The sequence below is a fragment of the Cibotium barometz genome, chromosome 48 (genome assembly GCF_041138505.1).
Source record: "Cibotium barometz isolate CiBa-2024 chromosome 48, ASM4113850v1, whole genome shotgun sequence".
NCBI lineage: Eukaryota > Viridiplantae > Streptophyta > Polypodiopsida > Cyatheales > Cibotiaceae > Cibotium > Cibotium barometz.
The window spans coordinates 35,497,083-35,557,486 of NC_141093.1; the positions used below are offsets into that span (position 1 = coordinate 35,497,083).

The following is a 60,404-nucleotide window of genomic DNA, read 5'->3' on the forward strand; positions in this document are numbered from 1 at the left end:
GACTGGGGAAGTTATGCCAGAACAGTGCGAATTTAAGCTCTGCAGTGGCGATGCAGGCTTAAAATTTACACTATTATGGCACTTCTTCCCTAGCCACTCAGGATCATTTCTGATGCATTTATAATGAAGTTGAGTACACTAATTGTGAGAATTATTAGTTTACAAGATAAAAACACCTTTAATCATGTGTAAAAATACATTCTTTGTCATCCAATGCATCAGAATTGCTCCTGGAGGACTGGGGAAGCTATGCCAGAACAGTGCAAATTTAGGCTCTACAGCGGCGGTGCAGGCTCAAAATTCACACTGTTCTGGCACTGCTCCCCCAGCCACTCATGATCATTTCTGATACATTTTTAATGAAGTTGAGTACATTGATTATGAAAAACAGTAATTTAGAAGATAAAAACACCTTTAATCATGTGTAAAAATACATTGTTTATCATCCAATGCATCAGAATTGCTCCTGGAGGACTAGGGAAGCTATGCCAGAATAATGCGAATTTAGGCTCTGCAGCAATGCGAATTTAGGCTCTGCAGAGCAGCAGCGGTGTAGGGTCAAAATTCGCAGTGTTTTGGCACTGCTTTCCTAGCCACTCAGGATTATTTCTGATTCATTTCTAATGAAGTTGAGTACATTGATTAAAAAAACAATAATTTACAAGATAAAAACAGTGCCTTTAATCATGTGTAAAAATACATTATTTGTCATCCAATGCATCAAAATCGCTCTCTGAAGGGCCAGGAAGCTATGCCAGAACAGTGTGAATTTTGAGCTCTACAGCAGCAGTTTAGGCTCAAAATTCGCATTGTTCTGGCACTGCTCCCCCAAGCTCCTAGGGTCATTTCTGATGCATTTACAAAAAAATTGATGGTACAAACTAGAAAAAACAATGATATACTTGATGAAAATAAGTTTGCAAAAACTATATTGTATTCATAATAAGAAGTAATACATCATCTTTACAATAGATTTCTTACAATATTGAGCTTCCTTCTCTTGTTATTGGGCAAAGTAAGCTCAAGGAGTGATTGGGCTATTTCTTGAGGATCCTCTATGTCTATGCTTTTGGCTATACCTATACAAGAAAGAAGCTTACCCCTAAATACAGAACCAAAAACATCGAAGGCAAATGATTTTTTAATCAGAACTATACATTTGGTGCTCTGCACCATAGAGGCTACACAGAGCACCTTAGAGAGGGCTTTCAAAAAAGAAGAGAGTGAAGGCAGATTGAGGGGTGTAGTCCTTGTGGTGGATAATGGTGATGCCATCCACAGGAAGTCGACCAAGATAGTGCACCAACGCAGCATCATGTCCATGGACCTTGGCCTGGTCTCTACTGCTGTCGCCTCTCCTAGCAAATGCGTCTGTTCTGGCATAGCTTCCTCAGTCCTCCAGGAGTTTGTCTGATGCCTTGGGTGACAAACTGGCACATTATAGACACTCCATGTTAAACAAACATGATGACACTGAGACATTGTAAGATAAACTTAAAATTTTAATTATCAGAAGGTTACAAAAGGTTACAAATGAAAGCCAGATAGGCTTGTTACAAAGGGATGTTTGAAACAATTGCTTCAAAAAGAAGGTTAACATCTAAGATCTCTAGATCGTGTCTCGCTCGCCTCGAATATGCCGAGCTAGTTGCATGTCCTTGGTAGAAATGGTAATCCTCCTTGCATGTATTGCAAGGATGTTGGTGTCTTCAAAAGCCCAACAAGGTAAGCCTGGGAGGCTTCTTGCAATGCTTTAAGGGCAATGCCCTGCGCACGAAACTCTGTTCTATATCGTTGGAGAATCTTCTTCACGTTGTAATTTTGTAGGAGGCTCTTTTTTAACCAATCTTTATTTAATTGAAATCTTAATATTTAACTTCTCTTTATCTTTTAAGTCACATGGAAATCCTTATTTTTAACATAATCAATTATCATGTTCTAAGGAGCAAGGTCTTACATCCTCTCCCACTTGAAAAACGATAGAACCAAGTACAAGCTCACATTATCTCTTTGCATTCACATGGCTACCCACTTTGATAACTTCTATGAGTTCCTCTCCACCACCCCGTGGGCGGGCAAGAGCGAGCTCTTTGTCATGTTCGCTCGTGAAGTCGACTTTGAAAAGTCGCTCGCCCTTGCATCCCAACATTATGAGACGCAGATTGCATACATGGAGGAATACTTGGTTGCTAGACAAAAAAATCATAGTTTGCAAAAATATTAAGATTTCAATCAAATAAAGATTGGTTAAAAAAGAGCCTGCTAGCATGTCATCTAATCTAAAATTGTTATAATGTCTTCATTTTTTGCCTAACTCTTGCCCCTCACATGCATCAGAACAGAGGCTATTTTCCCATATACCCAGTTCATCTCCAAGCTCTTCCACATGCCTACTGTGTGTTGGTAGGGCTATGCACCTTGTGCTAAAAATTCAAGGTCCCCCATCAAAGACCATGGTTTTTCCCTCCTTACGCTTCCCAATCTGTAAAAATATAGAAAGTGGCACAACAGAAAGTGTAAGGGTTTATTATAGACATATACTAGAATCAGATATACCTTTCTTCTCATCAACTTGAAACTTGACTCTTCCACATTGTCAAAGCCCATGATGCTTAAGTGTTGACGTAGGTCTGCTAGGCTCCAATGCTTGCTTGCTGCCACTCGCTCAATCCATCCATTTTGCATCATCACAACTACCTGAATAGGCACAATTTCTTCTTTTGAGGCTTGAAGTGGGATCCATGTCCCGTGCTTTTACATCCATCTTTGGTAGTGTAGACGCATGTACAAAATAGAGCGTGCCTTTAAGAACCTGAAAGACACTGTAGAATCTACTACATTGCTCTTGTACACATCACCTTGATGTGACCCCTCATTAACCTCCCAACCCTCTCCTAGTAATCCTTGAATGAGGCTAGACCATACCTCCTTACAAATATATATTGTTTTTGTTTGGTGTATTGGCATGCAATTGAACATGTGCACAAAAACATGTAAAGGAAAAAACCAATTTAGCCCTACTAGCCTAGATGCCTTTGACAACTTGAGTGATGTCTTGATATCACTTACCATCTAAACTTTAAGCATAAGATGGTCGAAGCATCAGGTTTGGGCCATTCAGGATTGTTAAGAGGGGGGTTGGGGATCTCTTCTAGCTTGCCAAATAAACTTGCTTTTTTATCTACAAAATATGAGAGAGAAAAGAAAAAGATATTGTTCTGTACAAGATCACTTGGGCTTTGAGATACAAACATTGCCTCTCCAATGGATGCATGCATAGCATAGAAAACTCCAGTGAGGCTTTGGAGTGGTTGTTCATCAACATAATTAGATGGGAAAATATCTGCAGAGCGACATAAGAAAATGGAGAATCATAAGAAAATTTGAAACAAAAAATCCAATATTAGCATGTTGTTAAAATAGTATTTATATTACACTAACAATTTGAAGGAAACCTTGGTCATTGGCTCTGAATGTACAGGTCATGTTGCACTATGGCAACCAGTCCTTCCTTCTTAGTATGCTTGAAGCCTTGTAGCCGCCCCTTCCAATAATGTAGCATATTCCCTAGTTGATGCACTCGATGTGGTCCCTTAGAGCTTGGCTGCATGTAGACCCAAGGCCCAGACCCAAGGCCCAACCGTGAATCTTGTTGCCGAAACTCCATTCTCATCTCTTGTGTTACAAGCTCTTCCACCTTCTCCCTAGGTCTTCTCACATTACTAGGAGAGGCCATGGTAAGAAAAGAGAAGAAGGGAAAATAAAAGCTTGCTTTACAACAGAGGAGTGGAGAGGAGAGAAAGTTCAGGGTTTTCAGTGTAGTAATGGAAAGCTTAAAAGAGGGTTAGAGTTTGAGAATAGGCTTCGTGTTGTAAATCAGTCATCATTATCCATGTCATAAACAAGCCTTCTTGGAATCACAACTTAGTAAACAATGATAAATCTGATGAAAAACATTATCGTCATATTGTCTTAAACTTCAAGGTAATCAAACAATTTGCAAACTCTTATTTTCACTTTGCTTACAGCTTTAGACTTAGTCGAATTTCTTCCTCAAGAGAGGGATCCTCTATTCTTTCTTCACTTAAGGAGCTTACAAAGAGAAATAGTTTCAAACTTTATGACAAATGTCGTTACACAATCTTTCTATTGACGCACTTGCAATCTCTTGCAATCTCCACAATAGATATAGATTTTTTCAACCTACACTTATTAACTTCACAATGATAACTTACTATCAATAAGTAAATAGTATAATACGTGAACTACTTTTCTTGCTCTGCTGCAAAGTAGACATCATTATAAATTCTACATCACATCTTTGACACTATAAGCAATAATCTTTACCATCATCTCTAATCATGCAAACCCGCTTCTATATCTTCATCTTTCTAGGCACTAACCAATGTATCCCTAATATGGCATCATATCTTCCCAATATTACACACTTAGTCACTATAGCTAAGTCTTAACTATGCTTATGCGTTAGTCTATCCGGTCTATATAGATAAGATAGTCAATCTTGATAATAAATTCTAAGACAAAGCCTAATAACTGGTCTCTTTGGGAGAGTAATATCTTCCAATCTATTTGGAATTAGAGAAAAGTCAGAACTACAGAGTTTTAGGACTTTTAATGCTCTATAAAGCACGTCTCATTGATGGTTCTCTAAAAATGAGTTCTAAGGTCTCTTTGAGACATTCGAAACAGCCAAAGTTGTGTTTTCAGCATGAAACTATCAAAAATAGCCGAGTGCTCCACTTTGCACTCGAATAACTCAAAAACGAAAGGAATTTTGACTTTCTAGAGTCTCATACACTATTGTAGAGTTTCTTGCTGTCTAAAACTTTCATATTTATATCAAAATATGATTCTAAACGTAGGGAAAGATAAACTCTTTGCAAAATAGTCCCTAATGAAGGTTTTATCTAGAATCTAGTTATAAACTAGTTAAATATTATATCTTCTAATTCTTTATCTCCCAAAAGTATTTATTCTATGAGTCACATAGAATAAAGAGATCATGTATAATTAATAAAATCAAGAATTACTCATCATTAAGTGCGCCCTATATCGACATAGATTCTCTCATATATGCACTTATCGATTTATTTATTTAATCTCAAATAAATTTAAAGCAAAATAATAGAAAGAGTATTTGTGTACTTCCCTGATATATTTGCTGATGTCTTGATTGATTGGGAATCCATGTCTACTCTCCAGAAGTTGTGGAGGAGCTGCTTGTAGATTTGGCAAGCCTCCTCAGATCTACTATCAGGGCTGCAACCTGCAACAACAGGTATAACTCCGCACACAATTATCAGATACTAGTCGTGTGGGTACTTAAAATTACCAAAATATGTGCGGTCTACAACCCCATTAGGAATTTTTTAGACCCAAAAAGGACCTCCTAAGGATTCCTAATTTTAAGGGATTAGAGCCTTAAAAGCTGGGCTTAAGGGAGACAAAGGCTATGATGACCCCTATTTTTTGCCTTGCCACATCAGCCATACCTCCCTAGTTTCACTTTTCAAAAGGAATATTCTCATACTCTCTCTCTCTTACTTTTTGACTTTTCTCATACTTTTTGAATTTTTTATCTTCACTCTCTACAAATTGAATCTTTATTGTCAGTTTGAAATCTCCTTTCTCATTAACTACCACCATATCTCCCTTCCACATCAGCAAAACATTCTCGTATTTAGTTGGGCCCCAAAAAGTAAAAATTTTTAATTTTTTTAGATTTTGAGGTGGAAAAAACACCACCCAACCAACATGTAAAAACACCACCCAACCAACATGTAAGAATTTTTTTTCTTCACTCTCTACAAATTGAATCTTTCTTGTTAGTTTGAAATCTCCTTTCTCATTAACTCCCACCATGGGTACGATGGACGAGGGCCGACGAAGCGGTCCCAGAGTGAAGTGCCAGGACACCTAAGGAGGATCCTGGAGGGTTCTCTGCTGTCACGACTGTAATTTGCAACAACAAGTATAACTCTATGCACAGTTATCAGAATCTTTACTGCTGTTGAAAATCCACTGAAACCTAGAAATCATCGTCCTCGACGATAAAGACATCTTATCCTCAATCCTTAGACCTTGAGAAATAGTTTTTCTCACTCAGCTATTATACTTGATATATTACTTGAGAAGTCATATGCTTTTGACTTTTATAAAAACTTTAAATATCCATATGTCTTTGTCTTGAGATTTCTTCAAGTAGCCTTGGAACGAACGACTTGCTCGTCTAAGATCTTAATTTGATATAAAGGCTCTTAACTTGATTCTTCATTTCTTACCTATCTCTTGGATGAAATCAACATACTCGATAACTCTCAATATTATAACATTCTTTTCTCTTAGTATTGTGCTCTCTTTCATTCATATCTCCGATAGATCTTATCTTGGATAAATGATTTTATATGTTAAGCTAGTCATGCATATGCTAGAGTTTAGCAGGTCTCCTAAACTCATCTCTTAATTTCATAAACTTTAACTCTAAATAAGAAACTAGATAGATCTTGAGGCATTACACAAAGTATCTTGATCTTGTAAATCAGTCAACATCACTATCCATGTCATAAACAAGCCTTCTTGGAATCACAACTTAATAAACAATAATAAATCTGATGAAAAACATTATCGTCGTATTGTCTTGAACTTCAAGGTAATCAAACAATTTGCAAACTCTTAATTTTACTATGCTTACAACTTTAGACTTAGTCGAATTTATTCCTCAAGAGAGGGATCCTCTATTCTTTCTTCACTTAAGGAGCTTACAAAGAGAAACACTTTCAAACTTTATGACAAATGTGGTTACATAATCTTTCTATTGACGCACTTGCAATCTCCACAATAGATATAGATTTTTTCAACCTACACTTATTAACTTCACAATGATAACTTACTATCAATAAGTAAATAGTATACTACGTGAAATGCTTTTCTTGCTCTGCTATAAAGCAGACATCATTTTTAAATTCTACATCACATCTTTGACACGATAAGCATTATATTTACCATCATCTCTAATGATGCAAACCCACTTCTATATCTTGGCCTTTCTAGGCACTAACCAATGTATCCCTAATATGGCATCATATCTTCCCAAAGACAACACATGGAAAATCAGCTTTTGACTCGAGGTTGCCTCTATGAATGAGCAACATATTCTTGACATACTCATTACATGTCTGTTGCTTTCTCAAAGCACGCTCTACCATACAATTCTTCTGGTAAAATTCAGTTATTCCTAACTTTTTTACCATGTGGGTGATTGAAAACTATAAGTGCTTCTTCCCGAGTCAATCAACACTTGAAATATATTATTCGTAATCTTGACAGGAATTTGAATATTTAAAGCTTGGTTTTCGGACTAATTACCTGCTTGAATAGTGGCATCCTCATGTGCGTATTCTTCAATCTCGTCGGCCATAGTTGTAGTAGCTTTTCCTCTTGCTAATTCGCGAGTGTTGTCATTACTTGAAAATTCATGTACATTCTCTTGCGTACTTTGCCTTGTTTTTTGATCTCTTGTAGTTAATATCTCATGCACCTCACGTGATGCTGGCTTGTTTTTGCACTCATTAGTTTTATGAACCTTTTGTACACAATGAAAATCACGCCGCGCCTTTTCTATCATCTTTAGGAACAAATATGTGACCCATCTGCAGTCTCTTATTTTGCATAAAATTTCCCTTCTCATCAAAAAATGGATTTGTGAGCCATCTTGTGACCATACAACAAAATTGCAAAAGCCTTTTTAAAGAAATAAACTTCTGTCTTTATCACAGAAAAAAAGAACAAAAAAAAATATCAATTACCCAAGACCTGTAACATCCACCTCCGCAATTAAGTGCGGACTGCCCAACCTATGCTCTGATACCAAGTGAGATGGTCCTAAATCTAGCCATATCTTAATCATACAACAACTTAATCTAAGAAAACATTAAACTCACTTAATCCTACTATTTCCACATAACAACACAATCAAATCAACCTTCTTAAATAGCAAAATAAGCATGCATGCCATTTCACATAAGCAAAGAATCGTAGAATCTCAAACAAACATTCACATAATAGAAATCTCTATCAACAATTAAAACATAGCATCTCAATGAATCACCATGTATGTGTCTATCTCAAAGATTCTATCATCATCACCACGCTCGATAACATGGTTAGTCTTAAAATGATCAAAATCCAGCCAATCTAGGGCTTTCTCTGATGCCCGTCCACCCAACCTCCACACTGGACATCGCGGTAATCTCGGGTATGCCTCTTTGCGAATCTCCTCCTCTCTGGGTTCTACAACATGGCTCCCAGAGGGCATAAATCTCGTTCTCTGTCTGGCGTTCTTTGTCTAAGGAACGGCCGGCCCGAATCTCAAAATCTTATGTCGAGTCTCATCATACACATGCATATCAATCAGTCATACACGTGCATATCAATCATTCATCTCAAAACAAAGCAATCATAACTCATAAATATCATCTCGCACTCATCTCTAGTCCATAATCTTTCAAGGCATGCATATTCAAATCAATCACAAGTATAAAACAAGCTTATAATTTAAAGAGTATTTAACTTCTCTTTATCTTTTAAGTCACATGGAAATCCTTATTTTTAATATAATCAATTATCATGTTCTAAGGAGCAAGGTCATCTCTAGTCACTATAGCTAAGTCTTAACTATGCTTATGCATTAGTCCATCCGGTCTATATAGATAAGATAGTCAATCTTGACAATAATTTCTAAGGCAAAGCCTAATAACTGGTCTCTTTGGGAGAATAATATCTTCCAATCTATTTGAAATTAGAGAAAATTCAAAACTATAGAGTTTTAGGAATTTTAATGCTCTATAAAGCACGTCTCATTGATGGTTCTCTAAACATGAGTTCTAAGGTCTCTTTGAGAACATTCGAAACAGCCAAAGTTGTGTTTTCAGCATGAAACTGTCAAAAATAGCCAAGTGCCCTACTTTGCACTCGAATAACTCAAAAATGAAAGGAATTTTGACTTTCTAGAGTCTCATACACTATTGTAGAGTTTCTTGATGTCTAAAACTTTCATGTTTACATCAAAATCTAATTCTAAATGTAGGGAAAGATAAATTGTTCACAAATCTAGAATCTAGTCATAAACTAGATTTAATATTATATCTTCTAATTCTTTATCTCCCAAAAGTATTTATCCTATGAGTCACATAGAATAAAGAGATCATGTATAATTAATAAAGTCAAGAATTACTCATCGTTAAGCGCACCCTATATCGACTCAGATTCTCTCATATATGCAGTTATCAATTTATTTATTTAATCTCAAAAGAATTTAAAGCAAAATAATAGAAAGAGTGTTTGTGTACTTCCCCGATATATTTGCTGATGTCTTGATTGATTGGGAATCCATGTCTACTCTCTAGAAGTTGTGGAAAAAGTCCCGTAATGAAATATATGGAAATACTTTTCTACTTTTGAGACGAAATATCCAAAGGATGTGATAACCTAGCAGATTTAAGGTGCTCTGTCTTCTCAATCTAACACTGATGACACTTGACCACATAGTTTTGAACAAAATCCTTCATGTTTGGCCAATAAAAAATCCTTCTAACCAAAGCCAACATACGTTGTATGCCAAGATGTCCTGCTCTAATGGTACATCATGGCACTCAAATAGGATCCTCAGTTTAATTTCCAGAACATCTAGCACACAAACCTTATCATTTCATAATAAAGGACCATTCCGAATAAAAGATTGGTTGAATTTTCCTTCATTCACTAGGTTTTGATCTACCTTAGAGTTGGACCTAATTTTGCCAAATTCTAATATTTTCCAAAGAAAATATCTGTATTGCATTTCCCCCTGAGTGAATCGTATAAGTTGGAAGTAATTTTCGTGAAGCTAAGTTCATTAACTTCACCAATTCGATTCAACGCATCAGCAATGCGATTTAAGCTACCTTTCTTGTATTTAACCATGAAATCAAAGTCTTGCATCAACTCAGCCTATCTAGCCTTTCTACCTTTTAAGTTTGGTTGATTCACAAATGTATTGTAAAGATTGGTGATCTGTCAAGACCATAAACTGAGACCTGTAGAGATACTGTCTCCATGCCTTTAAAGCATAATTGATTGCATACAACTATTTCTCCTGAAGTGGGTACCTAGTTTATGCATCATTGAGTTTCTTACTCTCGAAGGCCACAAGCTTCCCATCCTGGAACAAAGCTGCACCTACCACAAAATCACTACCATCAGTCTTAACAATAACTTATTTTTACCCTTAAGAAGGTTGGTAAAAGGCACTAACAACTTTTGTATAATCCTTGATAGATTTTTGAAGAAATACCACGAAACCTAAGAAAGATCTTAACTTCTTGACCGTATGCGGTATTGGCCATTCCAAAACCTATTGGATTCAATCCAAATCTATACTTAAGCCATCTCGAGAAATATTATGACCCAAGTATAACAATTCCTTTTTGAAGAAATCACACTTAGATAATTTACAATACAGTTTCTCCTTCCTGAGCCTTCCTAGAACCTCTTTAAGATGATCCTCATGCTCAGCCAAAGTTTTAATGTATATCAAAATATCATCTAAGAAAACCACCATGCATTTTCCTAACAAATCCCAAAATATATCATTCCTCATCTGTTGGAAAGTTGCTGGTGCATTAGTGAGACCAAAGGGTAACACTAAAAATTCATAATGGCCATAATGTGTCCTAAAAGCAGTTTTAGGAACATCTTCATCTGCAATACGGATCTGATGATAATTGGTTTACAAATTAAGCTTTGTGAAATACTTAGCTCCTTGCAACCTATCAATAAGATCGTCTGATCTACGCAATGGGTATTTGTTCTTAATTGTAACCTTGTTAAGACGTTTTGTATCAATACACATCCGCCAGGTACCTTGATCTTTTTTCTTAACCCGAAGAACTGGTGCACCCTAAGGAGACTTACTTGGTTTAATCTGACCCATCCTCAATTATTCAGCTAGTTGTTTGGCTACCTCATCTTCATCAGTATGGCTAAGCCGATATGGAGCAAAACTAACAGGTTCTGTACCCAGCACTAGCTCAATTTTATGGTCCACCTCTGGTTTAGGCTGGTTTAGGAGGTAATCTGTGAGGTAACCCATCAAGAAATACACCCTAAAATTTTCTCTTAATGGAATTTAACACTTTCCCAAACATCCAAAGAAACAATGTTTATATCAAAATGAATACATGAAGACACTGGATCCATAACCAATTGGAAAAGTTCATAGTTAAAAAGATTTTCCATTAACTCAAGCTCATTTTAATAAGAGTTTCCTTGGGTACAACAATGTTTCCGTTAAGAGTAACAAGGTTTCCATTGTGATGGAAAGACATCAAATGTTTGACCCAATTAATAGAAAAATCATTTTTTTGATAAAACCATTCCATCCCTAAAATGATGTTTATATGACCTAAGCCCATGACATGAAAATCAAGTCTATTTGAGTACAACTGGATGTCTAATAGTAGTTTTGAAACCTTCTTGTTCCAGAATTGGGCTTGTCCTTCAGCCATCCTAACCTTGTACATGTGCTCATTCTGTGTGGTTTACAGCTTCATCCTCTGTACCACAATGTTGTCAATAAAATTGTGAGTAATACCAGGATCAAACAAAATATGAACTTGATGTCCATTTATTGATCCATCAATACGAAACTCATCTTAATTTCATAAAATTTAACTCTAAATAAGAAACTAGATAGATCTTGAGGCATTACACAAAGTATCTTGATCTTGTAAATTAGTCAATCATCACTATCCATGTCATAAACAAGCCTTCTTGGAATCACAACTTAATAAACAATAATAAATCTGATGAAAAACATTATCGTCGTATTGTCTTGAACTTCAAAAGGTAATCAAACAATTTACTACAAACTCTTGCTTACAGCTTTAGACTTAGTCGAATTTCTTCCTCAAGAGAGGGATCCTCTATTCTTTCTTCACTTAAGGAGCTTACAAAGAGAAACACTTTCAAACTTTATGACAAATGTGGTTACATAATCTTTCTATTGACGCACTTGCAATCTTCACAATAGATATAGATTTTTTCAACCTACACTTATAAACTTCACAATGATAACTTACTATCAATAAGTAAATAGTACACTACATGAAATACTTTTCTTGCTTTACTGTAGAAGCAGACATCATTCTAAATTCTACGTCACATCTTTGACACTATAAGCAATAATCTTTACCATCTGAACAGTGGCATCATCATGTTCATATTATTCAATCTCCTCGGCCATAGTTGCAGTAGCTTTTCCTCTTGCTTCGCGAGTGTTATTACTTGAAAATCCATGTACTTTCTCTTGCGTACTTTGCCTTATTTTTTGATCTCTTGTAGTTAATCTCTCACGCACCTCACGTGATGCTGGCTTGTTTTTGCACTCATTAGTTTTATGAACCTTTTGTACACAACGGAAATCACGCCGTGCCTTTTCTATCATCTCTGGGAACAAATATGTGACCCATCTGCAGTCTCTTATTTTGCATAAAATTTTTCTTTTCATCATAAAATGGATTTGTGAGCCATCTTGTGACCATACAACAAAATTGCAAAAGCTTTTTTAAAGAAATAAACTTCTATCTTTATCACAGAAAAAAGAACAAAAAAAAACATCAATTACCCACCAAGACCTGTAACACCTCACCGCAATTAAGTGTGGACTGCCCAACCTATGCTCTGATACCAAGTGAGATGGTCCTAAATCTAGCCATATCTTAATCATACAACTTAATCTAAGAAAACATTAAACTCACTTAATTTTGTTATTTCCACATAACACATAATCAAATAAACCTTCTTATATAGCAAAATAAGCATGCATGCCATTTTCAAGATTCTTATCACATAAACAAAGAATCGTAGAATCTCAAACAAACATTCACATAATAGAAATCTCTATCAATTAAAACATAGCATCTCAATCAATCACCATGTATGTGTCTATCTCAAAGATTCTATCATCATCACCATGCTCGACAACATGGTTAGTCTCATAATGATCAAAATTCAGCCAATCTAGGGCTTTCTCCGATGCCCGTCCACCCAACCTCCACACTGAATATCGCGGCTATCCCGAGTATGCCTCTTTCTGAATCTCGTCGTCTCTGGGTTCTACCACATGGCTTCCAGAGGGCATAAATCTCGTTCTCTATCCGGCGTTCCCTGTCTAAGGGACGACCGGCCCGAATCTCAAAATCTCATGTCGAGTCTCATCATACACATGCATATCAATCAGTCATACATGTGCATATAAATCATTCATCTCAAAACAAAGCATCATAACTCATAAATATCATCTCACACTCATCTCTAGTCCATAATCTTTCAAGGCATGCATATTCAAATCAATCACAATCAATTTCAAGTATAAAACAAGCTTATAATTTAAAGAGTCTTTAACTTCTCTTTATCTTTTAAGTCACATGGAAATCCTTATTTTTAACATAATCAATTATCATGTTCTAACAAGCAAGGTCATCTCTAGTCACTATAGCTAAGTCTTAACTATGCTTATGCGTTAGTCCATCCGGTCTATATAGATAAGATAGTTAATCTTGATAATAATTTCTAAGGCAAAGCCTAATAACTGGTCTCTTTGGGAGAGTAATATCTTCCAATCTATTTGGAATTAGAGAAAAGTCAAAACTACAGAGTTTTAGGATATTTAATGCTCTATAAAGCACGTCTCATTGATGGTTGTCTAAAAATGAGTTCTAAGGTCTCTTTGAGAACATTTGAAATAGTCAAAGTTGTGTTTTCAGTATGAAACTGTAAAAAATAGCCAAGTGCCCCACTTTGCACTCGAATAACTAAAAAACGAAAGCAATTTTGACTTTCTAGAGTCTCATACACTATTGTAGAGTTTCTTGATGTTTAAAACTTTCATGTTTACATCAAAATTTGATTCTAAATGTAGGGAAAGATAAACTGTTCGCAAAATAGTCCCTAATGAAGGTTTTATCTAGATTCTAGTCATAAACTAGTTAAATATTATATCATGTATATTTAATAAAGTCAAGAATTACTCATCGTTAAGCGCACCCTATATCGACTCAGATTCTCTCATATATGTACTTATCGATTTATTTATTTAATCACAAAAGAATTTAAATTTAATAATAGAAAGAGTATTTGTGTACTTCTCCGATATATTTGCTGATATCTTGATTGATTGGGAATCCATGTCTACTCTCCAGAAGTTGTGGAAGAGTTTCTTGTAGATTTGGCAAGCCTCCTGAGATCTGCTGCTGTGAGGGCTGCAATCTGTAAACAAGTAACTCCGCGCACAGTTATCGGATACTAATCATGTGGGTACTTAAAATTACCAGAATATGTGCGGTCTACAACCCAACATGGGCGGAATCGCTAAAATTTGCTGTGTGTGGAAGTCGACTCCAAAAATAGGTCACGTTTTACTTTTTTTTAAATCAAATTTTGATTTGCATGTCCATTTACACACTTAAAATCTTCCTTTGAGTATACTAACTAATTGAAAACTCAATCGTGAATTCTCACGTAATTTTAACACTTAGAATCTTTACTGTGCTGAGAAACCGCTAAAAACCTGCTGGGATATATTACTGAAATCTGTAGCATCCAAAACTTAGGATTATCTTTAATCATAACTAGGTTAATCTTGGAGGTATGTTACATTCTCTCCCCGTTAAGAAATCGTCGTCCTCGACGATAAAAACATCTTCTCCTCAATGATTAGACCTTGACAAATAGTTTTTCTTACTCAGCTTTTATACTTGATATATTACTTGAGAAGTTGTATGCTTTTGACTTTTAGGAAAACTATAAATATCCATATGTCTTCGTCTTGAGATTTCTTCAAGTAGCATTGAAACGAACGACTTGCTTGTCTAAGATCTTAACTTGATATAAAGGCTCTTACCTTGATATAAAGGCTCTTACTCGTCTTAATTTCATAAACTTTAACTCTAAATAAGAAACTAAATAGATCTTGAGGCATTACATAAAGTATCTTGATCTTGTAAATCAGTCATCACTATCCATGTCATAAACAAGCTTTTTGGAATCAAAACTTAATAAACAATAATAAATCTGATGAAAAACATTATCGTCGTATTGTCTTGAACTTCAAGGTAATCAAACAATTTGCAAACTCTTATTTTTACTGTGCTAACAGCTTTAGACTTAGTCGAATTTCTTCCTCAAGAGAGGAATCCTCTATTCTTTCTTCACTTAAGGAGCTTACAAAGAGAAACACTTAAGGAGCTTACAAAGAGAAACACTTTCAAACTTTATGACAAATGTGGTTACACAATCTTTCTATTGACGCACTTGCAATCTCCACAATAGATATAGATTTTTTCAACCTACACTTATTAACTTTGCAATGATAACGTACTATCAATAAGTAAATAGTATACTACGTGAAATACTTTTCTTGCTCTGCTACAAAGCAGACATCATTCTAAATTCTGCATCACATCTTTGACACTATAAGTAATAATCTTTACCATCATCTCTAATCATGGAAACCCGCTTCTATATCTTGGCCTTTCTAGGCACTAACCAATGTATCCCTAATATGGCATCATATCTTCCCAAAGCCAACACATGGAAAATCAGCTTTTGACTAGAGGTCGCCCATGAACGAAAAGCATATTCTTGACATACTCATTACATGTCTGTTGCTTTCTCGAAGCATGCTCTACCATACGATTCTTTTGGTAAAATTCAGTTAATCCTAACTTTTATACCATGTGGGTGATTGAAAACTATAAGTGCTTCTTTCGAGTCAATCAATACTTGAAATATATTATTTGTAATCTTGACAGGAATTTTAATAATTGAAGCTTGGTTTTAAGACTTAGCTGCTTGAACAGTGGCATCCTCATGTGCATATTCTTCAGTCTCCTCGGCCATAGTTGCAGTAGCTTTTCCTCTTACTTCGCGGGCGAGTGTTGTCATTACTTGAAAATCCGTGTACATTCTCTTGAGTACTTTGCCTTATTTTTTGATCTCTTGTAGTTAATCTCTCACACACCTCACGTGATGCTGGCTTGTTTTTGCACTCATTAGTTTTATGAACCTTTTGTATACAATGAAAATCATGCCGTGCCTTTTCTATCATCTCTAGGAACAAATATGTGACCCATTTGGCTGCAGTCTCTTATTTTGCATAAAATTTTCCTTCTCATCATAAAATGGATTTGTGAGCCATCTTGTTACCATACAACAAAATTGCAAAAGCTTTTTTAAAGAAATAAACTTATGTCTTTATCACAGAAAAAAAGAACAAAAAAAAAGTATCAATTACCCAAGACCTGCAACATCCACCGCAATTAAGTGGGGAGACTGCCCAACCTATGCTTTGATACCAAGTGAGACGGTCCTAAATCTAGCCATATCTTAATCATACAACTTAATCTAAGAAAACATCAAACTCACTTAATCGTGCTATTTCCACATAACAACACAATCAAATCAACCTTCTTAAATAGCAAAATAAGCATGCATGCCATTTCCAAGATTCTTATCACATAAGCAAAGAATCGCAGAATCTCAAACAAACATTCACATAATAGAAATCTCTATCAATTAAAACATAGCATCTCAATCAATCACCATGTATGTGTCTATCTCAAAGATTTTATCATTATCACCATGCTCGATAACATGGTTAGTCTCATAATAATGATCAAAATCCAGCCAATCTAGGGCTTTCTCCGATACCCATCCACCCAACCTCCACACTCGACATCGTGGTTATCTCGAGCATGCCTCTTTGTGAATCTCCTCCTCTCTGGGTTCTACAACATGGCTCCCAGAGGGCATAAATCTTGTTCTCTGTCCGGCATTCTGTGTCTAAGGACGGCGGCCCGAATCTCAAAATCTCATGTCGAGTCTCATAAGTCAAAACTTCAGAGTTTTATGACTTTTAATGCTCTATAAAGCACGTCTCATTGATGGTTCTCTGAACATGTCTCTAGTCACTATAGCTAAGTCTTAACTATGCTTACGCGTTAGTCGTCTATATAGATAAGATAGTCAATCTTGACAATAATTTCTAAGGCAAAGCCTAATAACTGGTCTCTTTGGGAGAGTAATATCTTCCAATCTATTTGGAATTAGAGAAAATTCAAAACTAAAGAGTTTTAGGAATTTTAATGCTCTATAAAGCACGTCTCATTGTTGATGGTTCTCTAAACATGAGTTCTAAGGTCTCTTTGAGAACATTCGAAACAGCCAAAGTTGTGTTTTCAGCATGAAACTGTCAAAAATAGCCAAGTGCCCTACTTTGCACTCGAATAACTCAAAAATGAAAGGAATTTTGACTTTCTAGAGTCTCATACACTATTGTAGAGTTTCTTGATGTCTAAAACTTTCATGTTTACATCAAAATCTGATTCTAAATGTAGGGAAAGATAAACTATTCGCAAAATAGTCCCTAATGAAGGTTTTATCTAGAATCTAGTCATAAACTAGATTTAATATTATATCTTCTAATTCTTTATCTCCCAAAAGTATTTATAGTCACATAGAATAAAGAGATCATGTATAATTAATAAAGTCAAGAATTACTCATCGTTAAGCACACCCTATATCGACTCAGATTCTCTCATATATGCAGTTATATCAATTTATTTATTTAATCTCAAAAGAATTTAAAGCAAAATAATAGAAAGAGTGTTTGTGTACTTTCTCGATATATTTGCTGATGTCTTGATTGATTGGGAATCCATGTCTACTCTCTAGAAGTTGTGGAAAAGCTGCTTGTAGATTTGGGAAGCCTCCTGAGATCTGCTATCAAGGGGCTACAATATGTAGCAGTTATAACTCCACACACAGTTATTGGATACTAATCGTGTGGGTACTTAAAATTACCAGAATATGTGCGGTCTACAATCAAGCGTGGGTGGAATCGCTAAAATCTGCTGTGTGTGAAAGTCGGCTCCAAAAATAGGTCACGTTTTACTTTTATTATTATTATCAAATTTTGATTTGCATGTCCATCTACACACTCAAAGGATTCCTTTGAGTATACTAACTAATTAAAAACTCAATCTTGAATTCTCACGTAATTTTAACACTTAGAATCTTTATTGAAAACCACTGAAACCTATTGGAATTCATTACTGAAATCTGTAGCATCCAAAACTTAGGATTATCTTTAATCATAACTTGGTTAATCTTGGAGGTATGTTACATTCTCTCCCTGTTAAGAAATCGTCGTCCTCGATGATAAAAACATCTTATCCTCAATGATTAGACCTTGAGAAATAGTTTTTCTTACTCAGCTCTATTATACTTAATATATTACTTGAGAAGTTGTATGCTTTTGACTTTTAGAAAAACTATAAATATCCATATGTCTTCGTCTTGAGATTTCGTCAAGTAGCCTTGGAACGAACGACTTGCTTGTCTAAGATCTTAACTTGATATAAAGGCTCTTAACTTGATTCTTCATTTCTTACCTATCTCTTGGATGAAATCAACATACTCGATAATCACTGCATCTATTAGACTCTCAATATTATAACATTCTTTTCTCTTAGTATTGAGCTCTCTTTCATTCATATCTTCGATAGATCTTATCTTGGATAAACGATTTTATATGTTAAGATAGTCATGCATATACTAGAGTTTAGCAGGTCTCCTAAACTCGTCTTAATTTCATAAAATTTAACTCTAAATAAGAAACTAGATAGATCTTGAGGCATTACACAAAGTATCTTGATCTTGTAAATCAGTCATCACTATCCATGTCATAAACAAGCCTTCTTGGAATCACAACTTAATAACAATAATAAATCTGATGAAAAACATTATCGTCGTATTGTCTTGAACTTCAAGGTAATCAAACAATTTGCAAACTCGTATTTTAACTGTGCTGGAATTCACTACTGAAATCAACATACTCGATAATCACTGCATCTATTATTAGACTCTCAATATTGTAACATTATTTTCTCTTAGTATTGTGCTCTCTTTCATTCATATCTTCGATAGATCTTATCTTGGATAGACGATTTTATATGTTAAGCTAGTCATGCATATACTGGAGTTTAGTAGGTCTCCTAAACGCGTCTTAATTTCATAAAATTTAACTCTCAATATCTTCGATAGATCTTATCTTGGATAAACGATTTTATATGTTAAGCTAGTCATGCATATACTGGAGTTTAGCAGGTCTCCTAAACGCGTCTTAATTTCATAAAATTTAACTCTAAATAAGAAACTAGATAGATCTTGAGGCACTACACAAAGTATCTTGATCTTGTAAATCAGTCACATCACTATCCATGTCATAAACAAGCCTTCTTGGAATCACAACTTAATAAACAATAATAAATCTGATGAAAAACATTATCGTCGTATTGTCTTGAACTTCAAGGTAATCAAATAATTTGCAAACTCTTATTTTAACTGTTCTGGATAATCCTAAGTTTTGGATGCTATAGATTTCAGTAGTAGTGAATTCCACCCAACCTCCACACTGGACATTGCGGTTATCTCGAGTATGCCTCTTTGTGAATCTCCTTCTCTCTGGGTTCTACCACATGGCTCCCAGAGGGCATAAATCTCATTCTCTGTCCGGCGTTCCCTGTCAGGACGGCCAGCCCGAATCTCAAAATCTCATGTCGAGTCTCATCATACACATGCATATCATACACATGCATACCATACAACAAAATTGCAAAAGTTTTTTTAAAGAAATAAACTTCTGTCTTTATCACAGAAAAAAAGAACAAAAAAAATATCAATTACCCAAGACCTACAACATCCACCGTAAATTAAGTGCGGACTGCCCAACCTATGCTGCTCTGATACCAAGTGAGACGGTCCTAAATCTAGCCATATCTTAATCATACAACTTCATCTAAGAAATCTATAGCATCCAAAACTTAGGATTATCTTTAATCATAACTTGGTTAATCTCAGAGGTATGTTACATTCTCTCCCCATCGTTAAGAAATCGTCATCCTCAAGACGATAAAAACATCTTATCCTAAATCATTAGACCTTGAGAAATAGTTTTTCTTACTCAGCTATTATACTTGATATATTACTTGAGAAGTCGTATGCTTTTGACTTTTAGGAAAACTATAAATATCCATATGTCTTCGTCTTGAGATTTCCTCAAGCAGCCTTGGAACGCCGACAACTTGCTTGTCTAAGATCTTAACTTGATATAAAGGCTCTTAACTTGATTCTTCATTTCTTACCTATCTCTTGGATGAAATCAACATACTCGATAATCACTGCATCTATTAGACTCTCAATATTATAACATTCTTTTCTCTTAGTATTGTGCTCTCTTTCATTCATATCTTCGATAGATCTTATCTTAGAGATTTTATATATTAAGCTAGTCATGCATATGCTAGAGTTTAGCAAGTCTCCTAAACTCATCTTAATTTCATAAAATTTAACTCTAAATATGAAACTAGATAGATCTTGAGGCATTACACAGAGTATCTTGATCTTGTAAATTAGTCATCACTATCCATGTCATAAACAAGCCTTCTTGGAATCACAACTTAATAAACAATAATAAATCTGATGAAAAACATTATCGTCGTATTGTCTTGAACTTCAAGGTAATCAAACAATTTGCAAACTCTTATTTTAACTGTGCTTACAGCTTTAGACTTAGTCGAATTTCTTCCTCAAGAGAGGGATCCTCTATTCTTTCTTCACTTAAGGAGCTTACAAAGAGAAACACTTTCAAACTTTATGACAAATGTGGTTACACAATCTTTCTATTGACGCACTTGCAAACTCCACAATAGATATAGATTTCTTCACAATGATAACTTACTATCAATAAGTAAATAGTATACTACGTGAAATAATTTTCTTGCTCTGCTGCAAAGCAGACATCATTCTAAATTCTACATCACATCTTTGACACTATAAGCAATAATCTTTACCATCATCTCTAATCATGCAAACCCGTTTCTATATCTTGGCCTTTCTATTAGGCACTAACCAATGTATCCCTAATATGGCATCATATCTTCCCAAAGCCAGCACATGAAAAATCAGCTTTTGACTCGAGGTCGCCTATTAATGAAAAGCATATTCTTGACATACTCATTACATGTCTGTTGCTTTCTCAAAGCACGGTCTACCATACGATTCTTTTTGTAAAATTCAGTTATCCCTAACTTTTTTACCTTGTGGGTGATTGAAATCTATAAGTGCTTCCCGAGTCAATCAACACTTGAAATATATTATTCGTAATCTTGATAAGAATTTTAATAATTGAAGCTTGGTTTTCGAACTTACCTGCTTGAACAGTGGCATGGTCATGTGCATATTCTTCAATCTCCTTGGCCATAGTTGTATTTTTTGATCTCTTGTAGTTAATCTCTCACGCACCTCATGTGATGCTGGCTTGTTGTTGCACTCATTAGTTTTATGAACCTTTTTTACACAATAGAAATCATGCTGCGCCTTTTCTATCATCTCTCAAAACAAATATGTGACCCATCTGCTGTGCAGTCTCTTATTTTGCATAAAATTTCCCTTCTCATCATAAAATGGAATTGTGAGCCATCTTGTGACCATACAACAAAATTGCAAAAGCTTTTTTAAAGAACTAAACTTATGTCTTTATCATAGAAAAAAGAACAAAAAAAAATATCAATTACCCAAGACCTGCAACATCCGTCAGAATTAAGTGCGGACTGCCCAACCTATGCTCTGATACCAACTGTGATGCTAACCATATCTCAACCATACAACTTAATCTAAGAAAACATTAAAGTCACTTAATCCTGCTATTTCCACATAACAACACAATGAAATCAACCTTCTTAAATAGCAAAATAAGCATGCATGCCATTTTCAAGATTCTTATCACATAAGCAAAGAATCGGCATTCTTATCTTACCACAATATCTCACCACATACACACAACACCGCGATTACATCTTTCAACACCCCTCTTAATCAAGGTATTCCACAACTCACCCATCACCCATATGAATGTAGCATTACACAACCGCAATCGCTACCTCCCAGCACTCCCTCCCTCAATGATACATTTGAGTGTTAGCAAACGAACGTGTGTGCGCGTGTCTAGCATCTTAGACATCGAGTCCATTTTCAACCAACTCGCTCAAAGCAGAACCAGTGAGTCTGATTTGAACATAGAAGTTTGGGTGGGAACCAACCCATGTGCCTGCACCTTGCACGTGCATCACTCATGCACACATCACGACAACCATTTTGAGCTTCTCGGTGAGCTCGGGTAGGGCAACCCTCATACCAATGGATGAATACACATCTTGTTTTACGCAAGCAGGCTCGAGAACGGTTGTTCTCATATACATGGGTGAAAATACATTGCCTTTTGGCCGAAGCCGAGCAGTGAACCCATATGGATGTGTGTGAACATATCTTTGAGGACAATTATATTAATTTCAACACCATATGAACAATCTTCAAATACATTATCTTTTTCTTTTTACATTTGGTGTGTGTGAACAAACCCTTGCATTCCTTTTTTCAACAATTCTAGCGTCAATTTTTTGCACTGCATTTACTACAAGTTCATCTACCTCTTCATGTCATTCTGAGCAGAGTACCTCTCAAACACTCTTTCTTAATCTTGATATCGCGACCTCTCTTGTCTTCTTCTCTCGTAGCACTATAGCCGTCATCGCCACTGCTCTTGCTATTACTACAGACCTGTTACTTACCCTGGGGCTGCATCCTATGCTTCCACTTCAAGCCGCCGCAAGCTCTCATCCCCGGGCCTTCGCCTAAAGTGTGCAACACGGTCCCCTTCCATCGTAGCCCTCTCCTCTCCTCCGAGGCACTCATCCCATTTTCTACAGAGGTTGCTCCGCACAGCCCTCTGTTTTGTATAACCCTGTTCCTCGGTGATTTCATTCCGCCGCCCCACCCTCACGTATGGGAGGCTATGTCAATCTTTGTACCTCTAGTCTCCACACAACCTGGTGTTCCATTGGTAGCGGCCATCTCTCACAGTCGAGGGCCCTCATCAGCCATTGTGGAGGCCTCTCTACATCAACCACTTAGCCGAGCTCTCTACAACCCGCCCATCATGATGGTCATCCGACCTTGGTGCAACCATCTCATGGCATTTGTGCTTCCACCTCCATGGCACTCTCCCGGGCATACTCTGCCCCTCAGTCTCTCATCTACTTCTAATGCTACCTCCTCTCAACTGCACTATTGCATGCAGCTTGTCGACTGAGCTTATCTGACTATAAGGGTTTGCTAGATCTTCTTCCTACCTATCACACCTCCACATACATGGTCACAATGAGCTTCACGTTGAGCTTTGCATTATGCACCTACTTTAGTTGTAAACCACATCCTCCACAGTATCTCTTCCACGAGGTTCAAGTAGCCATTTACTTAGCTACCATGTGAGCACTTTCTGAGCTCTCTTGTAGGCTGATTTTTCTTACCTCTACACACCTCCATTTTTAGGTCTCCTTAACCAGCAACATGGACACCTCTATGAGTCCTGAAATTTGCTCATTCTTTCCTTAACAAGCATTCTTTAAGGGTGCTTTGTCAATTTTCTCCCATTTAGAAACCATAGGTGCATACACATATGAAAGTTTTTACAACTTCCACCACTTTGCTCATCTCCTTGAGCAACATTCACAAGTGCATCCTCTTCTTGATGCACACACATGTGAACTCCATTGAGTCCATCATCTCACTTGCTATCATCTTGACAAGCATGCACCTCCACAAGAGCATTCTCCCATGCTCAGTAAACCAAAAATTGAATGTGAGGCAAAATCAACAAAAAACCAACCTTCAATGATGTAATTGCACTTTGCATCTTTCTAATGATGAGACAGTTTCCAAGACTTTATCTTTGCTGAAATCTCCATTTTCAGCTTCCATAGCTGCACCATAATCTTCAATCACCAACATAATCTCCAATCTCCAATCACCAACATAATCTCTCTCCAAATGCAATACTAATGACAATGCATGTGCTAAATGTTTTTTATAATAAACTAAAAATAATGCTTAATCAAATAAACACATAACCAAGAAAACTATACATAGATATTTACCATGACCAATAGCCCATCCTAGCTTTGATACCATGTTAACAATCCTAATATGGAATCGATCATGGTGATAGAAAAAAGATTAAGCATAAGATTAAGGTAGGTTATAGCACACTAGAAACCTCGTGACTAGAGAGAGACATAGATATTGCACACTCAACACAAGATCTCTATTGCATTCACAATGAACCATACAATGATATAGGCCTTATAGCCTTATCCCACTTTACACATCATCATCCATGTAGCACTCCTTTTTTCACTCTTTTGGTCAACATTTACACGCCATATAATATTATATATGGCATTCTTATCTTACCACAATATCTTGCACCTCTAGGGTACTTTTTCACATACACACAACACTTTACATCTCTCAACAAGAGGGAGACCAAATGTACCCCGTATACCTAGCCACCCCAAATCTATGGGGACGGGACTTGAACAATGTGGTTAAACAACCACACATGCAATGATATCATTGTGCAGGACCTCACAAAGTAGTTGAGTGTCCGATCAAAAAAGGAATGGCAAGGAGTGCTTCCACCCTAACCCCTTTATGCATAGGGTGCATAATTGACCATATGCACAAGGACTGTCAGAGAGCAGGCACAGTGGGAGAGGTCCATGAAGCTAATCCTAGCACCAGCATTAATTTGCTAAGTGTAAGAGATGACTTCATCCACACGATCCCTCTTAATGTAACCAAATTGAAAACTAGAAGAAGGACCACAGCTTGTGCTGCTATAGCCGAGGCATCGACCTCGCAAAATCAGGGACACGCAAAAGTCCTAGCCAAGAGGAATGTCCCAAAACAAGCACATGCAACAAGGCACTCGCGAAAGAAGTCTACAACGATAGGAAAAGTGGATAGTCGTGTAGTCATAAAAAGCGGGTCTGAAGACTAAACGACCACCAATGCATCAACCTCTTCATCTGAAGAGGAGAAACTACTACCTTCAGCCCGTTAGCCAAAGAGTCAATTGATCCTAACCAACTTCCCAAGAAGCTAGCCGAATACCCTAACCCCATTGAAGAAAAGGAAAGGCTAAAGGTAGCTCAAGAGCTGGCTAGGGACTATCAAGCGCTCAACTAGAGGATGAGTCTTTGACAACATATCTCGAACCATGCCCTTTGATTTCTGACATAAGGCTAACTAAGGAAGCTCGGGAAGCGGAACAGAGGATTCCAAGACCAAGAACCCCCTCAAAAACCCCCTCGAGCGATAGCACCAACTACTGTAGATACTCCCCACTAGGAAAACTAAGTAGCAAAGTATCTCAAAAACCTAGGGGGGGACGACCGCCCAAAAAGGATAGATACAGAAGTCCAGATCCCAATACCCTACACCTACAAGAGCATCAAAATAGACAAAGATGATCCAACCGAGGAAACTACATATTATAGGTCTCTCCTCCTTTGTCTCTTCTCAAATCCAAACGTCCATCACATTCATTTACATCGCATCCATTTACATCCATCATATCACATTCATTCATTCATATCCATCACATCACATTCATTCATTCATTCATATCCACCACATCACATTCATTCATTCATATCCACCACATTCATTCTCATAACCATCCCATCACATACATTCTATCCACATTATATCGCATCACTTCTATCCACGTCATATCTCATTCATACACATCTCATCTCATTCATCCAATGATCCATCCAATCGTTCACATGTATGACTACTCACATCTATCCATACATTCATATCTATCACTTCACATCCACATATATTCGTCACATCACATCACATTCTTTCACATACACATCCACATCCATTCTTTCACATACACATCCACATCCATTCTTCACATACACATTCACATCCATCTGATTCACAACACATCTCATTTCTATGTAAGTTTTCAGTTTGATTTTCTTTTGAATACAAGGAATATTTCTTGAATCAGTATCCCCAAAACTTTTTGATCCGAGTTCTAAATTTCATACCAGAATTCCTCGAATTCTATAACCTTGATCCCCACATATCAATTCGAAGGGTCTCAAACTTAGTTTCAGATTTGGTGGGAGTTTTGAGTGTATTTTTCTAAACTGGTCACACCTTCTTTCCTCAAAACCGACAAAAGAGAATTCATATCTGCCACACCATCGTGGTGATGAATTTCAGCCAACAGCCTGTTTTATATGATTGCATCCTAGGACGTACCTTTAACAGAGAAACAAAAATTATCCATGATTGTGATATGGATCACATGTATATCTGGAAAAAAGGCCAAACATTTAAGATCAACCTACGCACTTGGAAGGTCCATCCCATGAGTGGCCGACCCTTCGCAGAGGATTCAGTAACAACAACCCCTGGAGAATGCCTACTCAATTTCGAAATGAATCAGTATACTTTGAGCATGATGAGTAGCATGATGTGGGAATGGTGTATGAAGGTGCTTATCCATTTGACATGGCTGTGGCAGACATCCTTTGTCAGTTTGAGGCGTGGTATGCCTTCAGCCGGTTGGTCTCTACGCAAGGTCTCTAGGCAACTCTTAGAGCATGTCATAGGGAAGATGACCATAGCGATAGTGCCATAGTCTTTCAGTGTCCGAAGGCGCTTGAGTCACATAAGCATGAACCTAATGAAACTTAGAATCCTCGGAGGATGGTTCATATAAAAAGTAGACATCCGATAATAAGCCATCCTTCTGAGCTTGACCTCTGGCAACAACAAGACCAGTAGTCTCATCAATTACCTCGACAACTCGCTTGTTGAAGTAAACTCCACGATCAAGTTGGGTCTGCTGAGATACAGAAAGTAAGTTGAGGCCCAAGTTAGGGACAAGATAAACATTATCCAGAGTTGCCTGGTTGGGGCATGTGCTAGTGTCAAATAAGACGGTGCCAACAAATTTGATGGGCATCAGTGTGTTGTTGCCACATCGAACTTCACCCTTAGCAGGACGTTGAGAGATGAAAATGTTAGCATTGCATGCCATATGGTGTGTAGCTCCACTATCAACTACCCAAGTGACCGGATGGCCACAGGGAAGAGTTGGGTGGGCTTCAATGATGGGCACAGGAGGATTATCAAGGTAACTGTCAGATCTAAATGAAGGTAGGTGCTATCACCACACGCGACAGTCTCGTCAAGGACTTTGTTTCTTCTTCCTTGTGGAAGAGTGGCAAACGTTAACCTCAAATGTGACCTGAGCGACATTGGTCGAGGGGCCAGGATGTGGTGTGAGTGATGACCAATTAGACATCTCTTCCAGGGTGGCAAAAGAGGCTGACTGGGAGGGGGGACCTTGAGCAACTTGACCAGTGGGTTGCCACACGTAGAGGATCTAGGCCAATTCGTACCAGTATCTTGTTTTGGTTTCTTGGTGGGGAACCTTGCAGAGTAGGTGTTGGATTATTACCACCTCTTAACTGCCAATTTGGGGCATTGTTGCCACCTTGGTTGTTTTGGCGATTCGAGTTAGTGGTGTTGGGGTTGTTACCTCTATTTTCCTTGGCTTTAATGCCACACTCATCATTAACATGTCCAGGTATTTGTTGCAATGAGTGCAGAATCTATTCTTTTTGGGAATATTCTACCTGTGGGTGATGAGTGGGTGGTGTTGAGAAAGGGTTTTTGGGATTAGTATTGTTGCCTTGAGGTTTGCCTTGATTACATGAGTTGTTGGTCTCCTTCCTTTGCTGCCCTTTTGAGCACTTTTCATCAACACTCTAGGTGTTCTTTCTAAGTGGAATTGGCGTAGAGGTCATCCATGAAGACTTCAAGGAATTTTCATAGATACTCCTTGTAGGCTATGCACATTAGGCGTTGGAAGGTGCTTGGGGCATTCATTAGCCCAAAGGGCATGACATGATATGCTTACATGCCCCATTCATTTCAAGGTTGTCTTGTGTTGATACTTTGGATCAATCAACACTTGGTTATATCTGGAGAATCCATCAAGGAAGCTGTAGGCTTCCTTCCCTGAATCTCTTGAGCACATGCAAGGGCAAAGGATAGTGATCCCGTATTATGGCAGCATTGACCTTTTTGAGGTCTACGCACACTCGCACTTTTCTGTTCTTCTTGGGAGCTCTCACTATGGGTAAGACCCATTTTGTGTGCTCTATCTCGTAGATGAATCCAGTGTTTATGAGTTTGTCAATTCCTCTCTCGGACCATCTTGGAGTTTTTAGGATTCATGGGGTGCACTCTTTGCTTTAGACACTGGATTCATCTACGAGATAGAGCACACAGAATGGGTCTTACCCATTCTGTGTGCTCTATCTCGTAGATGAATCCAGTGTCTATGAGTTTGTTAATTCCTCTCGGACCATCTTGGAGTTTTTAGGATTCATGGGGTGCGCTCTTTGCTTTACTAGTCTTGCTCCCTATACCATAGGGATGGTATGTTTGACCACTTTGGGTTGTATACCTTCATATCTGTGTACTTCCAAGTGAAGCAGTTCTAGAACTCTTTGAGGAGAGAGACCAGATCTTTCTCTACTTCAGCCAAGAGGTCATCCCCTATGTAGATAGGCCTTGGAACTTTGCCAAGGCTTGCTAGGTTAACTTCTTTAACCTTGGCTGGACCATCATAAGAGGTCCCCGACTCTCCGTTATGGGTTCTTTGGGCTGAGTCTTATTGCACAAAACAATTGGCCATCTTGAAGGTTGTTAAGTTCTTAGGGACTTGTTTAGTCTCCTCAACTTTAGTGCTTTCTTCTTCTATACCAATTTTTTGGCCTCTTTTTTTTTTTTCAAGCGCTAACTTTTTGTTTCGTGCCTTGCGCACGGAGTAGCAAAGCTTTTGGGATTCAACAGTAACCGTGTTGACCAGAATGGAGACATCGACGATATCTTTTTACCAAACTTGGTTTAAGTACTCATGTGCTGCAATAACAATCCCTACATATTTTAGCCAATGCCTGTTTGAGTCAGTAGGGAGGACGTATGCCTCTTCCTCGGGGAACCCGTTTGCTTTCCCCGTAATGATCCATCATCGATGTCATTTCTTGGCTCATGATTGGCGGCTTTGGGTAGACATGCGGTACTTAGCATGTAGAGGGACATGATTTATTCCCCGTCGGGCGGCTGTTCGCGAACCGGGTTCTTGTGTCTCTTGGAAGTATGTCCAAGGTAGCAAGGATATGCATCCAATTCTGAGAGTCTTCCGGCTTTGGAAGGGGTGAAAATTCCAAGCTATCCCTTTCCTTATTAATCATTTTGTGGCATGTTTGGCACACTTCTATATACCTTCTGAACCATTGCCCCACGGTTGCTGTCCCTCACAGAAACCCGTTCTTGCTTCACCAATTAATGGAAATGTGATGCTCTATTTTCAGATTTTGAACTGCTCTTCTCTGCTTCCAAGATCACCATTGAGGCTCAAGAACACCTTCTCCTTGCTATGGGAGGGGCCTACGACTCCCACATAGTATCCTTGCTATGGGGGTTAGCTCCCTCTCTTGGTCGAAATGAGCCGTAAGGGTGTAGGCGGTGGCAGCAGGCGATTTCTGCTGTGGACGGCCTGCTTGACAGCACTACGAATGCTGTCCTTTGAAGCTTGAAACGCCGCAGTTTTGCCTCCTTTCATGGGAAAACGCCGTGTCGTCCCAGCATATCCTCCCACAGCCGCCGTTAGCTCTTCTTCCCTTGCCTAAGTGCTTGGCAACAGCTTTACAAGGAAAACCAAACCCTTTTCAAAAAAAACTCAGACGAAGGCGGCCTTAGCTCCACGATGCAATTTTTTTCCCCCCAAATTTTTGGTCCACCTCTCTCAAAATTTGATCCTCCGCCTCAAATTTAGTCCATTTTTGCCAAGGTAGTCCAATTTTTGATCACATGCTTCTAAAGTTCACATAACATGAAAGAATTTGTCACCATCATCATCAAATCTATGCAATTTCCTGCAAATATTGCCAAGAAAAATCAAGAAACCCATAGAATTCAAGAAAGATCAAGAAAACCAAGAAATCCAAGAATTTGTCAAATTTTCTTGAAACCCAGATGAAGATGGATCAAAACTAAGCTCTGATACCAATGAAAGAAAGTAACATCTAGCTTAGCCTTGGATTAGCTTAGATTAATATTGGATTAGCTTAGATTAGAGAGATTAGCCTAGGTTTAGAGAGAAGAAAGGGTACTTTCTCATATTCAAGTGACTAGCCTTTATAATGGCTTATTTTGGTATATATACATGACCATCCCTTTCATACTATGGGCATGGTCCATTGGCCTTGGGCCCATTATTTATATGAGACCACACTTTGTTACATTTCACCAAACTAGGGATATAACCTACTTCCAAAACCTAGGTATAATGCTCATCAATTTGCAATGGTTCTATAAGAAATTCATAAGTGGGATACTAGAGCCAACCACGTGAGTTTTGGAGAATTTTTTATCAGATAACCACAAAGGGTTTTGGTGAAGGGGAGAGATTAAGGGTATCCTTGAGGGATTCTACAATGCTAGGGCAACTGCAAGAAGAAGTGAACTAATGAAGCAATTTTGTAAATTCAGAATACAATATATTGCTAGAAAACGGGAGGCCCTCTCGATGTGGAGAACCTTGTCAAGATCATGCTTCAGCTCGAGCTTTGCTTTGAGATTGGCTCTAGCAATGATCTCTCCATTCCGGCTACTCTTTGTCATATGAGGTGGGCAAACACATTGGAGATGTACAGCACATGTTCAAGAGGCTGCATGACATCATGGCAAGCTTCCCTGAGAGTCAAATGACCTAGATCATGTTCTAGAGTTCATAAAGCAATAAGGTAATCCATGGAATTTGGGATCACCAAAATAGGACTAGATATTGGAAAGGAGTGTCACATGTTCAAGAGGCTGCATGACATCATGGTTAGCTTCCCTGAGTCAAATGACCTAGATCATGTTCTAGAGTTCAAAAGCAATAACTTGGTAATCCATGGAATTTGGGATCACCAAAATAGGACTAGATGTTGGCAAGGAGTGTCACATGTAGGCGCTTAATTATCCACCCCTAGGTGATGCCACTGAGGAAGCACCAAGGGGGGTTTTGAACTTGAGCTATCATGTCATTGGCTAAAGGAGCTTATTTTACTTGAGTTAGCCAATGCCCCATCTTCCCTTTGGTCGGGAAGGCATCAAAGTTACCACCTTGGATGAGGGTGTTATGAAGAGCATAGTGCCTTACCTACTGCAAATCTTCCTCTCAATGCTTTTCCTAAGCTTCAACTTGAGTGCACCCCTTGCACAAACCCACAGATTAATTGTCCCTAATTTGAACACTAGATTGACAGTTAAAGTCCAACTTCTCATGTTGACAGGTCCAAGATGCCTCGAGATGCAAATGATGAGGATACATGCACCATTTTTCCTTCAGTAGATCCTTCTCTGTAGTAGCAATTTGAGTGCCCACCTAAAGGTGGCTTAGCATCCTACCCGAAGGCAGTACAATTATAGCTATAAGCACCCGGATGATGCCAAGGAGAGGCTGCAGGAATTTCAACTCGAGACCTCCACCTTCTCGATCGTAAATCCTCACCAGTACTAGGCTACATAGTACATTGATAAGCTCAACACCTGGCATCAACCTCTAAGTGAATCACGTCGGCTCTTCTTCCCCTACTTAATGCCAATTGCTTTTTGTTGCAGAACTGGCAAAAAACCAAGATGCAAGGCTCTGGTGCTTTGCTACCCTTGTTAAGAATGGAAGCCCAAATCCAATGGTCCACATAAAGGCTCTCCTTCCTCCTACTTAATGCCATTATTTTTTGTTGTAGTTGACAAAAAACCAAGATCTGGTGCTTTGCTACCCTTGTTAAGAATAGAAGCCCATATCCAATGGTCCACATAAAGGCAATGGCATTACATGACAAAGTAGACACAAAAAGACCATGCAAGAGTGGTAACATGATCATTGATGGGCATATCACATCCATTAACCCAATTTTGTTAGGTCCAATTAGATCTTGCTACTATTAGTTGTGCATAACTTGGAGATGATATTAGGATATGGTGAAACCTCTAACCCAAACCTAATCCTGGAATGCTCACAGTTTATGAACAACCAATATGAATACAGCATATGACGGGCCCATTCCCATCTATGTGCATACTGTTACGCGTCCATGTTCTTAGAACCAACTACACACTGGTCTGATGGCCCAATCGATGCCTGATGAGCTTGTAAAGGATCTAATCAAGATAGATGATGAGACCCCTTGGTTCCCATTGAGCTCAATTAAGCACCTACATCACATGTTGCTTCAGTGATGCCACATTTGAGGGAAAACACTATTTTCTAGCTGGCATTATCCACTTCATTTGTGTAATCCATTGTTTCAATAATTGTTTGAGAATCCCATGATTGCTCTACTATAGATATATATATATATATATATAATTTGATTAATACACTCAATGCTCGTTTCTCAACATATATCTCACATCTATGTTCGGTGCACATTTGTAAAGGCCCCCATTATGAGAGGAGAAGAAATTAGTTGCACAAGTTTTTGGTAGGAGCCCTGGCTTAGATGTCAATGGGGTCGTTATTGTGATCATTGATGGTTAGGAGATATTTGGGGGTGGACTTGATGGTATGGGCTTATTATTAGTGGGTGGTGGTCGGTTGGTCAAGTTTTGAGGGCAGTGAGACTGGGTCTATGCCACATAACTGCCCACGTTGTATATGCACCTACAACAACACCTGCAGCACTATATATGGACATAGTTATCACAAGCTATGGCATCAAATGCTTGTGATTATCCACCCCTTGCTAGGAGAGAATTTCAGTAACATTGATGGCATACACATACCTGCATATCTTGACGCTACCTATTTTGTTTAAAACTAAGTCGAGTTGGCCTCAAAACACTATGCTAATTGCGTGGAGTTGGAGATTACCTCATCCTCCTGTGGACGCCCATATCACAGTCCCACATTTCTCTGTAGTACAAAGATGACATCTAAAGCTAAGCCTGCCCTTATGGCAAGCTTGGTATAGCTTCCAATCCCCAGTTGATGCACTACAACTTTTAGAGTGACAAAACTTGAACTACTCAAAAGGGTTTCAGAAGAAAATGCGGACTTATTTCTCTTTTCACAATGCAAACACAAGTACCACATATTTGTAAGGTTTTCACTAGCACAGCATGTGAAGCAGACTCCTTCCTTCTTTCATAATAATATAGTGTTAGGCCAATTTCTACAAGACATCACATTGATCAACTACCACACTCAAGGAGCTCTTCCTGATCCATGGGCATGTTGCATGTTGCAAACCACAAGGATTGTTAGAAGAATATGTTCATCCACCTTCACCCTAATATCTTAAGAGTTCGGGCAATTGTTAAGCCAACCAGTTTCTCCTTGATGATCAAACCGAGCAAATAAACAATATCTCCTACAATTTTCTCATGTATAAAGTTATGATAACAAATGTGATGACTGGGAATATACTACTCTACCTATGGTAGAGCAACAAAAATGATTCTGGAGCACCAGCAGCCAGTGGGGTCCTAATATCTAAAACACCAAGCCAATGGGGTCTAGAAAAATCCAACCACGCATTTGCATCTTCATACATACATTTTTGTATACTCCAGACCTTAAAGCCTAAGATAGGTAGCTCCATCCACATAAGGTCCCTTCTTTAGCCCATTGTTGATTAAAACTTCTAAGTATGTACATACTGCAACCGATTCTTATGTACACCCATAAGTAGACACTAACTTGAAGTGTTATGTATCTAATGCTTATCCTTAAGATTAGTGGCCTAATCTAGAAGGGTTAGGGAAGCCTTGGGATTAGCAAAAGCAAGCTGATACATGCCGCTAAGGCTCATGGTTAATAATACCAAGTATACTAGCTATTTATGACCAAACAGTTATTTATAGCAATTTTAGCCACTATAAAGTTATTTATAGCAATAGTAGCCACTATATAAGTGAGACTTGGGTTATTATTATTCACAAATATTTATTCACTCCATAGTCTATGTGTGATGGACCAGGATTACCATCGGGAACATGATTGGATTGGACGGATCATGGACGGTCACACCAAAGACCTCAGCATGCAGACAGTGGTGGTATACAAATGCTGACTGGCATGGTTCATGGGATTGGAGCCTTAGCCTCCCGCTCGAGGGTGATTCCGGACGGAATCTACGGTTAGGAGGTGAGCTAGCTTACACCCCTTCTATTTGATACTAATTTGGTTGTTTATGTTTAGGGAGATTTTTGTGGATCTTACAGTTATTATCAGAGAAATCCTAAACACAGTTAGTATCAGAGCAATCCTATAAACACGGAAGCAAGAATAAGGTTTGTGTGTCTTTCTATTGCTTTTCAAGTTTGCATTGGACTCATCCATTTCTCTCGGTCACTGTATCTATGCTTGATCTGCAAGAAAGAAGAAAGAAGTAGGTGTTTTTTCATGGTTGCTTGCATGATGGAACCTTGTGGAGAGAGAGAGAGAGAGAGAGAGAGAGAGAGAGAGAGAACCGTACAAGGTGCCACATGGGCAGTCCGGTCGGCCAGCAGACCTTGTGCAGATGTGCGCACATATGGCAACAACGACAGGAGGAGGTAGATGTAGAGAAAAAGCAACCGCATGGGGCTGATGCAAATTTGGAGGCTACGTTTTTTTGCAAGGAAAAAGCATGTTGCTATTTTCATTAAAAAAAATTAGTGGATATAGTTTTTATATTCTATGGATAATTTATCTTTGATTTTGCTAGTAATAACCAATCTGACAACCATCCATGAAGAAATTTCATCAGGGTTGTCACTTCAATCACAGTCCATGTTTGTGATAGCCAATGTTAATGACTAGTTGCATAATGACTATTCATAGTTGTTGTTACTTTCATGTGCGATCATCGATCTTGCCTATTTTGACACTACTAGTTAGGGAGCCTTGTTTTTACAATCTAGTCCCGAGGTCTTATCTATTTTACAAAGGGATCATGAAGAAGATTGTGCACATTTTTGTTGTAGTGCACGGTACTCTTGGCGGTACTTTTTGAGCATCCTTTGATAGAGGTTATGGCTTTACGCCAGGGTTTCATCGCCGGGGTTTCATTGGGGCTCCAAGTATGGTGGTAATTTTGCGGCTCACATTAGTCCAAGCCACATGGAGCATAAGTCTTGACTACGATCAAAGACCAATTCACGTATGTGATTTGATACATTGATGTGATTTCTCTATGGTCACATGAGATAGCTTTATAGTTATCCACATGTGGAGGATGGGTCTCTATCCAATTGATTTTCCTTGAGGTGTACTAATTTTACTGGTATTTGTCTAGTTATTGTGCAAGTTAAGGTTCAACAGAATAAATATCCATGTCCGTGATCGGAGGGTCGTGAAAAAGATTTTCCTTGAGGTGTAGTAGTTTTATTGGTATTTGTCTAGTTATTCTAAAGTGTGCAAGTTAAGGTTCAACAAAATAGGATGATTTCTTTATGACATGGTGACCCTTATCTTATGTCCAGGATACCTTTGGCTCACATGTATGTTTAGCCCACATTTACAATAAATATTGGATGGTTTTTCACTTGACGAATGAATACATTTGTTGTAGGGACAGTCTCTACTTAGCCTCATCTCAATGTTTCTAAAACGAGAGATGCTATAGCTTTGGTATGTGAGAAGACATTTTTTTTTATAGAACCTAGTTATCTAGGGATTTTGGATCTAGTGGATGGGGCATGTACATTGGGATGGGCGGATACAAAGGGTGGAAAAGGGGTGAGTTTCCTAAGTACGGTTGGGAACTTCGTTGTGCAAGGATTTATTGTCTCTTACGTGAAGTAGTGTGATTCTGTTCTAAGTAATATTTGAGATTTCCTAGGATTCTTCTCCTATTATTTGGACAGTTGTCCTTGGGTCCCTTGACTGGAATGATGAGCTACTAGTTCTCTTCACAAATTCCTGAGCAGGACTTAGCTATGGTAGCAGTACTCAAAGACTAGTTAGCCATTTATGGCTATGCTTGGTGCCAATGAGTAGCTATGGACATAGTGTTAGTTGGGGTATTGACATAGTTTGTCATTTGTGAGTGTTAAGGACTTATGTTAGTCCCAGGATTGGAGGTCTTAGGGAATGTTGTATTGGCAAATTGATTTGAGGGTCTACCTGAAAGGGGGTGACATATAGGCAGGAGTTTGGTTGTGTCAAGACAAGGTTCAAGAATGAATTGATCACCCTAACCTAGACTTATGGGTCTACATGAGGTCTTAGATGGAGTCTTATCTTGGTGGTATGGGATGCTAGGATATGCTACATATAGGATTTTCGAATGCATCCATATTTTTGCTTGGGTAAAGTGAGATGCATTGGTTTTTGAATCAATTACAAGGAAGAGAGGGAAATGGATTGGGGATTGCAAATGATTGGAGTGAATTTGTGAAACTCTTCGTTTCATCAATGGTAGGGTGAAGCTATTATGTTTTGCCCATTCTGAGTGGAGTTGGGAAACCGGTTGGTTCACCAGTGGATCTTGAAGTGTGCGCGTGTATTCTGCAGAGATCCATACTCAAAGATTGTATCACTAATAGTATTTCAAAGGATTTTATGGATAGATTTATTCTTCTGCGAAGGGTTAGTTTGTGTGCTAACAACAAGGTCCGTAGACCAGTGAGTGATGGATTTGTAAAACGTATATGGGACATATTGTGGTGGTATGGGAGACTACGTTCTACTTCATGTGCAGATTAAGTTTACTGGCTTTCGATGAGGTAGATGTTTTAACCTCCAATGTGATCCAAAACTCGTGATTGTTGGATGGTAAAACTGATGTTTTACTTGCCTTTGTTCACGAGGTATGAGTTCTCTCCTCTAATGTGAAAAATATCCAATTATTAGATTGTTATCCAAGACTGTGTGGTTGGCCAAAACTTGAAGTTTCTAGGTACTTCAAGCAGTCAGGATTGACTGGGCTGAGTTCTTGCTCATTATGATTATTCACAGTCCATTAAGCAACAGAGAGGATTTATCATATTTTGGTGGAATGCTGTATGCATTTGACACCAAGAGACCATATGATTTGGTTAAATTTACCTACGATGATGCTAAGCATAGTAGCGACAACTAGGTTATGTTTAGTGCGAGTATCGATAGCTTGGTTTTCCCCGAGACTTAAGAACTTGCAAGTATAACTCTAAGAGTAATTAATCCTAGAATAGGGCGGATGGTTTGTAGTCATTGCATGGATTTGCATTGACAGATATTGACTTGCACTAGAGGAGTTTTATCAACAATGTTCTAGTTTGAACACGGTCTCAATGTCGTATATCAATGGTGTTTTGGGTTGAACCTGGTCCTGATAGGAGCATCCTCTAAGATTACTTATGAGTGTGAAGATACCTGCTAGTTATATGATTCTCAAATAGGAAAGTATTTGCTAATCATTCTCGGTCTGTTGAGCAAACAAGAGGGTGCATCAAGTTTTGGAGGATATGCTTCATGCATACGTCTCTCTAATTGCTAGAGGCAAATCCCTATGGTCGGCTTTGTCTATGATGTACTAGCATTTGGATACTGATTACAATCTCTGAGTATGATGTTATACGGTTTTCAACCTGCATCTCTGGTAACTAACTAGAGTTATTTGTTGTTATAAGGTTTTCAACCTACATCTCTCATAACTAACTAGAGAGTTATTTATAGCAATAGCAACCACTACATAAGTGAGACTTGGGTTATTATTGTTCACAAAGAGTTGGTTTGTAATGGACCAAAGTTACCGTCAAGAACATGGTTGGTTTCGACAAATCACGGATGGTCATGCCGAAGGCCTCAAACACGGGGGCATTGGTGGTATACTAGTGCTGACTAGCATGATTTGTGGGCTTGGAGCCTAAGGCTCCAATTCGGGTGTGATTCCGTATGGAATCTATAGTTGGGAGTCTTACAACAAGAGATGAGAGAGGACTTACCTCTAGGACTCCTTCCAAACATGAAAATTGATATTAAGGGCGAGAGAGAGAGAGAGAGAGAGAGAGAGAGAAGAAGAAGAAGAAGAAGCTCTTTTAACGTCGTAGGAACAATCCCATTAGACCAAATATGATCTATCCGACGGGAGTGAGATTCGAACACAAGACGTGTTGAATAACAACTCCATGAGCTAACCAATCTACCACACATTGGGTGATAGAAAGGTTAGCCCATTTTGTTTATTTACCCACACACCCGGAAGCCAATAACATTACATACCCAAAAAACAAGAGTGTGCCACTTCACGATTACATTCACAACAAATGCAAGGGAGTTTATTATAAACCAACTGTACAAAAAATTGACCATAAGACATATCATACACAAAAGCCTGTAGTCAAGGCTGTTAATATGTGTGTTTATTTTCTCAAACAACAGGATCAAGTTCTTCATGCATCTGTAATTCACTTGCGTAGTTTGTCCATAAGTTCAGGTATGTCATTCACAGGGCATTGGAGCCAGCGGCACCTTGAAGCCAACCATTCCGAATCTGCTCAGTTATGTGTCCAACAGCTCCAGGTCCGTGTGGGATGAAAACAGCAGAGGTCTTAGAGTGAGCTCCAATCTCCTTCAAGGTGTCGAAGTACTGTGTTAGCATGACCATATCCATGACATCCTTAGGAGATGTTCCAGGCACATCCTGCGAGAAGCCAAGCACACTCTCTCTTAAACCCTCCACAATTGCTTGTCGCTGGCGTGCAATACCCTGACCAGAAAGGAACTTGGCCTCCGCCTCGCCTTCTGCACGTTTCACTTGAAGAATCTTCTCAGCTTCCGCCTTCTCTTGTGCAGCAACTCTCAACCTGGCAGCTGTTTCAGAAAATTGTGCACATTAAAAAACTTTCAGATCCAATACCATGGCAATCACTTTAATACATTAAAAAAGACCAAACAGGGGAAAACTTCCCCCATCCCCAACAAGAAGGGAAGCTTTAAACGAACGGGCACATAGCTCAATGGTAAGGGCTTTTGAAGGGTCCCCACAAGCCCCCCTTGTATTGTGGCCACTTTGCAACCACAAGCTGTAACACCCTCAGACAGGAAGACTAAGCAGCCTCCAGACAAGTTACCAAGCCTTAAGACTATAAAATGATATTCTGATGGAAGAAAAAAGAGGAAAGCTTCAAGATAGCTGACTAAGAAAATGCATACCTGCATTGATTTCATTCATTGCCTTCTTCACAGTCTGATCTGGTATGAGATCCACTATCAATGTTTGGACTATTTCATACCCATAAGTCGTCATAGCCTGCAGCATTTACAACACACATACACCATTCAACTGCTGCTCAATCCTGTGGCATAACCCCCCAGACCCACAAAACAAGTAATGTTTGGACTATTTCATACCCATAAGTCATCATAGCCTGCAGCATTTACAACATAAATAATTACTGCATGTGTAGTACCTTTTCCAGTTCATTCTCCACAGATTTCGCAATGTCATTCTTCTGCTCAAAGACATCATCAAGATTCAGCCTTGGCACACTGGCTCTCACAACTGCAGAGACAATCAATGGCAAGCAATTCAGCAAACCTCGAAATCAAGCCTTAGCAACTCTTGCAAAAACTTTTAAAGTAAAAAGCCTCTTAATCCTGTCTATGGCAGATGAACCAGTGTACAAACCATCAAAAACGTATGCCTGGATTTGTTCCTGAGGCCTTGACAGTTTGTAGAAAGCCTCTTTCGCATGCTCATTCACAACTCGATACTGGATGGACGCCACTACAGTCAAAAACACATTATCCTGACCAAAAGCAGCCATAACAAATTCATGTCTTAGCACCAGATGGCGAAAACCCAGGGATCACGGTACCAAGACATTGAGATGGGTTCAAACCCTGGCCCAAGGGATGGAGTTTCCAGTGCAGTTGAGCTGAGGCTTAAGGTGATAGTGTGCATAACTGAGAAAATGTACAAACTGGGAGGCAATTGTCAAAATGTATTGTAAAACTGTAAGGACCAAAAGGATCAGTAAGGCGAACCTTTGTTTTAGTTTCACAATGAACATCCATTTGCTGGACTCGCATGGTCAAAAAGCCAGCAACATGGCTTCCAAAGCACCAGTTAATACAATGGCAGCCCGGTTCAAGAACCCCATCAAATCTACCCCACTGTTCTTTGATGCCTACAGTTGCCTGATTCACTTGCATGCAACAGAAACACTGACCCATTTCTTCAAATAGCACACATCAAATTCAATCCTGCAAAAGCACACATCAAATTCAAATCCTGTAGATCTTTTCCACAACCCTAAAAATCCTTTAGACAACACTCTACTTCGTAGCAATTACATCAACCTTCCTCCATAATCCTAACATGTGACTTTTAGACAACCCTCAAAAGCTCAATATCATGTGACTTTTTATAAAGATCTTGGTGGTTTTGTATCAGGGAAAAAAATGCAGGACAGCTTGAATCTATGTGATCGATAACATCATACAAATTGTGAAGACATGTATGAAAAAATCCATGATCAAAACTTACAAAATGCTGAGAACCAAAAAGCACTCAAGCATGCAGGAAACCCTGACAGACACTCACGACTGCAGAGAACCCTAATCAGCAGGATAAGCCTCATAATCACTAAAGCAAGCCGTAACCCTAATCAAAATTCAAGGCTGCAGAAAGTCGAAACCAAATCCCAATTGAATTTGGTTGCAGAATTCAGGTTCAAGCAAACAGAAAACCCTGGATAAAAAGCTTGATGTAGATCTTCACTTATCTTTACGGTCTTTCCCAGGAAAAAAAAGCCCTTAGCAAGATTTCCTAATCAGAGGTTCTGATCAACACTCAAATCGTGCAAATGCAGTGAAAACTAATTAAAAGTTAAGCATGACCCGTAAAAAACTACCAACACTCACCAACAGAAAGATCCATAATCAGCATTCAAGCATGCAGTAAACCCTGTCGAAAAGGCAGAAACCCTAATAAACTTGAAAACCCCAAAAATATTCGAGATTTAGCAAAAACATCCTCTTACAAGATTTAGCAATGGCTGGAAGGTTGCTTCTGAAGCAAGAAAGCTACAGGCTACATATATATAAAGGCCGATCCAACATTATCACGCCGTCCTTGTAATCGATAAGATCAAGGGACCATCGGTGGCGGAGAAAGCAAAACCGCCTTTTAATATAATAAAAAGCGAGTTCAATGAGCCCACAGTAAACGAACTCTGAGAAAAGCTACCATATAAACAGCGAAAATGGGGACGAAAAACAGGCTCCACCAGACGGCTCATGTTGAATTGAAATTAGAAACCCAACCCTACAATCACAAACATGGCGAAAGCCCAAGCGCATCAGAAACCCTAAAATAAAGAAATCATGGCATAGGCCATGAAACCCGATATCGCTAAGTATATAAGGAGTAAGCCAGAAACCCTAAAATCCGAAATCATAGAATGAATACGGCACTGCCCATGGCAGAAACCCTAGAATTTTTCAAAAATCAAATCGTGAAAACTCGGAATCCTAACGAACATGGAACCAGCAGAAAATCCTACACATTCCAAACGCTAGCGCAAACAGAAGACAAAGGGAGAGGGAAAAAACAGAGAACCAAAGAAAGGAACAGTGTTAGAAAGGAACGGTGCACAGTAGAAGCCCTAGAATACAAACCCAGGCAAAGTCGAAACTGCTACAGAAGAAAAGATAGAAATCTGTGACAGGGGAACGCTCTTGAATTGGAGTATCGTATACGTCCGTTTTTTCGATTTGGGATCCACCTCTGCACTTATCTGTAAATTTCGATTTGGGATCCACCTCTGCACTTATCTGTAAATTTCGGAAATTTGTAGAGCCATTTTTCGGTCTAGAATCCATATTTCCCAAAAAATTGCCAAAAGTGCCCTGAAATTAACCACAAAATTTTTAAAATTTCTCTAAAATCTTCTGGATCAAACCTCTTCACTTTAAATCAATAGATTCGGGTGCCGCTTTCAATCAAGCCACCAACGACAACACCAACAATGAAGCTGCTAATGTTTGAGATAGTGGATTTTCCAATTCTCTGATTCCACAACTCACCTTTCAAGTTCAAATTCAACTCCTCGAGCAATTACTCCAAGATGAGCAACAAAAATGCCTTGTCCTCAGCAACACCTTGTCAAACTTTAAGTTTCTACTCCTGCTTCTAAAGATGTACGTATTGCCAAGATCATCAAAGCTACTTTGGATGCTCAAAAAACTAAAAAGGACACTAAAATTAGCTGTCGTACTTTTTCTTTTATCAAATTTGATGGCAAAAAGAATGCATGTGTTTTTCAAAGATTTGGGCTGAGATCTTTGCTTGGGACATTGCTACTCATCAAGGGAATTAAGGCCATCCAAAAATCCCCCCTCAAAAACCTCAATGATGAGCTCATTTGATCCTCCAACTTGTAGCCCGACTAATCACCACATTAAGCTACTAATCACTATCATTAATAAGAAATTAGCAAAAAATAAGCTTAATTAAGGCTAAAATTGATAAAGTGAGGGTGTATTCAGGTGTGCTAAAGCATCAAAGTATATCACATTGCACTTGGGCATGTTGGAAAGGTCTGGTAAGTAAAGAAATCTGATCTCCAGGAAGTTTCGGGATCAGATCTATCTACTACAAATTACTAACCTTGCATTAGCACCACAAAATAAAATTATTTTTCTTGTTACCGTTGCACTGTGCACTTCTCTTATTCCATCAAGTTTGAAGAACATAATTGCAAATAAAAGCCAAATCTTGTAAGATAATTAGACACTAGCATTAATACTCAAAAGAGATCGATAACTAAGACCTTCCTCACATGGAAAAAATGAAGCACCTCAAGAAGTTCATCAGGGAAGGGACATACTACGTGCACCGCATAACGTGATTGCACAAAACATTCTCCTAAGCATGACAAAAGTACACAAGCATGAGGTGACCACATTGCAAAGCATGGCACCCACACATAAAGAGGCAAAGCATGGCACCCACACATAAAGAGGCAAAAGCACTTAGAGAAGAAGAAGAAAAGCACCAAGCAAAAGCATCGAACACAAGTGGCAAAGGCAAAGTCTACATAAAAGGAACAATGAAAAAGACAACGCTAAAAGGTGGACATAAAGATAATCAAGGAAAAGAAATCAAAAGCTAGAGCAAAGCCAAGAGCAAAAGACCAAGAGCCACGGACGCAACAAGGGATCTTCATTAAGAAAATGCAAGGAGAGCTCAAGTAAGCAGCAGCACTGAGCAAAAAGGAGCTACCAATCACCACCTTAACCTAATGTTATAAGCCACCAAATGAGTAGGCAAGTCTATGTGTTTGTAAGCATGCTTTACCACCTAAGAGTAGCTAGAGAGCAAATGTAAACACTCCTAACCACTTGAGAGTAGCTAGTCAAGCACCCAGCAGGGGGGAGATGTTCCATGTCCAAGTCCAAATGTTAATCCACCTACCACCTACATTAAGGGGAAGTGATGTAACACCTAGGGGAAGTGATGCAAATTTAAACACTCCTAACCACCTGCGAGTAGTTAGTCAAGCCACCAAAGGGGAGATGTTCCATGTCCAAGTCCAAATGTCAATCCACCTACCACCTACATTAAGGGGGGGTGAAGTATTTGTAAAACCTCACATCCAATGACCTTGCAGTAGCCTTAAAATATGGCACCAAGGTGGGGTGTTGAGAAATGTGGTGCCATGGAGTACAAGGAAAGTAGGGAGTGTGTATAAGTAAGCCTAAAACATGTACTAAACCTAGCAAGAAACCGCATGAGCAACGTTAGAATTGTCCCACATGAGCTAACAAAGCCGTTGTACTCACCTATATAAAAGGGGCCATTTTCAAACAATGAATATATCACTTTCACTTATCTCAAGTCTCTTTATGTATCCAAGCTAATTCATCTTGGTGTCTAATTATACTTGAGTGTATCTTAATTAGCACACACACTCATACACCATGAGTAACCTTAGGCTTCACCCACCATAGCTTCACCTCTATTACCATAGCCATGAGGTGCCATGCTAAATCTCAATAGCTCCCATGACAAGTAGCGGGATGGAAATTAAGGAACTCCTAACCCCACATCACTTCAAAAACCCTTTCTCTTTGACCTTGATAGTTTATCATCAGCAAAGTGAGGATTTCATATAATCCCCAATGGCTACATCTCTTCAGAAACCCTTGCTTTGACTTTGAATCCTACTTAGCTAGAGTGATCTAGACCTACCCACTGCTTTAAGAGGAATAATCTCACTCTCAAGTGAAACGATGACCTTTTACATAGATATTCTTCCTCCTACTGGATCGAAGAAATCCCACGGAACCTCGATTTCCATTGATGGGTGGTGTATTGGCATCCTTAAACAGATGATCAATCCAATTATACATGAAGTGGAATATGTTGATAGCCATCATCAAATCTACGAGATTGTATAACCTGAAGGGGTAAACCAAGAAAATGTAGTTGAACCTTTGAACCCTAAGGTTTGGAGATTCACAAATAGAGAATGGTGTAGAGTGTACATGGACATTTCTGGGAACATCTACCACCCTAAGATTCTCATAGGAGAAACGCATTTTGAACATGCAAACACTCACTTAGAAAGAGGGCCCCCTTTAGAATCAACAGACGAGTTGCTAGTTAATAGACCCTTTTGAGAAAACTCTATTGGAAAAGCTAGATCCCCTTGCCTTGAGCTACCCACCCTTGTTCGTGGTGTTGAGAAATGTGGTGCCATTAAGCACAGGGTAAAGGTTGGGAGTGAGTAAGGTACAAGGTTATCTAGCAAGTTGCCACATCATCAAGGATAATTTATCCCACATAAGCTCTCAAGCAACTTAGTAGCCACATAAGCTCTCAAGCAACTTAGTAGCCACATCATATAAAAGGGACACCTCCAAGCAATGTAATACATATCAACTCATCTCAGGTAATATCAAGTAAGTCCATTTGGTTGCATATATTGTTCATCCCTTTTAGTTATTTTCTATTCTTACTTATGTTATTTTAATCATGTTTAGCATTTATTTTAATCCACCTTATCTTAAGCCTAGTCTTGATCCATGTTTCTCAACATGGTATTAGAGCCAGGCCGGCTAGGCTTAGAAAGGTGAATAGGTTAGGTTTAGTATTAGATTAGCCTCTTGGAAAGTGGTTCCGCCAAATTAAAGCACTGCTGCCCAAGTTGGAGAAAAGAAGAGGTTGCATTTAGTGAAAAATAGGAATGTATTGTACTCTTTCTTGCATTTGTTAATAATCTGTGTAATCTTTGCCTTTGCATCATCATTACATTCTTCACCATTACATTCTTCAAAGTAGCTAGCAAGAGAGGGGAAGAAAGTAGGATTAGCTAAGCAGTGTAGAGAAAGCAAGCCACTGTGGCATTGTGTAGAGAGAGAGATGGCGACAGCCATGCAAAGGGTTACTCGTTGAAGCATGCAGGCTAGTGGACTGAGAAGCCACCAAAGCTGCCAACAACTCCTTTAAGTGTGTCATGGTCTTGGATGCTGAGATCAACCAACGCCTCATCACATCGCCTCTGCACTAACCACACTCAAGTCCAAATTCATCTTCATAAAAACCTCCAACCTAAGAGAGAAGGTTTTCTATCATCTTTGTGTGTGGTGGAAATTCTCTTCTATAAGAGTGTGTTCACATAGAAATAGAAACACACACACATGGTGGAGATGAAAGAGTTTGAAGCACACACACTTTGTGATGATCAAAATCTTGTTTATGCACAAGACTTATCATGAGGCTCATTCATATACACTCTCTTGGAAAAGGCTAAAACATAGGGTTGCACATATGGATTTTTCACACAGATGGATGTTTATAAGTTGTGAGCCTTGCACACCAATTCCTTGTACAACATGTGCTTCAATGATTTCATCATGGTGGTCATCATCATTTATGACTATTCTCCAAGCCAGCGTTGCATAGAAGAGAAGAAGGAAGAGGACGGCATGCTTTGGTGCCCATGTACTTTAATTTGTAATCACACATTTTTTTGCATTAAAAATAAGTGTAATCCGCATGCATATTGCACTTCCTAGTGATGCATATTTTATTTCCATGTTTTGCATTGGGATTAGACACTGGCCATACAGGCTAAGACCTTCTCGTAAAAATATTGCATTTATGTTCGCATTTATTGGGTCTTAGACATTGCCATAGAGACTCAAGAAACTCATGGTAAGACCACCCATTGCATGACGTAATGTCGCATAAGTGTGTAAGAAAAATAACTAAAGGCACGATGGAGAGGAAACAGTCGAAATGAAAAAGAAGAAAAGAATTCAAGGAGAAAAAGCCAAAGAGAGGCAGGAAAGCATGAAGTCGCCAGAGAGGAAAACTCCGGCGACTCACTACCCAAGCCAACATTGTAAAGGCCACCAAATGAGTAGGCCGAAAATCATTTGAGATGGTGTATCTACCCAACCACCTGAGAGTAGCTAGTTGAGCACCCAGGGGGGAGTAATGATTATTGTAACCCTACGCTTAGAAGAGACCTTTAGACCTCAAAGATAGGTCAAGTCTCTATCAAGGGGGGGGACCTCACTCTTAGAGACGACCTCTAGGCCTCAAAGATAGGTCAAGTCACCATCAAAAGGGGGGTGAAAATATGTTGTAAAAATTGACATCCAACCACCTTGAGTAGCCCAAAGATTTGGCACCAAGGGGGGGGTGTTAAGAAATGTGGTGCCATTGAGCATAAGGTAAAGGCTAGGAGTGAGTAAGGTACAAGGTCATCTACCAAGTTGCCAAGGATCATTTATCCTACATAAGCTCTCAAACAACTTAGTAGCCACCTCGTATAAAAGGAGAACCTCCAAGCAATGTAATATATATCAACTTATCTCAAGTAATATCAAGTAAGTCCATTTGGTTATAGATCTTGTTCATCCCTTTTAGCTATTTTCTATTCTTGCTCATGTTATTTTAATCATGTTTAGTATTTTTTTTTAAATCCACCTTAGCTTAATCCTAGTCTTGATCCATGTTTCTCAACAGTTTGAAGATTATTCTTGTATGGAAGTATATTTGCATTGCTTTGTTACTTAAAATTCTATTGAAACATAGTCACTACAATCATTAATCTACCATCTCCAAAGTTGGTCGACACCATTTCATCCTTGTTAGAGGAAGAGAAGAAGATAAAGCAAAAACATGGAAGAAGCCATCTCCCATGATGAGGCCTACTATACAAAGAATATATCCAAAGGGTCTGCATCAACAAGGGGTATCTTCAAAAATAAAGAAAATGGTAAATGCAACTTTTATGGAAAGCCAAAGCACTTTGAGAAGGATTGATACATCAAGAAGAAGATCTCCGAGGCGCCAATGGGAAGCCAAAACCCAACACACTCACTAGCTCAAGGCTAACCAAGTCAAAAGAGCTTACCTTTCACGTCTCATTGGGAACTTGATTGCTTACCTGTCATCTCCTATAGAAGAGGCAACCGCCAAGATGCTGGCTAGCACTTGAGAAACCCGCCTCCCATTTCCAGAGTTGTCCACGTAGATCTTGGAACTCCCAAGCGTTGTAAGACCATGCTCCACCATGCAATACAATAGCCCTCTCTCTCTCTCTCTCTCTCTCTCTCTCTCTCTCTCTCTCTCACATTACTAAAAGGTCAAGAGGAAAGGGTAAAGAGCTAGAGCACAAGGAGAAAGAGAAAATTCTCAATCAACACTCAAGGGAATGTCCCTTTCTCATTAGATAAATTCACTTATATACAAGGGAGTTATAAGTTTGGGCGTCCACACCTAATAACTAATTGGGCACCCACTTATTAACTAACTTTATCTAGGCTAGTCTAAGCATACATTGCTGGCTCTTTCGCTTGGCTCGGTCATCTCTTGAGTATATCATTAAGCATAATTATTTAGAAAATACAATGATTGGAAGAAGTTATTAATTTTCGCTTAGGCAGACAACACATAATTAAAGTGAGGGTGGACAAGGATCTTTTAGGCAATGCCCATTATGTGTGTACATCCTTTAGTGACTCTGCATTGCTTGTGCATGTTCTTGGCTCATTGTAGATGGCTCATCTCCGCTTGTGAACTAACACACACTTCCACTAAGCTTGTCGTAGATGTAGGTGTGTGCGTTATTACTGCATGTCGGTGGTCTATGTTAACCTTGAGTTAACACTTACTACTTTGACAGCAATCATAGATGATTTTTATTGGCCTAATGTAAAGAATGATATTTCCAAGTTTGTTTATGAATGTCTTGTTTGTCACAACAAGTTAGGTAACATCATAGGAAACATCACGGCTTACTCATGCCATTGCCTATTCCTAATGGCCCTTGGGAAGAAATTTCTATGGATTTTATTACTAGTTTGCCTCTTCCTTCTACACGAAATAATATGCTTTAGACTATTATCTCGATAGATTTAGTAAGCAAGCATATTTTAGTGCATGTAAAAAGACATTGTTTGCTTCACAAGGTACACATCTTTTCATTAAGCATATTTTTACACATCATGGTTTGCCTAAAGTTATTGTATTTGATTGGGATTCCAGATTTTGTTGTTATTTTTGGATTGCTTTATTTTCTAATCTTGGATCTAAATTTTATTTCACATCTAATTTTCATCTTGAGAGTAATGGTGGCCAGTTAATAGCACCATTCTAGACTTCTTAAGGTCCTACACTATTTCTACACGAGGAACTTGGGACCAACACCTTCATTTGCTATGGTTTTCTTACAATAATACACCACACTCTGCTATTGGCAAAGCTCCTTTTAAAGCCATGTATAGTAAGAAATTATCAACACTTGCTTCTTGAATTTCATATACTGTATCCACAACATATGATTCGTCTAGAGACCATACCCGTTGATAAGACGACAACAGTACATGGTCACATGCTAAACTCAATTGGCAAGGAGGAGTGACATCCATGCTTTGTGTGTCTCCGTGATGCAATAAAGGTAGTGGAGGTGTGGATGAGACTAGACCTCATACTCATGTGAACCATATCTTATATAGGACCCAAGCTTAAGCTCTTTTTATAAACTATGAAAAATAAGGAGAGCCTCACGAGGTGTATGCAAAAAAGAAGTGGTGGTGGCCATCATGGGGGAGTGAAGAATCATCACCTTCCACTAAGGGAGGGGACTGCAGTAGAGAGAGGTGGATTGCATGTGTGTTTTTTATTCGATGGGGAAAATGATAGAGCCTGATTTTTATGGGGAGACTGTCAGGATATAGCCATGGCTATCATCATGAGCATGGAGGTGAGATTTTATATATATGTGCACCACTGAGAAAGGTGGAGCATGAGGGAACATTAGTCATGATGAAGAAGATGTAACCCATGCATGCACTGCAGCAGGTGGAAAGCACTAGGTAGTGACGGCTCCCGAGAGGAGCATGAACTGGTGAGGAGAGAGCCTAGTCGAAAGCCGCTTGCAAGGAAAATCATCAGCCCCACCAGTAACACCGCTTCTAAAACCATGAAACCATGGATGTGCTGACTCATGTGGATGATGTTTGATGGTCAGCCATGAGTTTTTTACGGGCATGGGTCTGAGGATATTCACGCATATGTTCACCATGATAGGAGGGAGTGTAGACATACAGTGATTAGAGATGATATGGTTCGAGGGATGTTCCTAGGTTTACAGTTGTGTCTCTTTGGTATTCTACTTTGCAAGATCATGTGCAGGATAGCTTGAAGCTATTATCTAGGGCTTTGATTCACAGGTTTTTAATGATGGAGGCAGAAGAGAGGCTTAGACAAACCTCACGAGTATCAGGCAGCGTGATGGAGAGATGATTGCTGACATCCAACTGAGGTATGAGGATGCTTGGTTTTCTTATCTTGATTTGTTTAATAGTGTGGATATTGCGCATGACTATCTTCACTTTATCCGCTTTGTGGAGGCCTTGGAGGCAGAAGAGAGGCTTGGACAAACCTCACGAGTATCAGGCAAAGCATGATGGAGAGATGATTACTGACATCCAACTGAGGTATGAGGATGCTTGGTTTTCTTATCTTGATTTGTTTGATAGTGTGGATATTGCGCATGACTATCTTCACTTTATCCGCTTTGTGGAGGCCTTGGAGGCAGAAGAGAGGCTTGGACAAACCTCACAAGTATCAGGCAAAGCATAATGGAGAGATGATTGCTGACATCCAACTGAGGTATGAGGATGCTTGGTTTTCTTATCTTGATTTGTTTGATAGTGTGGATATTGTGCATGACTATCTTCACTTTATCCGCTTTGTGGAGGCCTTGGAGCCAGTGTGGCAGATGAGAGTTGTTAGGCATGGATGTGATAGTTATGCCATGGTTATATATTATGTGCTTTGGCGAGAAGCCAAGTCCATGATGAACAGAATGACAAGAGGGAGGTCTTTTGCAAATAGGTTGATTCATTCAAGGATTCCAAGAGAAGTGATGAAGAATATGTAGTCACCAAGGGGATAGCACGGATTCCTTCACTTGCACGACATCTCAAGATATGTGGGATATAGTGGGGAGCTTTGGAGATCTGAGGTTTCCTGAGAGTCATCATCCCAAAGTAGTAATGATATGTTGGCTGAACATGAGTCTGAGGATCTTGATGAGGTGAGTGGCCTATTTGAAGCTTTTCCTAGGGAGGAAAAAAGAGATGTGGTCAGTGATATATGCATAGAAAGGAGGGATATCAGTGTGGAGTCTATGTGTGATAGCTAGTTTGTAAGTAGATGCATGGGTTTTAAAGAAGTGTTGTGTGGTATTAATGGCATTAGGCAAAATATGGACTCTCATTTTTGTCCCTTAAGGATTTTCACACCTCCTCTCTCTCAAAAAATGAGCTCATGTGGGAAATTTTGATTAAATCTACTCATCGACCTTTCCAATGATATATAGCATGATGGGAAATTTTGATTATTCAAGAAGTCTCCAAATTGGTGATGATGTGGCATGTTACACTTTTGATTTGATTTGCAAAAAATTCACCATGACCCCATTTTTCTAGAGAGAGGAGGTGTGGAAATTCTTAAGGGGAAAAAATGAGAGTCCATATTTCTCCTAATACTTGCATGAGGATGGTAATAGAAGCAATGGTGGTGAGTCCATGCTTGGAATGGGATCCAGTGAAAAGGTAGGGAGGAGCCTTGTGTGTGTCTACAGGAAGAGATGCCCATGGAGATGGAAAGCCAAGTGATGTTGTTAGATTGCTCATCAGGGAGTGGTAACCATGAGTTTGGTGAGAAAGATAGTAAGGAGATGCATCTTAAGGCTATGTATATGGATTCGTACACATGTTATGAGGATGTTGATATAGGTGTCCTAGCTGACCAAGACACGGATGAGGAGTTAGACATACTTTTGGAGGATGTAGTGTTAGAAGAGTCTCTCGGGATTATGAGCCATCATTCTTCACAGGTTAACATTGTTTATATGCATTTGGGCAGGATTATGTGTAACAAATGTATGGTAGAACAAGTGTAAAAGTGTTGGTAACGTGAGTGATTCTGAGCTTGATGCAATCTTGAATTATGCTCTGATGGATTTTTCATGTGTTGATATGGATGCCAAGCAGGTTTACGTTTCTTGTGTATGCCAAAAAGGTGATCTTGATGATTCTCACATGAGGTGTTGGGTCTTGCTGAGGCACAATAGGGTATGTATGTGGGGTCTCATATGCATGGAAATGAGCCATAGGTTGATGAAGAATTGATGGAAATTCTGGATGATGCATTGGAGATGTTTGTGAGCCCTAGTCTTTACACTACGTGCCTAGAGAGTGCTGGGAATGCAGTAATGGAATGTGTGCATAAAGAGCTTGTGGACGATAATGTGTAGAGCAATTTGGTTTATGGTTTTTTGGATGATGTGCCATGTGATCCTAATGCCTTCTCAATGATGTGTAGAAAACCCGATTGGCATGCATGCTCTCACCATTTAATAGGAGGGCTGGAGAATGTGGTACATATGCATGGCTTGCACCCTCATTTTGTGTTTGATCCACGTGGAGGGTCACACTAAGGCAGATGATGGTACAAATAAGCTAGTAGGAGCTTGAGCTAGGTGCAGTGTTTGAATAAGGTTTTGCCAGAATAAGTGGTTGAGCATGAATGTTCTAACCAAGGGGGGGTTGGGAAAACTATGATATGGTTTTTCAGGTCTGAGAAGATGGCAGAAGCAGTGCATGGTCACATGCTAGACTTAGTCGACGGCAAGGAGGAGTGGCATGCATGCTTTGTGTGTCATCGTGATGCAAGAAAGGCAGTGGAGAGGTGGACGAGAGTAGACCTCATACTCATGTGAACCATATCTTATGTAGGCCCCAAGCTTAAGCTCTTTTTATAAACCATGAAAAATAAGGAGAGCCTCACAAGGTGCATGCAAAAAAGTGGTGGTGGCCATTGTGGGGGAGTGAAGAACCGTCACCTTCCACTAAGGGAGGAGATTGCAGTAGAGAGGTGGATTGCATGTGTGTTTTTTATTCGGTGGGGGACATGCTAGAGTCGGCCAGAGGGGCAAGTTGAGCCCAATTTTTGCAGGGCAATTGGGGAGATTGCCAGGATATATCCAGGGGGGCGAGGTGGTCATCATGAGCATGGAGGTGAGATTATATATATATGTGCACCACTAAGAGAGGTGGGGTAGGAGGGAACATTAGTCATGATGAAGACGATGTAACCCATGCGTACACTACTACATAGCATAAGGTGGAGATCATTAGGCAATGGCGGCTCCCGAGGAGCATGAACTAGTGAGGAGAGAGCCTGGTCGGAAGCTGCTTAAGGCATGAAAATCATGAGCCAGTAACACTGCTTCTAAAACCATGAAACCATGGATGTTGACTCATGTGGAGGACGTTTGATGGGCGTCAAATCAATTGTGAAAGAACTGTTGTCAAGGAAGATGGCCAAAATAGTCTCGGAGGAGAAACACATAAAGGTGTGAGGAGGTGTGAATGTGAACTACGCTAAAAGAACAAACAAAGCTATCGATTGTGATCGTGGAACGATGTGAAGGCTAGAAAGTCACTGGCAAAAGAACATTGAACTTGTGTGCAAAGCTCGATGTGAGAGACAGAGAACCGATATCAAGTGTGATGGAGATTGACTGTGTTGCATTTTGATGATGGGAGGCTACATAGGGTGCTCCCAAACAATAATAACACATGTGAATTCTTGGTGCCCCATTTTGCATAAATGGAATGGATGGTGGTATTCCTTAGAGATACATTCTCAATCATTTCATGTTCATCTAATTGGATTTGATGAAAACTAAGAGAGAGTCTTAATGTACACGTTTGGTGTCCTTGGGTGGATGGGTAATGTGCTCTTATGATTTGGGCATGTATGTTTGGTATTTTCTTGGCATTGCATGTGAAGATGATGTGAGATGGACTGGATCATTTGTTTATGGGATTTGGGTTAGGTGCATATGGCATGGGTTTGGACAGAGTGACTTTATGATATATGTTTTTCTGGTCTCGTGGGTTTCCAGTGTAGTCTCTTCCTTACGGTGGTGTGTTGGGACAAGCTATAGAGGTAGACTCCCTCAATGTGTCACCATATTTTTCAACAAATACATGAAGCTATCGATAAATACCAAACACGATATGCAACCCAAGCTAATAAGTGACATAAGGTATTGACTTTTCATGAAGGCATGGTTATGTTTAGCTTCACTATTACAAGATCTTTAGTCTTCAACGTCCAATTTTGCAACATCAAATCTAAATAAGCGTAGACAGTACTCGTGTCATTGAAATAATAGTCGAGATAACTGTCTATGATTAGGTATAAATAATCGTCAAATTAGCTTAAATAATAGCATCGAAAACTTTTTTTTTTGTTTGGTGTGATTTCTAAAAAAAGTTCAATTGTTTTTAGTTCTCATAGTCCTTATCAATCCAATTTTTAGTTACTTTTCAAACAGATACAAAGGTGTGTAACAATATTTATAAAAAATTAATATGACAATATTTGTCTGCCAAATCTTGCACTAATGATCCCAAATATATGGATATATATAGCAATATTTATAAGAAATTATGATAATTATCAGCCAAAGCTTGCATTAATAGTCCCAAAAAAGAAAACTGTGACAAAAACCAAGTATTACTTGTCAAATAAGAAAGAAATAAGATGTTATAGCTCATCATCGACTCTCTCATCCTCAACTAGATCTGTGCTCCAGATACATCTGATTCTAGAAAGACCTCTCCATCTACATCTTTGTCACAATGAGTGTAGCCTCGTTTGTTGTAGAAGTAGAAGGTAGCTCATCCGTATTGTCCTCTTCTATTTTAGGCATTGGAGGTGATTGTGTTGAAAGTTTTTCTTGTATTCCTTCTTTGAATTCCAGATTAGTCGATGTGTGTGCTTCTAGTTCAAGTTCTAGTTGTTCAATTACTATACCTTCATCTCTGATATTTCCTCAAGCTATATTTCATGTTTACATCCTGATTCACATGCTATCACATTCATTCACATCCCTTATCATTCATTCACATACCTTATCATTCATTCACATCCCGATTCACATGTTTGCATCCTTATTCACATGCTATCGCATTCATTCACATCCCTTATCATTCATATCTATCCAATTTACATCACATCTCATCACCTCAATTCTCGTTCATATCCATCACATTTAAATCCACATGTATTCTCCCACATACATCCACATCCATACTTATCACATACACATCCACATCCATACTTATTACATACATATCCACATCCATACTTATCACATACACATCCACATCTATCCTTTCACATACATCCACATCCATACTTATTACATACATATCCACATCTATCCTTTTACATACATCCACATCCATTCTTTCATATACATCCACTTCTTCTCTTCACATACATCCACTTCTATTCTTCACATACATCCACATCCATCCTTTCACATACACACATCCACATCCATTCTTTCACATACATCCACTTCTATTCTTCGCATACATCCACATCCATCCATCCATTCATTCACATTTATCTTATTCACATCACATCTATCCATCCATCCATCCATCCATTCATTCACATTTATATGATTCACATCACATCTATCCATCCATTCATTCACATTTATCTGATTCACATCACATCTTTCCATCCATTCATTCACATTTATCTGATTCACATCACATCTATCCATCTATTAATTCACATTTATCTGATTCACATCACATCTATCCATCCATTCATTCACATTTTCTGATTCACATCACATCTATCCATCTATTCATTCCTATTTATCTCATTCACATCACATCTATTCATCCATTCATTCTTTTATAAAAATCAACTTCAATGGGAATAACACTTTTATAAAAATCCCTTTATACATCTATTTATTCATAAATTTAATTTTAAGAAAAATAACACTTTCAAAATAAAATAAAAATAAATTTCTTTATGCATCTTTCTATGCATAAAGTCAAAATTGATGAGAATAACTCTTTTGAAATAAAATAAATTCTTTATGCATCTTTCTATGCATAAAATCAAAATTGATGAGAATAACTCTTTTGAAATAAAAATAATTTCTTTATGCATCTTTCTATGCATGAAATCAAAATTGATGAAAGTAACGCTTTTATAATAAAAAAAATTCAATATGCATCTTTCTATGCATAGAATTTAATTTTAATAGAAATAACACTTTTATAATAAAAATATTTCTACTGCACTTTTTTCTATGCATAGAATGAAAATAACACTTTTAGAATACATAAACGATGGGGATTACTCTTTTTGAATAATAAAAGATAAAACTTATTTCACAAAATTTAAGAAAATTTTTTCATAACCTCCTTTGTATGGCTGACCATTTTTCAATTTTTCCTATTCTTAAGTTACTTAAAACTTATTCCCAAATGGTTTAAAGCATTCTAAACTAATCAAATTCCACTTTTAAAAGAGAAACAATATGAAAAGTTTAATTCCAACAATTAGATTACTTATCTAGGATAAAGAAAGGCTGAATTTAAGAAGAAGAGAGGGGGAAAGCCTTTCCAGCAAGGCATAGCATCATTTTACATTTTAAAACAAAACAAAAATTAGAAAACCATTAAAAGGAATAAGAAAAAGTAGGATTTCTAACTTACATGAATTTTTGGGAGCTTTCCTTTGGCTTGATGGTTTGAGGGATCTACTCTTGTTTGCAACAAGAGTGGCCACCAGTTCTTTAGAAGAGGGAATGGTCATAAACTAATGAATTATTAATAAATTCACAGTTTCTGACTGTGCGGAGAAGTAGAGTTACAGTGCATAAAACACTATTATCCATTTACAAAGGGGGAGGCTTCATTTATAGGAAAAAGTGAGCCTCGAACCAAGCAAACAAATTCTAGAATTTTCCAGATCAATTTGGTCAATTTTTAAGCATTTTTAGGTCAGTTTAGCTTACTTTTTGGATCTAGTTGAAGCAGGAGAGAGGAGAGATGAAAATATCTCATTATTTGTGAGTTTAAAACTCAACCACACATGTGAAATAGGTACCTCCTTCATGAGGGGAATTCCCCCACACTGAGGTGTCAAAAATGCATCATTTCCCTAAATATCTCTTCTTTTTTAACTAATATCATTGTCCTTAGTCAACTCGTCATCTTATGTGAGTATTTACTCATTTTTGGGAGATTTTCTTTATTTCTTCAATTTATCTCCTCCCTACATTTGGATTAATCTAATTGGTCCCTTAGAACCTTAATCTAAAATTTTTCAAAAATCTAGACCCTTAAGATAAGGTCTTTTGAATAGATTATAATTGATTTCTAATGCACCTTCTCAAAATCTTTTTGAGCTTCTGTTTTGGGAGAATTTATTTTAATAAGAAGATATATTTTTCCATCCAAAAATATCTTAAAATTAAATTATCTTTCTCTAGAATATTTTCTCTCTCTAGGCCAAAACAGGATCTTTCTTTTATTTCAAAGAGGGGAATAATTATATGATCGGAAGGGGAGGTTCTTACACCTGCACACCTCAAAAGTTAGAGGGAGGAATCTTACATCCTACCCCACTTAAAAAATGCGAGATATCCTCATCTCGCAACATTAGAGGACAATTCATTACTTAAGATCCAAGTGATTCTGGGGTTCCTTATAGTCTGGAGAACCCAACAGAATCCTGGGATAAAGATCCCTTATATAAAACTCATCATTAGATAATAATTCACTCAGATCATAACATTCAAACCCTTATCACAATAATGGTCCATTACACCAAAATTTCTATCTGAACAGTCCTTCATGGACATTTTCAATTTTACAGATTTTTAATTTGACACCCCTTAACTTGATCCACAGATTTTTAATTTGACACCCCTTAACTTGATCCACTGGGTTTAGTGTTAATAGCAGCAATCTGCCACCATTACAATCCACTAATCTCTCAGTGATTTGCTGAAGTCATTAACATCATTCCAGCTACTACGAACATCATCATAGGGACTCGTCCCATTCATCCTCATTGTGGTTTTGCTCAGTTTAATACATTTCAATCAAAATTCAGGAATCATTATTTTTCAATCAGAATCCAATTCAACTCATCAATTCTCAACCAGAATTTTAAAATCATATCAACCACATTCGAATTCATCATCTAGACAGCATTTTAGCTTATAATTTCAAGATCTTAGATTTACTCGTATATACTACCAGTAAAGAGCTGCAGTTATACCCTCAGTATATATGGGTAGTCACGGTCCTTGGAAATATAAGGTAAATACCATCATGTCTAGGCCTCAAGCAAGTCAGGGATTCCATACAATTGCAGTACTTCCATCTGGAGACCCAATTACCAATTTACGAATTTCAGTTTGAATATCAATTTGTATGAATTTTATCACACAATTACAACCCTTTACTACTTCTTCATAAATTTTTGACATTTTTGGCTTTTCGGTTGATCCTCATTAGCCAATTTGCTCTAATACCAGCTGTAAGATCCCTGACCCCATTGCGCAACGAATTTGGGGGTGCTAGCAGCAGAAGTAGCACTTCTTGCGTGGGGCTCTTGCGTGGGGCAGGGACCCACACTCAGGGCCTCGACCACGGATATCCAGACAAGAGACTAATCTATCGGTTCTTCCAAAACCGAACTCGAAAAAACTTCCCTTGCTTGGAAAGTATGGGCGATTCCTCTAGGATAACTTTTCTCTAACGTAGTCAAAATCCTGAACTAACTGAACTGATCTAACTAAACCCGTAAGTCCCATAGTCAGATCAGGGAAAATATTGTACTTGGATCATAGAGACCAACGCTTTTTTCCTCATTGAAAAGCACAACCGTTGATTCTTTTCCATAGAACAATTTTTATCCAGGATTTACCTCATCTATCGTACTATACAGAAATTGAGTCTCAGTCCAGCCTAACCCCATCTAGCCAACTGCCCAACCACTGTAGTTTGATGGGATCCAATTAAGAATTTGGTTAGGTTTTGTCCTAGGTACCAGGGAAAAGAGTTCCGAGGCCCCCTAGCCGGATATTCATGCAAAGTTAAAACTAGTCACACCACTTACACACCCAATATGAACTTGCCTTTTTCATAGATTCAACAATCTTTAAAACAATCATTTAATGAAACCATAGTGTTACTGATCATAATCCTCTAATTATCCAGTTGAATCCTAATTTCCAATTCATTCCTTCATCGGTCTACCTATGGCATCATTGGCAACCGGAACGCTCACCACCTGTTCATTCAAGGGCCTTTTCAATAGTTCCTAGCTCATAGTACCCGACAATATAATCACATAAAAATATCCAGATGGAATCTCTGTTGATAATCAGGAAGATCAACCAAGAGATTCATATAAAAGAGCCATGGACTCATCCGTTGAGGACCAGCAAGGTCAATCAACCAAATCCATGCCCAAATTCAAAAAACAACTCTTACTCCTTGTTCTAATATCTTCCCCGACGTACGTGTGGGTATCTTCGGGCGGCGACCTAGAGCCCGAGCACCGTATAGTCACCACCCTCTAGGATCCTTCGCAGCAAGTCACCTAGCGCTTTACTCATCCACATCAATCCACATTATCCACACATCCATTCACATCATCCACATTAATCCACATTATCCACACATCCATTCACATCATCCACATCAATCCACATCATCCATACATCAATCCACATTACCCACACATCAATCCACATCAATTCATATTACCCACACATCAATCCACATTCATTTCATAAGTACTCCCATTCTCATCTAATCACATCTTTTTCTATCTTATCACTTACTTCCTCATTTATCCTCATCAGGTCTCATCCACTTGCATCTACCCATACATCTCATCACTTCACCACTTTTATCGTTCATTCACATCCCGATTCATATCACATCACATCAATTCACATCCCTTATCATTCATTCATATCCCGATTCACATACTAACACATTCATTCACATCCCGATTCACATGCTAACACATTCATTCACATCCTATATCATTCATTCACATCCCGATTCACATGTTTACATCTTGATTCACATGCTATCACATTCATTCACATCCCTTATCATTCATTCACATCCCTTATCATTCATTCACATCTCGATTCACATGTTTACCTGATTCACATGCTATCACATTCATTCACATCCCTTATCATTCATATCTATCCACAATTTACATCACATCTCATCGCCTCAATTATCGTTCATATCCATCACATTTACATCCACATGTATTCTCCCACATACATGTGGATGTATGTGGGAGAATACTACATCCACATGTATTCTCCCACATACATCCACATTCATACTTATCACATACACATCCACATCTATCCTTTCACATGCATCCACATCCATACTTATCACATACACATCCACATCTATCCTTTCACATACATCCACATTCATTCTTTCACATACATCCACTTCTACTCTTCACATACACCCACTTCTATTTTTTACATACATCCACACCCATCATTTCACATACACACATCCACATCCATTCTTTCACATACATTCAGTTCTATTCTTCACATACATCCACATCCATTCATTCACCTTTATCTGATTCACATCACATCTATCCATCCATTCATTCACATTTATCTGATTCACATCACATCTATCCATCCATTCATTCTCATTTATCTGATTCACATCACATCTATCCATCCATTCTTTCTTTTATAAAAATCAACTTCAGTGGAAATAACACTTATAAAAATCCCTTTATACATCTATTTATGCATAAATTCAATTTTAAGAAAAATAACACTTTTTTGAAATAAAATAAAAATAAATTCCTTTATGCATCTTTCTATGCATAAAATCAAAATTGATGAGAATAACTCTTTTGAAATAAAAATAAATTCTTTATGCATCT

The 60,404-nt window shown here is 38.4% G+C and overlaps 1 protein-coding gene across 3 annotated transcripts; it reads right to left on the minus strand.

The window, feature by feature from the left end:
• Positions 1-38,330: 38,330 nt before the first annotated feature.
• On the minus strand, positions 38,331-41,836 carry LOC147611117 (hypersensitive-induced reaction 1 protein-like). 3 transcript variants are annotated; one of them, XM_086785775.1, is made up of 6 exons: positions 41,699-41,836; positions 40,064-40,282; positions 39,705-39,825; positions 39,487-39,578; positions 39,230-39,326; positions 38,331-38,887 (listed from the first exon to the last, which is right to left on the minus strand). In XM_086785775.1, the coding sequence occupies exons 2-6, from the start codon at positions 40,250-40,252 to the stop codon at positions 38,520-38,522; spliced, it is 867 nt and encodes a 288-aa protein (XP_086641901.1). In that variant the 5' UTR covers positions 40,253-40,282; positions 41,699-41,836; the 3' UTR covers positions 38,331-38,519. The 3 variants fall into 3 exon arrangements, with proteins under 3 accessions (XP_086641901.1, XP_086641902.1, XP_086641903.1); XM_086785776.1 differs by lacking the exon at positions 41,699-41,836 and adding an exon at positions 41,062-41,666; XM_086785777.1 differs by lacking the exon at positions 41,699-41,836 and adding an exon at positions 40,943-41,079.
• Positions 41,837-60,404: the final 18,568 nt, after the last annotated feature.

Coding starts and splice junctions, on each gene's coding strand:
- LOC147611117 (XM_086785775.1), bottom strand. CDS start 40,252: ATGGGTCAGTGTTTCTGTTGCATGCAAGTGAATCAGGCAACTGTAGGC. Junction 39,826..40,063: donor ATTGTGAAACTAAAACAAAG/GTTCGCCTTACT, acceptor GCTTTTGGTCAG/GATAATGTGTTTTTGACTGT. Junction 38,888..39,229: donor AATGAATGAAATCAATGCAG/GTATGCATTTTC, acceptor TTTCTGAAACAG/CTGCCAGGTTGAGAGTTGCT.